General features: G+C 38.3%; 2 protein-coding genes across 7 annotated transcripts in view; one reads left to right on the top strand and one right to left on the bottom strand.

Moving 5' to 3' along the window:
* The first annotated feature begins 1,091 nt into the window (after positions 1–1,091).
* fhip1b (FHF complex subunit HOOK interacting protein 1B) lies at positions 1,092–29,895 on the top strand. The gene is made up of 13 exons (XM_052148770.1): positions 1,092–1,220; positions 17,403–17,845; positions 19,041–19,179; positions 19,292–19,554; positions 20,530–20,760; positions 22,040–22,285; positions 22,465–22,632; positions 24,013–24,092; positions 24,486–24,655; positions 24,798–26,111; positions 26,221–26,399; positions 26,997–27,159; positions 28,012–29,895. The coding sequence occupies exons 2-13, from the start codon at positions 17,717–17,719 to the stop codon at positions 28,320–28,322; spliced, it is 3,393 nt and encodes a 1,130-aa protein (XP_052004730.1). The 5' UTR covers positions 1,092–1,220; positions 17,403–17,716; the 3' UTR covers positions 28,323–29,895.
* An 18,817-nt stretch (positions 29,896–48,712) lies between these two features.
* The window catches only part of LOC127659203 (ankyrin repeat domain-containing protein 50-like), a 27,404-nt gene continuing 15,168 nt past the window's right edge, over positions 48,713–60,948 (bottom strand). For all 6 annotated transcript variants that reach the window (XM_052148910.1, XM_052148907.1, XM_052148912.1 and 3 more), the window contains 3 exons: positions 54,739–54,986; positions 50,386–54,012; positions 48,713–50,161 (listed from right to left, as the gene is read on the bottom strand). In XM_052148910.1, coding sequence (XP_052004870.1) covers positions 50,387–54,012; positions 54,739–54,986 — 3,874 coding nt within the window. In that variant the 3' untranslated portion in view covers positions 48,713–50,161; position 50,386. The remainder of the gene's footprint in view (positions 50,162–50,385; positions 54,013–54,738; positions 54,987–60,948) is intronic.

Raw genomic sequence — 60,948 nt, 5'->3', positions numbered from 1 at the left:
AAAAATAATAATAATGAAAGCCTATGCATTGATAGGGAAAGCGCAATGTCAAATAAACACCTGATGGCATTTATAGCTAATGCTAGAGCTTACCTAATTATATTTATTACATAATGTTACTAATGTGCCCAAGGAATGCATAGCAAATTCGGCATGATCAAATTAATTTTCATAAACAGAACAAGAGCGTTCTCTTTAATGGGTTAGTTTACACAGTTTAAATTCTCTCACCATCTATTCACCCTCATGCCATCCCTGGTGTAAACACATTTGAAGAACTATAGAAATATATCTTAGCTCAGTAGGTCCTTAAAATGCAAGTGGATGGTGATCAGGCTTTTGAAGCTCCAATTAATCACATACAGTCACCATAAACGTCACCAATACAACTCCAGCTGTTAAATTAATTTCTTTTACAGCGACACAATCGCTTTTGGTGTGAAAAAGATACATTTTGAAGTACTTTTTAACTATAAAACATTGCTTTGGTCAGCAGCAGTATGCATGTGTGACATAATCACTTTGGCATGTTCACACGAGAACTGACACACATGTGACACACCATGTGCCATTTATGCAGCACTGTATACAACTGAGGAGGAGGAACACTGTACAGAAGCTTCATTAGATCTGGTTTAGATCTGTATTGTATCTGTATGTTTTTCACAATGGTGCATTTGTGTGCTTTTCCTGGATGAAAAATATGAGATGAAAATGTGAGATTACGTCACACAAGAGATTGCGTGAACTCAGCGCTCTCGTGACTTTAATGCGCATTCTGCTGTTGACCTGAAGCAATGGTTTATAGTTAAAAGAGCACTTAAATAGTGATTGTGTGGTTTTTTGATGACGTTGATGCTGACTGTGAATTTTGGTGCTTCAAAAGTCTGATCACCATGCATTTGTATTTTAAGGACCTACTGAGCTGAGATAGATTTCTATTTTTCTTCAAATGTGTTCTGCTGAAGAAAGAATGTCATACTGAATGAGTCAATGATGAGAGAATTTATTTATTTATTTATTTTTGGTGAACTATCCCTTTAAAAGCAAAGGGTGCCACCCTCAAGTGTAACGTCACAACGTCCCGTTCGCGTGGGTGTGTCCCTTAAATCAGGAAAGATGGCTGCGGGACGAAATTAGAGGTTGAGAAATCTCAGATTCGCGTTTCGAGGATAGACAGGTTACGGCGGTGGACGAAGCGGAAAACTACACTCGCCTGTGTAAGTGTTTTTATGTGCTTTTTGAGGTCGAATGTCTCCGTTCGTTTCCCTTTCGCCTCGCGAGCTAAACGGACAGCATCAAATAAAATCTGACCCGAACGCGAGCTCACTGTTCAGCAACGGTTAAACTCCACATAGATGAGAGGAGGACTACTTGAAAATAATTACAAGCGAAAGGAAGTATGTGTTCCATATTAAAACAAAACGTTGTAAAAGGTCAGTAGGTGGATTTGTGTTATTCCACTTGACATAAGACATTAACGATACAGAATAACGGTTCTCTCTCGTGAGTTAACAGTTCAACGCCCGGTGTGTTTAAAACGACACATCACTATGTGGGAATGTGTGGCGTGACACACTCATATGGACGTGAATGAGCGAGTTGTGGGAGCTGCAGTAATATGTGAAAGTGGTTATGTTATTGACAGCTGGTTATGCGTTTGCAGTACGTAATCTTCATGGTAAGAAGCAGTAAAATTGTTGTATTATTTTTGTGCTGTGTTCTGTTGTTAATGTCGTCTGGCTTTGTACCAACAACACAGTGAACAGTATTTTGTCGATGCCAGGGTTAATCAATACTATGACTGTGTTATTGTGTTGTCAAAAGCAGTTATGTGACTCTAGAACCGTGTGTGGAGCCAGCGATTATCATTGTGCACCAACCTGTTCTTAAACAGGTCAACTCACGTGTGATTCGATGCCAGAACAGGTGCACATTTGTGATTGCTGAATGCAAACTCTCATGGATATGATGGTCAGCCATAAAACCCTTGAGCCATAAAAACCTCCCTGATCTGATGAGTATGCATGCATGTTATGTTGCTGTATTTATCAGCAAACTTAAGGATAGACAGAATTTAAGCCTCTGGCCTCTTGACCAGCCTTGTTTTTTTTTTTTTGGGATGGAATAATATTGGATCACGTTTGTGCCAATTGTTTTGAACGTAACTGTAAAGCAGTTCAATGGAAAAGAGGAGGCGAGAACCGGCCTGGCAATATAAACAATATTGTAATGATTAACTTAAACAAAAGACAAACACACACATGACAGACATGTCCGTAAACGATCTCTCTCTTTGTCGCACCACCGTCCGCAATCGACCTTTATCCCCATAGGCGGAAATATCTGAGGGTTGCCCCCCCCCCCCTAAAATGTCATAAAAATATGTGTATTGTAAATAATATAATGATATATTCTTAAAATAATTGTTTTAAGAAATAAAATGATACAAATGCAAACGGGGCAACAACAAAAAAAACCTTGGTGTCCCCTTCAAAAATGGCTCTTGAGAATTGTTATGTTTATTGTCCCCCCCCCAACATTTTGATGAAATTTTCACCCCTGTTTATCCCCCTCGGAGGCTTAATTGGCCTGATAAGGGACTGGATGTGTATAATCACGACCCGGCCCTGCCCTCCGCCCTGTCACATTCCTCCCTCGTTCTCTCAGGCAGGGAAGCCCCCGGCGTGATGTACACCCCCCCTCCCCCTCTCTTTACCTGGGGGAGGGCATGCCCTAAGCCCCGTCTTCCAGCAGGTCATCCCCATCTACCTGGATGAGGGAGGGGACAAGGGGAGGGAAACAGAAATATAAAAAATGGGGCGGTACTTCTTGTAACAGTGTAGTACCCCCCAAAAAAACTCTAAAATGTAAACGAGAGGGAAAAGGCCAACGCCGAGAGAGAGTGTGAGAGAGAGTGTGAGAGAGAGTGTGAGAGAGAGTGTGAGAGAGAGTGTGAGAGAGAGTGTGAGAGAGAGTGAGAGAGAGAGTGAGAGAGAGAGTGAGAGAGAGAGATGAAAAGAAAAAAAAACTTACTCACCAGTTCTCCGATATGCTGTAGCTTGTTCCTCGGCCACTCCTCCACACTCTAATGGAGGACAGCCGCGCCTCTCCGGGCGGATCGGAGGCAGTCCTCCAGCCCCTGGCGGACGGAACGCCCGGCCACATTCTGTGGGAACAGAAGGGGTCTCCCCCGCCCCTGGCAGCGGCCCTGACCACTCCAGGCAGTCTGTTAGGAGCCCCTTCTCCCCACGCGGCTGCTCTGTTGGTGCCTCCTAGTTCCTGGATTTCGGCACCAGTGTAGAGCAGTTCAATGGAAAAGAGGAGGCGAGAACCGGCCTGGTGATATAAACAATATTTTAATGATTAACTTAAACAAAAGACAAACACACACACATGACGGACATGTCCGTAAACGATCTCTCTCTCTCGCTCTCTCTCTCTCATCTCTCACCACCATCCGCAATCGGCCTTTATCCCTCTCGGAGGCTTAATTAGCCTGATAAGGGACCTGGTGTGTATAATCACAACCTGGCCCTGCCCTGTCACAGAAACTTTTCAACTGAGAATGAATAAAAGCAAACTGCATACTTTGTTAATGAAATTCTCTACTTGCGTTCGCTGATCAGGAATTATGAATGCGCTTCTCGAGTTTTCAGTCACATTCTGAAGTTTTCATTTATGCTTCCAGAGATCGCTTATGACTCGGTACACTTAACATTTTGTTTGCTAAAGCATATGGGAGTGTCCTTCCATATGACCATGTTGAAACATTTCTACAATAATATTTAATATTCTAATATTGGCTATGTGGTGTTTGAGCCCTGCCCTTTTAGGCACAACGCTGTTTGCTATTAAAGCAGGCTTGCAAACACCATTCCTCAGAATTTTCTTCCTTCAAGACAGCGATTCAGCTCTCATCAAGAAGCCCTCTACTGCGTCACATTTGACTACACTAGTCAGCGGACGGGATCTTCACGGCAATGAGAAGACACTCTGCTCTCCTGCAGGGTCCCGGCCAACATCACTAAGCATCACCGCTTGACAAAGCTGGTGAATGGGCCGTTTCAGCATCGTCAGTGCTTGGATTCGAATATTTGTCGAATTTAAGATAAAAATGCACATTCGAATGCTAAAACTGTGCATTCTAATTTTGGATGTGCACAAAGCACTGACGATGACTTCTGACTCATTGCGTTCTTGAGTTAAAAAAGGGTTAGACTTAGTGCTGCAAATACAGTTTAACAGAACTTGGGTGTCTCAATACGCATTTTTAAAGGTTGAAGTTTGACATGGCATCTAAAAACAGGGCTCCTGCATGAGATGTGCAATAAACTACGACACTCGGCACAATTGTCAAAGACGTCCGCCAAGCACAGGTTTTCATAGACAAGCAATAGACCATGCATCTGCAAACCATGCAGATGGAAGCAAACGGCCTTGGTGGAGGTGTTTGGTCCTTGTGGTATGCTCTCTTATCAGTGTTTCTCAGCGGAAACCATGCGGAAATCCACACGTTCTGTTTCATTCTGTTGCGTCTGATTGAACAGCCCCTGGTCTTAGAGTCTGAGCAGTTTCACCACTGAGTTCAGCCGAATATCACTACTATCTGGGGTTATTACTACTATACACCTTTAAAGGATGTGGTATCCTTGTAATTATGAAGCCTGAGTCTGGGGTATACTGTGGCTCTAGTGCAAAAAATCTATTTAATATAGAGCCGTGCGTTTTTTGTTTTTTTCCCCTCTTTTTAATTTTTACTTGACACTTGAGAATATGAAATGGTTAAAATCATGTTTAGATATTAGGCCTATTTTATGCACTTTAATTTAAAATGGTATGCACTTTGTTCTTTGTAATACTGTATAACCTGGTGCAGTTTAGTTTAGATGTACTTGTTGCACCCTTGTGTGAACTTAGGGAAACAATGTTCATTTAAAAATCTGATGACTTTAAAATTCAAATTTAATTCGAATTTTGGTAATATTTAAGTGACAAATTCAAATTTTGTGTGTCAGGCTTGTTTACAACCCTGCCATCATCATGACTGCCCCATTGTTAGCACATGCACTGCACTTTCTTGTAAAAACGAAACCAAAACATCCAGTGAGCGGGCCATTCTGTGGAAGGAACTGCCTTGTTGATGAGAGAGGTTAACAGAGGATGGCCAGACTGATTTGAACTGACTATGTTAACTCAGATTGCCACTCTGTAAAATTGTGGTGAGAAGAATAGCATCTCAGAAGTGTTGTTAGATACGGGTTGTTGCTGTTTTGGTGGCATGAGAGGGACCTACACTATATTAGGCTGGTGGTTTTAATGTTGTGGCTGATCGGTGTTTCCTGCACCGCTATGCAGCAACAGCACTCTGCTGCCGAATCTACAGCACCACAGCAAGAGAATGATATTCAAGATGTGAGCTCGCAGTCTGAATTCAGTGTGATGAGGTAAAAGAACTTTCAAAAATTTCACTGTAGAGCTGAATAATCCATTGAAATAAAATCAAAATCAAAAGATATGACCTTATGAATATTAAACTACAAAGGGCTGTGATCTATTTGAGCAAACAGTGCACGTGCCATGCGTGTCTGTCCGTCTTGATGAGGTATTCATGAAAACACAGAGAGTTATGTCTGAAGTGAACGTAAACAGTAGGGGAAAAGAGATTTGTAACAAACTGTTGGACTTATAAGTGTAAATGTAAGATAATAGACCTGCTGCTGTCTAGTGTATCATTATAATAATCAAACAACCATAACAAGAAAACAAGAACACCACTCAGTGCTCTTGACTGGATAACTTTTAGTAGCTTTAAAAAGTATTAGAATCATACAGTGAAGACCAGTAGTAATTTCTTATTGCATTTCTTTCTGAATATTTACTTGAAACTACTGTTAAAAACTTTAAAAGCTGTTAAAAAAGCTCAGTTTTCTTAATTTGTATTTTTTGTTCTATTATTTTTAATCTATTTCTATTCATAGCTGTTTATTTATTGCTGTTTTACGTTTTTCTGATGGTTCAATAGTCTTGCATAATTACTTGAAACAGTTCTTAAATAGTTAACAAATTAGTGTTATTATTTGCTGTGTATTGAAGCTGGTATCAAGAATCATCAAATGAAATAGCTGACTACAAAAATGTTGTGCATTTTGGCAATGTATCATAATATACCGGACAAGTAACCTTTTTTACTCGGACAAGTGAATAACCAACTTACTAGTCTGAAGGACAAGCACGTGACAGTGCTTACTGAACTCAGTGTTTTTCAATGTTCAGAATGACAGTGTAGCTAGCTACAGATACACTTTTGCAATACTTTTTTTAAATAAATGTAAAAATGTAAATGTTATTTATATATAATTCAAATATTATAAACCATGTAAGTAATATAGTATAACATAATATAATATGGGGTTTCCCCCCGCTGCAAGAGCTGAATTAGAAAATCACTAATTTAATAATACAGAATAGGCTTAAAAATAATGGGCTAAACCTATGTTTTGGCCAACATTTTATTCAAAGAAGTCTTTTGGAATTATCTTTCTAGTTCTACAGCATAATATTTGTATGCTATAAAGCCATGCAAACTTTTGTGCTCTGGTGAAAATAAACCCACGTTAAAGAATTGACTACAGGCAACTTCAGATTCCTCTGTTGTTAACCTTCAGACTCTCTTCCTCTGTCTTTCTGACCTGTTCTCCACTAACACACATACACAAACTTCATATTAAATAATATAGACCCATTATGTCGAGGTTTATATCCCTTCAGCAAATTCTTCAGCAGTCCTAAAATCATTTCAGTGTCAGAATGACTGAACTTTGAGCTCTTTATGATTAAAACACAAAGACTGAATGTGACTTGCTAACACACCCTCTCTCTTGCTCTCTCTCTAGCTCTCCTGTCCTAAGCTTCAGTGCAAAACACTCAAGAAGTTAGTCATTTAGCTTCCAATGATTCACTTGTTATTTTCATTCCTTTCTCCATTGTCATAATTATGACACATGACAACACTGATTTAATATGTATGGTTCCATTTTGCAGGGAAAAATTAACAATAAAATAAAGCTCTTAAAGAGGTTTTGTTTTGACCTCCTGATCTGTCACTCTACCATTAAGACTGTTCTGTGGTGCTGAGACAGACCCTTGACTAATGATTAATTCTTACCTCAAGGCAAGAGGGAGAGAGAGCCCTCTCAATTTTCTTGTCTATTTCTCTCTTTACTCCAACCCTTTTTGCCTGTTGTCACACTCACTCACTGTAATAAAGGTCAACATGCAGAGTCATAGTTATAACATTTTTGGTGAATTTGTCAAGGGAAGGGGGCCATTGTGATGCAATTGAAAAAAAAAAAGTCGAATTCAGTTGCTTTCTTCTACCAATGGTGTATCTTGTCATGTTTAGTTTACAGCATGCTCATATTTGCGAACTTTTTACAGCGATAAAGTTGAGATGGTCCAGCCAATGTTCTCTCAGCCTATGTATAAAGTACAAGGTTATTATTATGTGGAAATTTGTATTTATTTATATATTTATTTCATAAGCAAGGGATGTTCCTTAATGTGTGTGAGAGAAAAAGAGAGGTAGAGACCAGCTCAATGTAGAAGTATAAAACTGAAGGTGCATTATACAGAATGAAGTATATATATGTAAATATATTTATATGGCCGTTGACCATAACAGTGCAAGCGGCATCAGAAGGTAGAAGTTATGTGCAAAAATATTATAAAAAACATTGTACGAGTGGGATGTAGTGTTCAGCGCCTGAGTTTAGAGTTCAGAACTGAAAGAAACTGTTCCTGACAGTTCAAAACACTTTGCTATGATGGGAGTAAGAGCAATGTGGCGGAAGTCGTTGAGGTCCACTGCAGCAGCATGGTTTGGTACTGGTACAATGGTGGCTGTTTTGAAGCAGGTAGGGATTATGGCCTGGGACAAGGAGAGGTTGAAAATGTTGAAGACGTCAGCCAGCTGTTCTGCGCAGGCCCTGAGCACTTGGCACGGGATGCCATCAGGGCCAGCAGCTTTAGGTACATTCACTCTGCTCAGGGTGGAGCACACGTCACTGGAGGAAAATGTGAGCAGCAGATCATCAGGTGGGAGCTAGCTCAGCTTTTATGGGTGGTTCTGGTTCCCACTATAAAAGGTGTTCAGTTCATCTGGGAGGGTTGCATTACTGCAAATTACTGCTGTTCACTGGTTTGTAGTTTGTGAGGGCATGGATGCCTGTCCACATATGTCGGGGGTCGTTCGTAAAATTGTCCTCAATCCGCAGTTTGTAGTTGTTTGACTGCATTAATTCCCCTCATCAGATTGGCCCTGGATTGTGAAGTGTAGGCTTCCCGGTCGCCAGATCTGAGAGCAGCATCACATGCTTTCTGCAGGAGTCGGACATCCTTGTTCATCCAGGGTTTCTGATTAGGGTATGTTTTAATTGTTTTATGGGTGGTTACCTTGTCGACACACCTGTTGATGTGTTGCAGAACAGAATTTGTGTAGCTATTAATGTCAGTGTGGGAGTCCAGGGTGATTGAGAAGCAATCAGTTTCAATCTCTCCTCCTTAGTTCGGGACATTCGCGCAACTCATAGAAGAGGCGCTGACCGCACAGAGAAATGCCAGTTTCAGAGTTTGTAGTTAATTACTAGGGCTGTCAATCGATAAAAATGTTTTATCAAATTAATTACACGGTGTCCCAATTAATTAATCGCATATACAAATATATGAGAAAGCCCCTCATATCAAAATAATTCAATATATAATGATGAAATAATTATACATAGTTATCTTTAAATATTGAAAAATTATATATATATATATATATATATATATATATATATATATATATATATATTGTTTAATACCATATTATTGATCATAATCCAATCATTGGCACACAGTTCACAGCAATCCATTTCACAAGTGAATTTGTCAGTCAGTTCGAAATTTATTATGAGGGCTTGTTTAAGGACCCAGTCAATTTACACCTATGTCAGACATGCTTGTGTAGCGTCTTGGGTGCGTTGTGTCTTAAACTTAAAAGGTTTAGCTCACTGTGTCAAGTTAAATATAGTTTAATGCTCAATCTTTAAACACATCTTGAGATCCGGATCGGATTTGCGCTCCATTAAGTGTTTTGAATGCAAAAACGTAATGCATGTTTGTGGTGTTCTGCCTACTGAAGTGTTTTCTTCACTGTATAAACTGCATGTTGCTCATACATCTGAAATTTCACTTACTGCCCTCTGGAGTAAACAGGTGGTACTACAAGCTTGCATTTCTCAGGAATCTTCCTTATTATGGTCGGGGTTAATTGGGTTAATCCCCAAGATTAATTGGGTTAATTGTTTTAACGCATAATTTTTTGTTAAATTAATCGCACTGAATTAACGCATTAAATCAACCTAATATATATGTGTGTGTGTGTGTGTGTGTGTGTGTATATATATATACACATACCTGCATACATGCATACACATTTTATTGTTGTCATTTTAGTGTTATTTTTATCGCCAAGCTGTGATCTGTGTTTTTATCAGATACTCAAGCTGCAGCACTCCTCTCGTCTCGTCATTATAGTTTTATTTGATCTTAAGTTATGTTAAATGACATCAAGTGACTATTCGACCATGGAAATATTTTATTATTATTGCAGAGATTTATAGTTGCAAATGACAATCCACCGAGTGCAACGTTTGTTAGTGTTTTCCACGAAGACACCCACCAGAGTTTTGTAGCTGCCTAGTAATTCTCTGTGCAAGAATTATAGAATTGTTCTGTTATAGCTGCTGAGTGACAGTAAATTTGGCTTATAAATTTGGTCTTAATCCACTGCTTTTTTTTTTCTTCTTGAAAGTCATTCAAATGTAATAGTGATTTTTTTCTTTTGCTCTTGGAGCAAATTGGTAAGTTAAAAAATAAGATTTGCTGTAGTCTCCCATGCACTCCCATTCACCACTGTCAAATTTTACACTGCAATCTTTTATTTCTGTGTTCCAAAACCGGAGTGTGAAAAAGGTCTACTGAGGAACTTGTACACAACTGCTACACAAGGTGCAAACATTCATTGATGCTCAAGAAGACAACATACTACTATATGCATACTAATTTTCATGTAATTATCTGTAATGTAGATTCAGAAGAACTAAATTAAAAAAATATTTTATCTGTTATATTTGTATAAATTATGAAAGGCGTGTGAACATTTTTGAGACAAAAGGGAATGCAAACGTATCTTCTCAACTATATATACTGTTATATCTCTGATTAATGGGTTATCTGTTGACCTCCCTTTTCTTTGGCTTTCTATCTTTTTTCTGAACAGCAATGTAAATTGAGCAATTCTGTGATTTGGCAAATAAAAACAGTAATTTGGCTCCTAAATGTTTTAGTTTTGTTGCCAATGGCTCCATTTTTTTTTTTTTTTTTTTTTTTTGTCTGGGGTCCTGTATATACGTATGATTAATTATAAAATAACACAAAAACATGTTCACCTTGACCCCTTTAACATGCATTGTGAATGTAACTGCAGGTTCACTTTAGAAATAGCCTATACATGTGTGATTTAATTCTTATTATTAACTTTAATATTATTATGTTTACCTTTTTATAATTCTCTTTAGACCTTAATTTGTATTAGATATGTTCCACCTGTTGCCATAGATGGGTACTTGTGTGACGGCAAATGGAAGGGTGTTTATATTAGTTCTTTTGACCACTTTGCTTTTTTAATTTCATATAAAGTGGAATTTTTATTTAAAAATATCTTTTGGTTTAAGTTTGTGTTTCTACAAATTAATTTTTATAGCAAAATCAATAAAGGATTTGCACCAATCCCTCAGCCAGGGGGTTGATGATGTAATCTGTTACCCCAATATTTTTTTAAATAAAAAAAATTATATCTTTTATCTACTGCTTCATTTATACACACTCATAGCACAAGCTGGGCACGTGATGATGTGCTGCTATTTTCAACTCTCAGAGCGGTGCACAATATGTGAGCGCTACACACGAACAACATCTCATATGTAGATGCTCAATTTTATGGTTTGCTTTTAACATGCATCAAGAACATGGATTTTTAATAAGAAGCATATTAAACTGTGAAATTTGACACACACACACACACACACACACACACACACACACACACACACACACACACACAAAGGTCTTCCTGGGGGGTTTTAAAATTAAAAAGGCATGACTGAATGTATGTTACTATTGTATAATACATTTCTACAAGTTTCTTTTTTATTTTTTGCAAATTGCAATAATATTTAAGTTAACTAGGTTTCAAAAATAATAATAATATTGTGAATAAAAAGTAGACCTATTCCCTATTACAATTAAAATGATCAAACAAGAGATCTGAATCCTTTTAAGTCCAGATGGAATTTGAAAAAAAAAGTTAAAAGAGAACTGGCTTCTGTTTTACTGAAAACTTTCACTAGAATTTCTGTTTATTTTGCTGCAGCATTTTCAATGTGGCAAAAGTAGTTAAAGTTTACTAAAATGCTAAATATGTACTGAAATAGTGTGTAGTTATAGGTATGATTCTTTCTAGAAAAGAAGACCCCCATATTGTTCCACATAGTGAGGTATAGATATTCTATATAAACAACATTGGTTTCGAATCACTGCTACAAAGAGTTCAGGTATCAGATATGGATTGGCAGAGAAAAAGGGCTATAGTATTACACATGATGCAGGTGTCTCCTCTATCTTGCGTATCCTTACTGCTTGGGAGAATTTCCATTCACTTTAGCATGTACTGCAGTGTCTGCATGGAAACACTTTTACATGGGCCAATTGATGTTTGTGCAAATATTTAAAAATGACAGATCTGAATCTTGATACGGCAGTAGTGTGCATCTGTGGTGTTTGTGGTTGCATGGTCAATAAAAAGTCAGGTGTGTAACACAACAAGCTAACTGTGTTCCCTGGGGCATTACGCATGAGCAAGCAGGCAGAACTGACTGACTCCCGGGACTCTGCTTGGGTAATCTCTGCTGTTTACTCCCATTCCAGAATCTCACTATGGCTTGCATTATCCTGGAACTTTGTAACCAGCCAAGTATTTTCATTGATATTAGCCTGCAAGAATACTTATCTTGGAGTGCATGCTTGCAGGGGATCATGCTCTCTGGTAGCCGTCTTGTGCTAGAAAAAAACATTTAGGGTTTTGGACATTGAGTGACAATGTCGATGAACCAAGAATATGCACTCAAATGCTCTAACATTGCATTGCAGCGTATTTATTATAGGCATGATATATGAAGGAGACAGATGCTCTCACAGCTTTTGTTAGTTGGTTTGAAACTGCACTCGTGAGTACATACGGTTTGATTTGGTTAGGTACCTGCTGTTGTCAGTTATGTCTCTGACTTATTGTATCCAATCAACAGTACCAAGAACTATTTGAATACACTGAAAGTCCACATATTTAAGTGAGTTTGAGATGGTTTATCCTAGAGATGTGCACGAGTAATCGAGTAACAGAGCACTTGTTCTGCATAGCTACTCGAGTATTAAAAACACTACTCAAATATTTAAAATGAATTTCCCTGCCATGAGTATTGCTGAATTATACCATTTTCCCTCTGAATCCCCCACCAAATCTTGCAGTTAAAATGTAGTCCACTGGGTGTTGTGGATACGTGTTGGTGAGGTGTTGGATGAGAGAAGATATCTCATGCTGTCTGTGCTTCTAAACCAAAGTAGCCAAGTTAAAGTTGAAGTCAGAAGTTTACATACACCTTAGCCAAATACATTTAAACTCAGTTTTTCACAATTCCCGGAAACTTTCCCTGTCTTGGATCAGTTAGGATCACTATATTATTTTAATAATAATAGAAGAGAGAATTATTTATTTAAGCTATTTCTTTCTTTCATCACATTCCCAGTGGGTCAGAAGTTTATATACAATTAGTTTGTATTTGGTAGCATTGCCTTTTAAATTGTTTAACTTGGGTCAAATGTTTTTGGTAGTCTTCCACAAGCTTCTCACAATAAGTTGCTGGAATTTTGGCCCATTCCTCCAGACAGAACTGGTGTAAGTGAGTCAGGTTTGTAGGCCTCCTTGCTCGCACATGCTTTCAGTTCTGCCCACACATTTTCTATTAGATTAAGGTCAGAGCATTGTGATGGCCACTCCAATACCTTGACTTTGTCCTTAAGCCATTTGCCACAACATTGGAGGTTTGCTTGTGGTCATTGTCCATTTGAATGACCCATTTGCAACCAAGCTTTATATCCACATAATTTTCCTTTCTCATGATGCCATCTATTTTGTGAAGTGCATCAATCTCTCATGCAGCAAAGTAACATGATGCTGCCACCCAAATGCTTCACGGTTGGGATGGTGTTCTTTGGCTTGCAAGCCTCACCCTTTTCTCTACAAACATAATTATGGTCACTATTGCCAAAAAGTTACATTTTTGTTTCATAAGACCAAAGATGTGCAAACTGTAGTCTGGCTTTTTTTTATGGCGGTTTTGGAGCATTTTCTTTTCCTTGCTGAGCAGCCTTTCAGGTTATGTCAAAATAGGACTTGTTTTACTGTGGATATATATACTTGTCTACCTGTTTCCTCCAGCACCTTCACAAGGTCCTTTGCTGTTGTTCTGGGATTGATTTGCACTTTTCACACCAAACTACATTCATCTCTGGGAGACAGAATGCGTCTCCTTCCTGAGCAGTATGATGGCTGCATGGTCCCATGGTGTTTATAGTTGTGTACTGTTGTTTGTTCGGATGAATGTGGTACCTTCAGGCATTTGGAAATTGCTCCCAAGGATGAATCTGACTTGTGGAGGTCCACAATTTTTTGGGGTAATTTCTTTAGATTGATAATGTCAAGAAAAGAGGCACTGAGTTTTAAGTTAGGCCTTTAAATACATCCACAGGTACACCTCTAATTCAGTACACCTTCTCTCAGAAGCTATCTGATTTTCTAATTGTCTAAAGGATTTACATAATTTTCTGGAATTTTCCAAGCTGCTTAATGGCACTGTTAACTTGGTGTATGTAAACTTCTGACCCTCTGGAATTGTGATAGTCAATTTAAAGTGAAACAATCTGTTAACAATTGTTGGAAAATTACTTGTGTCATGCACAAATATATGTCCCAAACAACTTGCCAAAACTATAGTTTGCTAATATTAAGTCTGTGGAGTGGTTAAAAAATTAGTTTTAATAACTTTAAATGAACCTAAGTATATGTAAACTTATGAATTCAACTGTATATATATTTTTTTATCCTTATTTCATTTTACTCTATTTGTATTCGGTTGTTATTGGTGTCATGCAAACCAACAGTCTATGATCAGCTTTTATGCTGAAAAAGAAATGGTGGAAAACTGGTGGAAATACAAACTCGTAAGCTGATCAGACCAGTATGTGTGTATGGTTGTGTGAAATCTCTTAACGCAGGCAGAACGCATTTTATAAAAAGCAAATTAAGTTTTTATTGCTTTTTACACAAACAACAGTAAAAACAAACAAAAAAATGTGGGGAAGTTTGTAACAGAGACATCAGAGTAAATGTGAAATGTGATATTGAAATGAAGAGCAGAATACATAAATTATATACAGAACTTAATTCCAAGGCAAGGGGGATGCGTTCCTTGTTCACGATTGTGAATCCTTGTTTTTTTAGATTCAGTTCCTTTATAACATCCAGTATTTTGGAAGAGAGGGCACATGTTTTCTGAATAATAACATGTGAAATAAAAAAAAAGTGATGGCTTTTATGTAGCCTATGTGCATTAACCTCATGCCGTCAGTTTTGGTTTCTATGTAAGCTCCAGTAAAATGCAATTGTTTTTAATATAATTTTCTTGTTTGACATTTGTAACAATTTTTTCCCAAAAGAAAAGCATAGTTTTTTTGAATTTACGTTATTTTGAAATCTTTCTTTGTAACGTTTGTGAATAATACGAAATATACATTTCACATACGTGTTTTTTTTTAACATGCATTTTAGATTACAAGTAATCGGGTACTCGTTTTTTGTGGCTTAGAGTACTCTACTACAAAATTACTCGCAAATGCCCATCCCTAGTTCCTCCCTTGTAAATGCAGCCTTAGAGAGCTTCTAAAACATTATTTCATGGCAATTGTGTGCTGTCCTTAGGATGAGGGAGTTCTAGTAGGGAATGAAGCCTTCTATAATGTCATGGTCCAGGAAGTTTATTATGAATGGCAGGGTGGAGTGCTTGGGAATGTTGTGCATGATGAGAAATTCCTTTTTTATTTTTATTTACTGACCCATTTTTTTTTTTGTTTAAGCCTTGTACATTTTTATCTGCTTTTGTTTGGTCCTCCTTGTAATTTGACTTGTGAAGAAATTTATAATTGAAATTTAAAGGTGTTCTCAGTAATGTTTTTGTTTGTGTAAGCTTGGACTTGAAATGAGACAGGGGCGTGGATGCAGCACCATTTAAATGCAATAGTTTTCAGTTACAGATGCCATTGTAGTAACTTAATTATTTACAGTTAGCCTTAATTTAATCCATACTCATTAGTTTTCAGTTACCAATGTATACAAATGATATATCTTAAGATAGAACTTACTACTAACTTGTATTTCATTAGTAGTGCATTCAGACCAGAGGCACCGAGAGTGTCAAATCGGCCAGAAGTCATACATTTTCTATGGCAGCCAGCATCTCTCGGTGGCGAGAAGCGGCGCTTCCTTGGCCGGCACGTCTTGACTTTGTGGAAAGTTCAAGTGCGGGCAACATTATGGTAATGAGCTTTGACACGGTTTGGCGGCAACCTATTGGAATATAGAAGTGCTCCGCTCTAGCGAAGTCTACAGAACACAAAAGTTTAAACTTTGTTTTCCACCAAACAATAGTTCTGAAAACAATATGAGAAGAAACAAATAATTGCCGTGGCGGGTTTTCCCGTAATATACAATCTGTCCCTGTTTGCTTACAGGGATATAAATAAAAACCAGGACCACAGATATTATTACAATTGTATGTTGTTTATTTTGGTAACAAACAACCATCATTTTAATTACTTTACCATCATTTTAATTACTTTTACCATCGATCGATTTCTTTCACATTTAAAAGATTTCTTGAGGATGTACGCTACTTGTGATAGGTCGACAAAAAGATACCGGTCGACATGTCTGAATGTTTTGCGGCCCCTTTTAAATTTAGTTCACAAAACCAAGCATTCTGCACAAACGTTGCCACCTATTTCAACTACGTCAGAGTGTCCACGAATCTTCGATAGCGTTGTTGGCAAATTTTGAAGCTCTGGCCTTCTCTGGTCTGAACGCACGGTAACCGTAATTAAACCGTTCCCAAATTCAAACTAAACTTTTCCTTAATTTATTAAATTACACTGAACTAAGAATTTTTTAAGAGTAAAATGACTACTTACATTTCTTAAGTGTATTCATTGAAATTATATTTAAACAGTATGCTACATGCGCATATTATTTGGAGTATTCCTCATGTGTCTTGCGATATTAGCGATTTGAGTTAACAATTAATCGATTAATTGCTCGTTAATTTCAACAACGATCAATTTAAGAAAATGTCTGAAAGTTGACATCCCTACACTGGAGCAAATGTGAAAATGTCTGGTAGGAAGTGGCCCTTGTTGTTGAGTATGCGTAATATGGCAGACTTCCTGTGTGGTCATGTTGCTAAATCTTGCCATTACAACTCAATGCATCGATTGTCGTTGTGGATGCATGATATTGTTAAACAAATAGTTCACCCAAAAATACAATTCTGTCATTACTTGGTGATTTGTGTTGCTTCAGAACACTTGAAATGATTGTTTCTATGTGTGAGTACAACTGTTTAGTCATTTTTGAATCTAGATGTTGTTGTTTATGCATAGTGCTCATTGTTTCATAAGATGCATAATGTATGACATAAGCCTGTTTCACACATCCTGCGTCTGCAGTATGCAAGAGAAGCAGAAGATTGAGTGCAACAGTAGCAGACATGTTGATCTGGTGCCTTTAAACTGTTGTGAAACGTTTTTGTTTTTGTTTGATAGTGTGAAAAGCTATCTGCCCATATTAACATTTATCCTTTATTTATTTTTGCACACAATGTAGTAAGACTGTCAAATTAAGTTTTGAAATTGGAATATTTGTCGAATTTAACATAAAAATGCACATTCGATTTCTAAAATGAGCATTCAAATTTTGGATGTGTGCCAAGCAGAGATGATGAGTTTGTGGCCTGTTCAGACTGATTGCATTCTTGGGCTAAAACAGACTTGGTGCAACAAATAAAAAAACGAGTCTCAAGATGCGTTGTCTTAAAATGTCTTAAAAAAATACATTGCTTTTAACGAGATGCTGTGAATGTGTCATCAATGACCTCTCTCTCTCTCTCTCTCTCTCCCTCCCTCCCTCCCTGCAGGTGTGTGTGTGGAGGAGTCAATGCCTCGGTATGGAGTATAGTACCTATTGCAGACTGGATGACTGGGAGTGCCAACAAGCCTCACATGCTCACACATTGATCACTGGCGTACAGTGACTGTTGCTGGATTCCCTCCTTTCTATGTTCTTCCCTTATTAAATTATTTTGTCAGGACTCTTCATCTCTTGTTATTGGGTGTTTTTTGTGACTACCCCCACCCCCTTTTCCCTCTTTTCTCCTCCCTCTCTTCCCCCTTTATTCTTTCCCTCGTTCCTGTTGACCTCTTGATTGAACTGATCTGCCTGTGAGCTAAGATGAGTTGGCTTAGTCGTTTAAATCCAAGGGGTCAGGGCACTCGGACCAGTAGGCATGCAGCCCCGTCCAGCCCATGCACTGCCGACCCTGAGACTTGTCTTATGGTGTTTGAGAACCACTGGAGACAGGTGAGATACGTATTACTAAGCACAGGCTTATTTTCCCTCATACTGATTGTGCACATAAGCTCCTGTGAACAATTGCAATTTCATGCCATCGTATTGAGTAGGGATGTCCTGATACGATACTACGCTCATGTGCTTGTGCTTGTAAAAATGCTCAGATTCCCAAAACTGATACCATCTGATGTATGAATCTTATTCTGTAAACATTCAGCACACAAATTAAAATCATGTTAAGTCCTAGTGTGATTATTAAACTGCAAAGGCTGAGATTTAATGAGATAAATTTATAGTTTGCATGTGCGCAATCATTTAAAAAAAGCTCACTTGTGTGATGATATTAATTAACTGTTGTGATAATTGCAGTGGTTCTCTCACTGGCTTTAAATGTGCTGTGATGTTTAATTACTCAACAGGAAGATGGCAACACATCTCAATGCTCACAATAGATGCATTCTACATCTACTGTCCTTCCTTGTTCTCTCAAGGTAGAGAACATTGTAAGACATGTGTTCACAAGAATGCGAGTCCATTCTCTGGATTCGTTGCATTGAGTATATCACCCATTAGCAAACTATTATTTGTCGAAGTTTAGATTTTGTTTTTTAAGTGCCAGAAAGATACAGTTTTTACAGGGGTGTAAACGCTAATTGAGGTGTAAACGCTAATCCATCCTGAAAGCGTCCCAACAGGAGCGAAACGCCTCTCCTCACCTGTCAATCAACCGCTGCGCTAAAAAAAGACTTTAAACTTTGCCGGTTAAAAGCAGTTTAAAAGGAAATAACTGTCCAATTGTAAAATTTTAAAAGCAGATTTATACACAAGCATGAATAATGAACAATGCTGCTTGAAATGTTGCTTTTGTACTTGGATAAAATTTCAGCTGCATCTGGTAAAATCTTTTCTGACTTGATGCAGTTTATTATCATGCAGTAACACACTGACATAGTGATTTATGTATGTCATCATGAGTCCCTTCCCTCCAAATCTGATCACAAGTGGTCACCGGAGACGCATTCAAGTGAACAGGTTTAAACATGCGTCTCATCTGACCACCTGTGATCTGATCACCTGAGACGCATCTTAATACTAGGTGTAAACGGGGTCTTGGATATGTCAGTAACCTTTTATGCACTTATATTATATATATAATATAAATGTACACCAACACATCTACAGGTATTTTCTCTGTCCCTTTCAGGTGTCAGGGGTGTTGAAACAGAGGGAGACTTCAGTGGGTGGAAGTGCTGATGATCTCACAGCAGTTCGCAATCACACGGATCAAATGCTGTGCCTGCTAGCTGAAGAGAGATCTGCTGGGGGAGACTGTGAATCACCAGGTTAAAACACTCTCCTGTGAGCTCGGAGGAGCATACATTTGTTCTTTTTCAGAGTTTATGGCAATATAATAGACACTGTATTAAGTGACATTGGATTGTGAACTGTCTGTAGCAATAGGTCCCATTCTGGAGATGGTGGTGGCAGAAAACATATTGGAAGCTCTGGTGCAGTGGCATGTGTGCCGTGGCCTGGATCCAGACAGCCAGCTGGAGCTGTTGAAGCTGTTTGAGATGCTGATTGGACAGTCCCATCAGCCTCTGCTTCTGCACAGTGCAGTGTTACAACCACTGCTAAGCCTACTGGGAGCTTGTGTGGACCCCCAGCTGGGCTGCCCTCCTGCCCTGGAGTCCAGCCTCGTATTGCTGCTAAATCAGGTGTTTGGAAGATCGATGCTGATTACTGTTTAGACTATGAACAGGCCTGAACAATGCAAACGTAATCTGTGCCCATAGAATTTCGTAGTTTTTTGCATATTACCTTTTTTTTATATTTTTGCTAAATAGAACATGCTTTCTGCAACCATAAAGATTGTAGCTTTCTCTGCTCTGTTATTACATTTATACCATATTTACAAACTGCATGAAATCAATCCTGTATTAGGTAAAAGCCACATCTTTAATTTTAGTAATCTCTTAGCTCAGATCAATTACACCTGTTACCGAATAGGACATTCCAGACACACACATAATTAGGCTCCCCATACCAGAGTCCACTATCTTTGAAGCATATTATATTGGATTGTGCTGATTTATTTACAAACACATTTGAAGAGATTTGTAATGAAGTCAACCCTGAATCATTTTTAGAGTTTTTATTGAAAACAAAGTTTTAAAACCTTATATAGGAGTTTAATCACTCTTAATATACAGTTTTTTAACTTGTTTTTCGCCATGAAAGTAGCCATGGAAACTGGCATGGCATAAAATCACCAACTAGCTAACTGACTAACCTCAGAATTCTGCAGATTTTGTCCAACACCGCACAGAAGATGTGATGAAAACAATCTGCAGATTCTATTTGTGCTACTCACTGAATCAAAATATTTGACAAATCTAAATGAAGTAAAGCTAATTACAACTTGCGTGTGTGCCTTTTCAAATTCTCTTCTTATTGGTCATCCCAAACAGTAGACCAAAAATTTTTAAATGAGCACAAACTATACAGGCAGTGCAAATACATCTGTAATCTATTCATTTATGCATTTCTAGCTAATGCATGTTTACTGTCATAAATTAAAGTACTTTGATCTAGCCATAAAATAGCCATTGCTGATATGGCATTAAAAAATAAAGAATAAATACTGTAAATCCTGTCATAAATTATAACTGTAAATGTGTATTTTGAATCAGGTTTGTGTGTCCATGGCAAAGCAGACTGCAGTTTTGGAGTCGTTATTTAGGTGTGGGTCAGTACAGCAGGGTCCCACTAACCTACTGATCTTCTCCCTGTTGGTACCATTTATTCATCGAGATGGAGCTCTGGGGCAGCAGGCCCGTGACGCACTTCTCCTCGTCATGGCAACATCTGCCAACAACCACGCTGTCGCACGCCACATTGCAGAGAACTCCTACTTCTGCCCAGTAAGCGCGTGTGCATGTGCGTGCGTGCGTGTGTGTGTGTGTGTGTGTGCACGCACGCGCTTGTCTGTGTGCACCTGCCTTGTCATCAACTTCTGTTCTTAGTGTTTAAATTGTGCCTGTCTCTTGCATGGTGATGTAAGAGGTCCTCTGTGCAGGTCTTGTGTGAAGTGTTTTTTTCTAAGCAGAAGTCAGTGAACCAGTAATTAGTCTGTATATTCTTTCTGTTGTTCTCTCTTCCCTCACTGTCTATGTCTTTATGAATATCTCCATTCATGGCATTTTGTGCTCTTTAGAGTTTCTTTGTACCATGCAGTGTGAATGCCACTTGTTCATGTCAGAAGTGCCTCTCAGAGCTGTTTCAATAGAGATTTAAATTTCTATAGTCTTTCTCTGGTCAATATTCTGTTGACTAACTGTGGGTTCCTATGTTTGCCGTGGCATGAATAGGTAGTCATTTGTCATTTACAGTTGTTTTTGTCATTCAGTATTCTCTGACTTGTGCTAGACCATTGGTTCAGTGAATGCACTGTCCCCTCCTCTATCCTCCTCGAGAGTAATTTGAGGTTTCATCTGACCACTTACGACTGGAGGTCTCATCTAGGAATATGCAAGTGAAAATAACATTTTCCAAGCTCCACAGTACAAAGACAAAAATTAATTCAAATGTCTGGCAATCATTAATGATGCTTCAGAAGCTCAGTGGCAATGGGTACAATGTTGAAATTATGTTAAATTTGAGCGGATCGTCAACAGACCCTCCACGGGAGAACAAGCTGCGCAGCAATTTTTCCTCCCAAGTAATGTAGTAATCTGTTTGCCTTAAAGGTTGTTGCAACTTGCTAAACTAATATAGAATTGAATTGATGTAGTTACTGGTGATTATAGCACCTGTTTCAGAACTAGATGGAACTAGATAAATATATTGAATCTGCTTTTATATATATATATATATATATATACACATATATTAAATCCATATATATACATATATATATACACATATATTAAATCCATATATATAGATATATATATATATATATATATATATATATATATATATATATATATATATATATATATATATATATATATATATATATATATATATATATATATATATATATATATATTTTTTTTTTTTTTTTCTTCGTCCTAATAGCCCACAGTTGCTATTTTATGTCAGGGAATATTTGAAGATGTTCCACATTTATTTTCATGTTTAGGATGGCTTTCTTTTAGGTTAAAAAAAGAAATATATATATATATTTTTGTTTCCCAGGTGTTGGCGACAGGGCTGAGTGGGCTGTATTCATCCCTGCCAAGGAAGATTGAGGTACGGGGCGACGACTGGCATGCTCTGCGTAGGGAGGACTGGATTGGTGTGTTTTCACTAGTGGTGTTCATGAACAGTCTTGAATTTTGCAATGCTGTAGTACAGGTAGCACACCCTCTTGTGCGCTGCCAACTCCTTGACTACCTCCACAACGGCTTCCTGGTGCCAGTCATGGGCCCTGCTCTGCACAAGGTGAAGCACATTAAAATTGGGCACCACAGTAATTTTGACATTTATTCATGTAATATGCATTACACAACAGAGTTTTAAATGTTCGTTATGATCTTGTACATGTAGTTGCATTTTGTGGCTCCTCTATTTAACCCCCCCACCCTCCTGTCTTCAACTGTCTCTTGTGCCGCCTCTGTCAGTCGTCGGTGGATGAGATGATAGCAAGCACAGCATATCTGGACTTGTTTCTACGCTGTATCACAGAAACTTCCCTTCTGAAGACCTTCTTGCGCTTCATTCTGTTGCATCGCTATGACAACGACACAATCCTTGACACACTACTCACGCGCATCAGCAGCAATTCACGGGTCAGTTTGGCACACACAACGGATGGCATGCACCTGTAGATAGGACATTGGCTGTTCTCTCTTTTAGGGTTGCCCAGTGAAGTTTTTTTTTTTTTTCCCCAAAACATTTACTGCAGCACAACACCATTTTGTTATATTATTCAATGATTGCATATTTGCATTGAGTTTAATGTTTGCATTTTCTATGCATTTTGATGTCATTTTATTAATAGACATAGTATATAAATGTGAGCAATGTTGCAAAATTCTGCCCAGTGTACTGATAACATAGGCACAAATATTCCACTATATATTTCATCCAAATGAATAACTGAACAACAATTTTTCTTTCTTTAAAAAGTAACAATTTTGAAATTATTTACATTTATTTAATTTATTGACAGCCCTGTCTAGGGTATTGATTTAGATATTGACAACAAGGTACCAGAGGCTGGAATCGTATCATTGGCAAAAATTTGCGTAACCCTACTTTCTATTGTCTAGCTGCTGCTGGCTAAGTTTTGAAACTGCTACATGTTTCAGGGAATTTGGAGTTATGTGCAATGTTTGAATCGAGTCAGAGCTCGATATAATAATTAAACTTTTTATATTTTAATGTCTGATAAAGACAGGATTGAGATGTTAGGCTTAATAATAGATTATACTTTTTATAATTTAAATAGTGGTCACTGTGGCTGAGATGCAAATTGTATTGTAGAGTTATTAATAAGAAGTCGTTCATCTTCACAGAACAATATATACCATTTTAAATAGTTTTCTCTGTTGTTGCTTTCGTTATCAGCATGGCTTACGTATTTAGAGATATTGACGGTGGGTCGCTCTACAGGCACAGCATAATAAATAGACAACGATATTTCTCCACATAGCATCCATGTAATAACTTTACAACTGTTTGATCGTGAGCTAACATGTAGTATTAGAAAACCTGGCAAATCTACTTGCATATTTGCTGCGTGAATATTAATTAACCTCTAGTGATGGTTGAGCTCTAAGATAAAAGATGATTTAATGTTAGTAATTTAGGAGTACAAACAGTCATATATCAAAGAAGAATTATACAGTATCTTACCATTATTGTGAGATAAAAATGAGGATTAACTCACTCAGTCACTGTTCCTTCAGAAAACACCATGGTGCATTTGGGTGTTTTATAATTTTCAGACTTAAAAATCTGGTTTGCATTATTAATGAAAACTGGGACAGATACCGGACAATTTATGTTTCAAGTGTTATAGTTTTTGCCAGGAGACCCCCCAGGTTACATTTATATTGGTGTTATGGGGGTTCCCTTAACTCTTATGGTGGTCCGGTACCCCCCAAAGTTTGAACAGTGGCTGTGTGCTGTGTTTGAGTTGTATTATTTTTTTTCTCTCTTTGTAGCTATGCATGGTCTCACTCAGTCTGTTCAAAACATTGCTCAGCCTCAACTGTGAAGACCTCATGCTCCAGCTTGTACTCAGGTATTTTGTGTGCTTGCTTGGGTGTGTGACTCATTTTAAAAGAAAGTCTACAGATTTCTCCCTTGACACAATGCATACAACAAAATTAACTCTATAAGCTATATTTGGCTATTTAAACTGCTGTTACTGTGACAAGTTTTTTCTTAGAATGCATATTTCAGTTTAATTAATCAAGCAGTGGGGCTATATATAAGTCATCTTCCCCAAAAAAATTGTACGTAACAACATTACATTTTGCTTGTAGTTTTAAAGGCCCTGCACAGTCTACTTTTGTTCAATAGTCTTTTTTTTTATTCTGTATCTTTATCTGATTTTTACTCTTTGACCAACATAATCTATTATTTGTGTACCAAAGTTAAAACCACTATTATTAATCCATATGTGTGTCTTCAGGTATCTGTTGCCATGTACACATGTAATGCTGAGTCAGCGGAGAGCAGTTAGAGAAACGGACCTCTATGGCAAATCAGCTGACAAGTTCCTTTCCCTCATACCAGAATGCTGCCGAATCACTACAACGCCCTCTAGTGAGCGGGATGATGAATCTGCCTTTTGGGGCAAGGGTAAGAGTGAGCTTATGTCAGATGCAATAATGTACACAGTTGGTATGTTTTTATAATGACTGCTTGAAACTACTGTTTTTAAATTGCAGATGAGACATTCTTTTCAGAACTAAACCTATTTTCTGTCTTTTTTTGCATGTAGTGTTGGGTAGTCCCACTACAGAGTCACCAGTTCACTCCAGACCCAGCACTCCATCCCGCTTAGCTCTCTTTATTCGACAGCAAAGCTCAGGAGGCCCAGCCAACACCACCTCATCTTGCTCAGATAACACCCCATCTTCTCCACGCAGTAGTATTTCTTCCCCTATGTCTCCTGACAGTCCCATGCACCAATTTCCAGACATTTCAGAAGGGGAGACTGGCTACTTAGGATATCTGCATGATGCTCGGAGAGGCATTGAGCTCTGCTCCTGGGCCTGTCGAGACTGGTCAGCTCCTTATGATGGAGAAAATCCCTCGCCGAACTCTGCTCTGCCACCACCTCCCCCTCCTACATCCAACCCCACCCTCAATATGATACAAGAGCATTTTTCCCTAACAGATGCCACCCAGAAGAGGACAGCAGTGGTGGCTGCAGCACGTGCTGAATGGAGTAGCTCAGAACGAGATAGTGGCGAGTGGGATGTTACCATCAGTAAAAACTGCATCAGCCTCACACCTCGCAGCAAGAAACGCAGCCTTCTCCCCAGCACTATACCCCTACAGTCTTCAGCTTCTTTATCAGCCTCTACAGAGAAAACTGTGGAAACTGGATCCCAGCACTTTCTTTCTGCACCTCATCCAGCACTCTATAATGGGACAGGGCGGGTTGAGTTTGCTGACACTTTGGATGAGAGAATGGAGGTTAAGAAGGTGAAGAGAGACTCTGATGTAAATAGTGGAGTGGTAGAATCAGGGTTGAATAGATCGGTGGTTATGGGCCTGATTGACCCCAGTCTTCCATACAGTAATTTCCATGTAGGATCGGCACTGAAATCCTCTCAGGTGCAATTGAACCCAGACTTGCAATCGCAAAAAAACCTGCCTTTTTCTTCTCAAGAGTGTTTACAAATTGATGGCCAGAGATCATCTCCTGTTCCTGGCTTGACAGAGACCTCCTCAGTGGCCAGTGACAGCAGGGGCCAGGAGTCTGTTGAGAGTCTAATTGAGGAGTTGCTGGAGCGGGCACCTTCAGAGCCATTGTCTGGTGATTCAAAATGTCAGGGCATCAGCATTGAGGCTTTCCATCAGGAGCTGAGGGAGCTAGAGGAACACGTTAGAGAGAGAAGGGTTCTTTCACACAGCTCGGAAGAGTCCAGTCGGGACTTCCGCACTGCTGCTCCCAGCCTGACAGATGACAACTGTCTTCCAGTGGAGATCGAGCAGCAGTCCAGTGAGCCCAAGCCTGACAGATTTACCACTGGTGTATTTAGCCCCTGTCGACCACTTGGACAACCCCTTGCTCAACCGTACACAGGTTCTCATTTTAGAGATGACCAAATAAAGATTTGAGTGCTTAATGTTACATATGCAACTACAACGAGAGATGTCCTTTAGTCACTGGTTCCACTTCTCCTTTTGTGTAGGTCCATTTATAACTGTCCTGTTCAATAAACTGGAGAATATGATGCAGAACTCCCTGTATGTGAACATTTTACTGACGGGCGTTGTGTTCCAGCTGGCCTGTTACCCTCAGCCTCTCCTGCGGTCTTTCCTCCTAAACACCAACATGGTTTTTCAGCCCAGCATTAAGTCACTTATACAGGTAATACATTAAGAAGAACTATGAAAAATCAGCATGACAACCTTGATAAAAATATGAAAAGTCTTGTAAATACTAAAACCCCTCAGCATTAATGTAATGCAAAAGGTTATTGTAAATTTGAGTTTGAGTCATCTCTGTTGCACTCTTTATTGGTGTTTTATATTTTCTGATCAACATTAGAAAATATACACACCAAGTCCACATGAAATCAAATCTGACCAATTTCCAATCAATACACTGTCCTAGTCTTTATTGTGCTCAATTCATCAGTGCCTGTTTTCTTTTTTTTTTTGGTCTTGTTTACTTTAAACTCGTCATCTTCCATTTATTTTGATGACTCAAGAGATGCTTGTTTTATTTTGACAGTTATTTTTAATAAACAATTTTTTTATTCTGTTGAATGCCTTGGGGGGGTAATGTTTTATTTTGATGGGAGTATGCAGTTATTTTAATTTAGTTAATTTATTATCTAATATATATATACATGTATATGTTTTTTGTTTTATGTAAATTCATTGCACAGAAGGAAATTCAGAGATGTTGATTGTATTTTATTGTGACTGTCAATCCTGGTAACAATTTTCTCTTTCCACTCAGGTGCTGGGATCAGTAAAAAATCGCATTGAGGTGTTTGCAGCATCACATGAGGATTTCCCTTCCATGTTGAGAAAAGCTCGCCGCTTTCTGGTTGCAAGAGGAAAGATAGACTGGACAGACTCACCCATGGGAGTGCCCAACCTCCGTCGATCAGACTCATTAAGTAGGTGAATCAGAGGGAAACTCTCATAAAAAAAAAAAGAGAAATAGAATCAAGTTTACGCCTCAGTAATTGCATTTTTCATCTCATATTTTCTTCTTATGAAACTGTCTGTTAGGTTTAATGTTTAGGGTAGTGAGGTAAGTTTTGTTAATTTAAAAGTCGATTGAGCATTAAACTTTAAAAAAGTAATGTGTTTGGGAACATATATGTATTATTCCAGGTTCAATACAAGTTAAGCTTAATTGACAGCATTTGTGGCATAATGTTGATTACCACAAAAAATAATTTTGACTTACCCATCCTTTTCTTAAAAAAAAAAAAAAGCAAATATTTCCCACTTCCATTGTAAGTTCCTCACTTTAACCTCGATTTGTGCTTTTTTTGTTTTTTTAAGTAAAGGAGGGATGAGTGGAGATATTTTTTTTTTTGTAATCAACGTTATGCCACAAATGCTGTTGATTGAGCTTAACTTGGATTGAACCTGGAATGTTCCTTTATCTTTCTTTTAGCACCACATAGTGGACAAAACCTTGGAACATCGTATCATTTTGCAAATGCACATCATTTTCATGAGAATTTTTTGATTGTCATTTTTTTTTTCCTTTATACTTTCAAATTATTCACCCTGTTCCTGACCGGGGAGACACAGTTGCTTTAAGTTTTGTCATTACATTTGATTCGTTCAATATAGATGTTTTACTTGCCTTAACTTTTTTGTAAACTGCTCTGAGAAGGACTGACTTTGTAAACTGCTGAAGTTTACATGTTGTGTCTGAACAAATTCAGAGAGCAGGGCATCTTAACTTTCTCTCCATATTTCCTTTTTTAACACTCTCTGTCTCTCTTTCACAGTTAAAAGCCGTAAGACATCTCTGGGTGATCTTATCCTGAGGCACACCAACAGTCCTACAAGAGCTCGCCATGCAGCTCAGTTGGCCCTGGCCCATGTGAGGGATGGAGGGCAATCTCTGCACAGTGCTTTGTTCCGGGGTGGCGCGAGTGGTGGCACCTCTGGCCTAGAGAAGCAGGCAGAAGCACTAAGGGTGAAAAATGCAGTCTACTGTGCTGTCATTTTCTCTGAATTTCTCAAAGAGCTGGCAGCTCTTGCACAGGAGCATGCAGTAGCCCTGCCTTTCCCACCTAGTCAAGGCACTGAGGAATAACAAATACAAGACCAGATGTTTCCTCTATACCTGCCTTATCCACTGTTCCAGGCACTGAGCAGTAGACTAAATAACTGATCTTTAAATCATCTTTTTTTATTTTGTTTTTACTTCAAAGACATGTAGGCTTACAAGGGACATTCGTGCACTCAAAAGGGGAGAGAAGTCATCACTTGTTATTCTCATGTTCATAATGTAATTTTTTTTATTGTACAGGACCATTTATCCATTAACTTTAAGGAAATTGTGCATACAAATATTGTATATATTCTATATAAAATATCAGTGTATAATAATTTTGTACTCTCAGAGAGACTTGCATCGTTTAAGCTGGAGGAATGTGGCAGTTAGTTTGCACTCCCTACATTTCTATGTCATTTCAGAGACTAGCTTAAGTAGACTCACTACACAACAGTTCTTTTACATTTTATGGGTGGGGAAGTGCCATTTACCTTTTTAGCAATGTTTGAAAGTTATTTTGTCTTTTATAGAAAAATTGGTCTATTAGATCACAACATAATAGTTGGCAAATTGTCATTGTCAGACACCTACTGCTTTTAGTTTACTAATCACATGCAGGGCAACAAGTGATCAGCAGAATTTGCACCTTTATTGAAAAATCTATGAAGATCCAACAAGTGTACAGGTGAAAAACTGCAGATTTTACAATCTCTAGCACACATCCTTTTCTCCAGCTAGAGTAGTTGGTGTCATTAAAGGGGAGAATGTTCAAAAGGATTTCCCTTGCCTCCTCCCTAAGAAAAGCCAAAAACATTACCATTGATGGACAGTTTATGTTTAGTTGAATTTATTTGTTCTAGCTCATTACATATCATGTAAGTGTATTGTCCATGTTAGGACAAATTATAATAATGGTACGTTCAACCAGCATGGCATTAGAGATCCTCTTCAGTTTCAGGAAAGAGTTTTATTAGCCTGCCAACAAAGATCTCCTCCAATATTTGATGTTAGGGTTATAATCTGTTCACTCTTGGCTTCTGACTGGGTGCTAACATTTTAAATTTGTGACTGGTCTGCGTAAAGAAAAGTTCGGATAATAATTACCTGTCCCTTAAAGGAGTAAGCAAAGTTGTGTGAAGCCATTATATAAGCCATCTTAGTATTAGAACATAGTGGGTTTTTTTTTTTTTTTTTTTTTTTTTTTAATTTGCTTGTGGTATTGAGTGAGTGGGATTGGCCATTATTTGTGCATCGTGAACAACAGCCACAGTTTCACTTTTATGTTGATTTTAAGTTGTGTATTGCCATAAAACTCAACACTACGTTCAGAATGGAAGGACATGTTTTTTTGTTTTGTTTTTTTTGCTTTCATATTACAGAATTGTTTTCCCTGATTTTTGAAAGTGGAAACGTAAGAAATATTTGAAGAATATTGATTGGAATGCTATTGTGAAATCATCCATCCAGGATCTCTTATTACATGCAAGTCAAATGCTTATTACTTCACTAAATTTTTGTTAGTTTCAAGCAGTGTTTTTTGCTGCTTCAGTTGTTTTAAGTTCAATGATTCTGTTGAATTAAATATTTCAATGGGCAAAAAAAAAAAAAAAAATATATATATATATATATATAAAAGCAGATATTTCAAATGGAAGTCAAATAGTATTTTTTTCCCCTGTTTCCTCTAGCTGCTAATTCATCAATCCATCAAATTTTTTTTACACTTATCTACCCATCCATCCCTGTCCTTCATGGAAGGTATGTGCAGGAATGTAGTTTTGTGAGGATGAAAGTCACACTTAGATTTGGCTAACCTGAAACATGTCAAGGCTAATTTTATGTTTACTGGGTGAACGGACTTCACTTTATTCGCCTACAAATGATGACGAAATGCCGTGACGTTTTTGTTATGCCAAAGTGTTCGTTTCGTGAGATTTGTCCTGTTCGAGCGAGAACTCTGGCGTGACGCTTTTTGTTTACAATCGCGCTTGCCAGCTGAGTTGTTACCTAGGTTACTGTCCTTAAAATGGATAACTTTGAAGCCCGTCTCACAGAGATTTTGTGGAAAGATAATATTTTTAAATTATTTGCAACACAAACTCTACGAAGACTGCAAGGACACAAGAAGTGAGTGGAGAGAGATTTTAGTTTTTAAAAGTGAAATGGGGCGTGACCAGTTTAATAAAGCCGTGGCAGTCCACGAAGAGAAAAACCTGCATTATTGGCTTTAATTGTGGCTGGAACCAATAAACAAACTAAACATTTGTTTAGGGCCCCACCCACCACCCCATTTATTTTATTTTTTGCCCATAAACAAAACACACAACCGTATCAATGAAACGTAGTAAGTTTCATTTTGTATATTTTTTTCTAAATTAACTAGAATTTTCTAGAAACCTGTAGGGCCCCATACACTATTTTTGTTTGGGGCCCCCAAAACCCTAGGTCCGGCCCTGGCTGGAACAGTTCGTTAAACACAGTGACATCACCCTAAGCCTAAACGAACCCAATTTAAAACGACGTCGCACGTCGTATAAATGGCGTCTTAGTTCATCCAGGAGAAAATGAGTTTCCAAAGTATAAACCAGACTTTAGCGTTCAGTCATCTCGTGGAGACAGCGGGGATAACGTTGTTCTTTTTTTTATTTCTAAATTGGAAATCAAATATACACTTTGTTCTGAGTTTGTCATAAATACCAATGCACAAAACATATCCATTGTTTTGAGGAAAGTGATTGCTTGAAGCATCAATATGCACAAAAAAATACAGTTGATGATTTTCTGTGCTTTTCCCCGTTTGTTTGTTTGAATGGAATGTTAATGTTGAAAAGGACTTTTGTGGCTTTTTATCTATGCAAACTGGTTTCTGTTCTTGTGGAAAAGCAAAGATTGTTTCACTTTGGCAATATTCACATCTATATTGCAATCTGGAACAGCACTTCAACAGTCGTCTAATCCCTTCAATAATCTGCTGGACTGTATGGAAACTCATGCAAAATTATGAACGTAATCAAAAATATTTTCTATGTTTAAAATGGACAAGAAATGTGGAACTGAATGGGAAATAGAATCAACAGTTAAACTTTCAAAAAGAAACAAACGATAAGGGAATGTTTTTATTAATTTATAAATGTTTTACCTGGCTAAACCTTTGGCTTCATAGTCTTTATTTCAGAAGTGTTCATAAATGTTCGGTCCTCTGTTATTAATGTTCTGACAAGATGTGGTTTATTTCAATAGACTTTGGGCATAATGTATGTGGAATGTGAACAAAATGATCACTGAATGCACTTCAGCCGCTGGCTGATTTGTTGCTTGCACTTCAGAATTATCTGAATAATAATTTTCTTGGATGACACAAAATTCACTTTGGCTGTTGTTCGGACTGGGTTTAATTGGCAGATTAGATAACTTAAATGTTCCCTTGTTAGAAGAACAGTAAACCGATTTGTTGTGACTCCCTTTCTTATCCTCTGATTGCAGTGGAGGTTGTTCCAAAATGTGCAACTTAAATAATGATTGTTATGGGAGGATAAGGTGAACAGGGTTTACAGCTTTCAATTCCAAGTTGTACACAATGTCAAAAAGCAGTATGTTAAGTATAGTGTTAGGGGTATAACAGTTATGACCCGGATCAGATAAGGAGAAAGAAAAACCAGGAGTCAAGAAGTTCAATCAAAGAATCCAAAATTTACTGAAGAATAGTTGGCAGTGAAATTGGTACAGCCAGCGCCAAAGTCTCACGAGGAGATCGAAAGCTAACTCATACCTTACACAAAATTTTACATCAATTATACCATTTGCAAGGACGTATATTCTATTATTTAACTCCTGATTGGCTAACAGAGCATAAAGTCACAACATATAGATAGCTATAGCACATCAACATTAATCAGCGCAATTGTCATCCTGGCCCGAGATTTACATCTGAAGTGACCTCGCAGATGGTCTCGGGCGTCTTCGAGTCTGCCTGCTGTGTCTCCCTGGGTTCAAAACCTGGGTAGAAGGTCAATACGCACACACGAAACACTGACGAACGACAGTGTTTCTCTGCGCACAAGGGAACCAGAGCACACATTTATCAGGTCATTTTAACCAAAACAGTGAGATAAGAAATATTGACCCCTCAGGCAAGGGAGAGGAAAGAAATAATAAGAGAAAATTTACACTTCTACTTATTCAAGTGCTATTACATAGGATTTTAAATCATATAATTAGTCATGGACAGGTAAAAATCAACCACAGAATACATCTGGAACATATGTTTAACATTCCCCCTGGTGTCTCATCTCAAGCTTATTCCCAAGACGACCTTCAAGTCAGCCTCCGTGTAGAACAGAGAGAGAGACTTCAAGGAATGTGCATGAAATCAAAAATTAACTCTTAACACACATATGATTCGAAGTATATTTCAGTTATGCATAAGAAAAATTTAATTGATTATGTGCGAATGCATATAGTTAATTCATCACTTTATTAAAGAAGTTTAAGCAACAAAATATAGATACATAGTGATCAATACATCTTTATATATGCATCGATATAACTGAAGAGACAAGGGATTTCGACCCTCACCCTTCAATAGTGTATGTATTTAGTCAGGCTGTTAATTAGGTTTTGAAAGGCAAAAAAAATTTTGGAGCAATTTTTCAACCTTTAATCTTAAAATTCTTTAAAATCTTAGTTAATAGTGTTTACAGAAACCAAACATATTAGCAAACCCAAGAAATTATATAGAAAGTGTAAATTAATTCTGTAGAGCAACAGGAATTGATGAAAAATATAGAAAATCAAAAGGGAGGAATTTTTATTCAGTTCTTGTATTTGAATTCTGTGTAGATTCCATGAGGGGTTGGTTAAACTGTTACAGCTGCTTCATTGAGAAAAATGCCTTTGAATGTAAAACACAACATTTAAAATTGACATAAAAGTGTGGCTTTAATTTTCCTCTTAATTCTTTACAAAATAGGTGGCTCATGTTCTCAGACACCAGGGTTAGTTTACTGATACTGGACCGTTTCCTAGCAACAGTGGAGAAACTGGCAAGAGAAAAAAACTCTTGCTTGAGAGAGAGGAGAACAGATGCTAAAGGGAAGGTGACACAGGTAAGGCTTTTAATCCACTTAAATTCAGTGATAAACCATGTAATTTGTATATTCTGTGAGATATATATATTTGTTATTTATTTATTTATTTTTTTCTCTCTGAGCAATTAATTAGTTTTTCAAATTACAAACATATTAAAGAGTGGTTAGAGGGTATAATTGCTTATGTTAAATTTAAAGTATTTTGTTTTGGATAACAACTTGGAAAGTAATCTATTGTGTTATTATTGATGTCCTCTTATCTGGCACAGTTCAGAACAAAGAAAGATAACAACTAGTAAGCTGGTTAAAGATATTTGAATTTGTCACATGTTTTCATCTTAAACAGATTTGGTTTGGTAACAGTAAAAAAAAAAAAAAACAATTATCCACAGCTTTTTTTTACACCGTCCTTAACAGTGCAAAGCCAATATACAGAGTTCATCTGCTGCAACTCCTCATAGATAATGCAGGATGTAAGGTGAGAGGATACATACAGAACAGACAGGATAACTTGCACCATATCAAATGACACTGTATTATTGTAATTTAGTTACAATAATACAGTTATTTTTTTTATTTATTATTTCAATGGTACGGAAGCCCCGAACCGCAAGGAGGAAGAAAAAAAAATAACGGTGAAAAAAAAAATAGTCTCAGTCTTAATTTTTTTTTCTCTCTTTAATTTTTTTTTCTTTCTCTTAAAAACAATGCATGCGGTTCCAACCTTGGCCACCAGGTGCCACTATCAGTAAACATGTCATATTATGCTTTTAATGACTTCTCTGCTGCTATATATTTGAATAATACATTTATTTAGGGGTTTGCAAACCTTAATAAAGATAAATGAGGTTACATATGATTGATAAGGCTTTCGTTGTTGTGTTTCAACTGGAGCTAATTTTTGTTTGAAATTGTTGGTCTTTCAAAAACTTGTATGCTATTTGCTCAGTGTTACATGGTGGAAGCGAAGGACTGTATTGAGGGAAACATGGGGAAATTATTATTATGTCTGTCCTTTTGAACATCTGGTAATGTTAATATTGTTGTTAGTAATCCAATTTCTTAAGGAAAAGATCATTTATAAATTAAATACTCGCGACTGAACAGGGATGGCATGTGCAGACAATCATGGTGAAATTTAATTATAATAATATATTTTAATATAACAAGTTGTCTATGCTTTTGAAACACACTGTCTACTGCAGAAGTGTAGAGTTCTAGATGAACAATGTCAAATAAATATCAAAATATTAAAATAGCAATTAATTTATAAATACATTGTAGCCTAAATGCATCGTTGACGTATGTAACATCTGGAGTTATTTTTTAGTTTGAAATTGTTGGTCTGTCTAAACATGAGCTAGACAGTTATGCCGATGTAAAATGCTTATCCCAAACAAATTGGTGAGGGGTGAGGAATCACCTATAGTAGGCCTATTGCTCTCACTGGGTTCCGTCAGGGGAAGATTTTTATTAAAATATATATGATTAAATTATGGTCTAATTTTACGTTTTGTAGTTTGAATTATTAGTAGTTTAGCAACTTGATTCATTCACACAGGAAATGACCTCAATACAATATGTAAACATCTTAATTATTTCATCTTAAACATTTAATTTGATAAACTGGGCGGAAAGTGCATTAATGTGATACAATTATATTTAAAAGCATATTTTATTTTCTAAAGTCTTTTTCAATCCCTGAAAGTATCTCCCATTATAACTCCATTGCAGCAGTACCGCACCATCTTGAACTCTGAGTAGGGCATCAATTTGGCCAGCGGCGGCCCTGAATTGCAGTCATCCAGTTGAATGTGCATTTCTACTGACTCATACAATAACATTACCAGATGAACCCCTAACACCTCCGAATGAATCAAGTTGCTAAACTACTAAAAATTAAAACCATAAAATGTCAAATTAGACCATCATTTTTTGAAGGGAGAGAAAAAAAAACTTGCGGTTCAGGGCTTCCGTACAATGGTTTAATGCAATTGTTCACTTTTATTATTATTTATAATTATTCAATCATTACTGTACTATTGCACAAATGCTTTGTTTGAAAGGTACAGAGATAACTGCTGATTTGGCATATAAATAAAGTGACGGTAAATAATATAATATAATATTATCATATCCCCCATGTCATATTTTCAGACATTCTCCTGCTTGAAATTTCTGGCTGACATCTCTATCTACCCCTCTCTTCCTTTATACTGCTCTTTCTTGAACAGAACCTTTCAGGTAGTGTCATAAAATAGTGTTACACAATAGGTGATGTCTCAGATTGTGTGAATAGCTGAGCGAAAAGATACTAAAACGTTGACATACATTGCATGATGGGAAATTTAGCTATTCAATTATTCTTCATTTCAGTGCAGATTCCTATTTATTATTGTGTGTGTGTGTTAGGTGAAAGTTTCCTTTTCCAAATCAAACAACGGTGTTATTTTATCATGTGGCTCACACACACTGCTGTCAAACATTGTTCTCACAGCATGTCCTCTGATAATAGCCTCCATTTTATTTCAAACTCTCTGCCTCCTACACATGTATGCTTTGTACTCACTCAACTGCTTTATTTCCCATCATAAATTAAGTATTTAGAGTCTTGTGCAGATGTGTAATGTCATACTGGTCCTGAAGGGGCTTGAAGAGCAGAGAAAGAAGTCTGGAGAGTGAGAATATAAATGAGCATGGGAGAGCAAGTGTACTTCTCAGTTTTGTGATAACATTTTCTTTTTAGTCTGTCTTTTGCCTCCCACATATAGGCTGTCCAGTTTTTTTGTTCACTGCCTGCCTCACTGAATTTGAAATGCTAATAATCTCCTCAGTGGCAGAAATATTCTCTCTTCTCTTTTGCTCACATTTGCCTGTTTGCTACACTTTTCCTATTTATTTCCCCTTTTTTTTATCTAGCCCTTGGTCCCTTGATTTTTTTAGTTTTAGTTTAGTTTTAGCTTCTTCGTATTTCTCATCTCAGCATCTGTCAGCCAAGGTCAAAATTTTACATGCAAATCAGTAAAGTAGGAAAGACATGTTTTTGCAGCTCCTAAATTTTCTTAAATGGAATATTAATAAAAAATCTATAAAAAGGAAAGAAAATGAAACAGTTGTGATGATATAATAATAAATAAATAATATCGTAAAGGAAATAAATAAACCAAGTAAAATCTTAAAATTCATATGAAGCTATACATCAATTATTTAAAGTCAGTGAAACTATCCTTTTGTTCTCTTGTCTTGTTTCACTCTTTCTCACTACTGTTTGCCCTCTCAAATGTGCTCAGCCACTGTGTTCTGCAAGGCAGAAAACTGTATCAAATTCCAGAATTAAGCCGCTTAAGGTTTCCTACATTCAGTCAGTACGACCGCAAACAACAGTGGGCTGAGTGAGTGTGTTGTGGTGTTATCTCCAAGAATTAAAAACATTAAAAAACGTAAGATGAAACAACTTGTTTCACTTCTAAGGTCTTGTGCTTGTTTGCTTGTTTTAAATTAGTGCTGTCAGTTGTTTAAAATATTTAATCGCACTTAATCTTGATTTTAAAACTGATTTTAAAATTTGACTATATATAATTATTTTCCTGTGAAAATGCATTTAGCTTCTTCTTAGGAAAGAAAACAAGACAATATGTAACACAAATATATTATTAATGTTTTGCAAACAAAGCCTTCCACAGTATAAAGACAAAAATGCTCTAAAATACCACCACTTTAAATAACATTAAACATTTCCTTAAGTGGGATGTTGACTAATTGAAAGAACTAGTCCCCAACTTTGTGTGTGCATTGTAATGCACATTACATCTCTGTCCTCCACAATATTTATTGGCCTGCAGGCTGTGGCTATCCACTTTGCTACAGTAATTGTGAAGCTGCATTCACGTGATTTGCACCGCTTTGAACTCCTCGTGAAAAGTGCATCAAAAAAGAGCTTAGATCGCAATGCCATATCTATCTATGTTTTGATAAATAATACATCTTATTTTGCTTTTAGTGATAATGATAATTGATATGAATTGTACGGTAATCATAGTGCATAATAAGGCTTAATGAAAGTACAGTGCAGCACCGGGGAAACACTGATGCTTCACTCCAGTGAATCATGTGAATGCGGCTAGTTAAGACTTGGTGTAATTTTGTGTAGTACTTAATTTTTGTCACAAGTCACATCTGGGTTTGTTTTGTAAAATTATTATTATTTTTTTATTTTTTCAAATCTCTTTCATTGACACATAATTGCTGTTGTGTGTTTGCATCGCAAATGTTCTGCCCTATTTCAACCAGTGTTCAAACTGGCACTAATCTGAATAAAATGTCAGAATCTAATTTCAAGTTGGTAGGTGTGTTAATCCCATTAAAAAAGTAAACGATAAAGCATTAAACATTTTAATTTTATTGAATGCATTAATGTTTTACTATCGATGGTTCTATTTTGAATATTTCTGATAATTGTATCCAGAGCTTCAAAAATGTGATATTCTCAATTTTGCTTATTAACCATTTGCAGCAATCATGAGTTTAACTGAATCTTAAAAGAATTGTTCGCTTACAAATGAGAATTATAAAACGTATGTAATTTTGCTCTGTTTTTCTACAGAATACTTGGAATATTATGCATAAGTTGCATGGGCTACTTGACAGTGTTGGGTCCTTTTTTAAGCTTTAAAGCACTGTGACTTGTAAGTGTCACCTGATTTTAAAATTTTGAGTTCCCCTGAAGATAGAAAGTTATAAAGGGTTTGAATAACATTGATGTGAGTAAATTATAACACATTTTTATGTTATATTAACATAACTATTTATTTGCAATAATTTATAATAATATAATAATATATTGTGAAATATTATCATAGTATATACTGTAATGATGCATTGTGCAAATTATAAGTAATGCAATCAAATATGTTGTCATGGCTGTAATGCAATAAAATATGTTGTCATGGCACTTGATGTATGTTGCACCAGATCAACTATATCTCCTTGTTTTACTTATACAATCTGTAATGAGAGGGATAAATAATGATAACCTGAAAAGTGCACTGATATTAAGTTGTCTTGTTATGAAATAGAAGTATAACATGAGCTCATTCACCTGCATTGTGAATGCAGTGCATAAGAGATATGCAATGAGGCATATGCAGAATTCTGAGATGGGTTCTGGTGGGCAGAGGCCTTCTCAGCACGGCACTAAATGAGTATCCAACAGTAGGAAACATCCAAAAGCTGTTTACCTCCCACTCAAACTACAAAAATTCTATCTTGTCCTTCAGGCCAGAGAGTTTTAATAGCTCATCAAATTTATGTTGATCCTTATATTTATCTTTTTATCTCAAGTTTCCTGGGGCCTGATGAACTTGTCAGTTTACTTGCAGCTTGAGCTAAGTAAAATGCTCCAGAGTATGTCCAAAATATGCCTATGCAATTTATTTTTCTCTTTGAGAAGCAAAAATGACAAGAGGGCTTATATTTTTGCATAAACAGCAAGTGGAAGTGCCATGTGTCTGCTGTTAAACCAAATTTCACAAGCCATAAACATGCTTTATGAAATGTTAATTATGTGTCTCAGTATCAATGATGCTTTCCAGCTGTTTTGTATTTGAACGTATGTGTAATTTGATATAACCGTAACACACACACACACACACACACACACACACACACACACACACACACACACACACACACACAATTAAGCAGCGAGACAGGTTATATTTTTCACCCGACAATGGAACTTTTGGTGAGCTTTCACAATCTCTGTCAAAAAATTGTTTTATGCTTACTTTTTATATTATTGTGGTTTTAGACATATTTATAAAAAATAATAATTCTAAGCTGAATACCTGATTTTTAAAAACATATTAAATAATTTAGAAGCTAATTGTTTCTAATAACACAAGTAATTTCTCTCTTTCTGAACCTTTCCTGACAGGTCCAAAATAGGCATTGATGAAAAGTCGTTTTATTTCATTCCAGTCTCAAAGCCTCCGCAAACCCTTCTCATCCTATGCAATGTTTGCTGTGTCTCCAATGAACAGCAAAACCTCCCCAATGAGCAGCAAAACCTCCCCTAGTACCTCTCCACAGCCCCCACTTAGCCCATCAGCACAGTCAGATTTAGAAGGCCATGAGGACCCAAAGTCTAGTACTGTAGCCTCTTCCTTTTCCTTACCATGCTGGGCTACACAGACACTATGTGACTTAGCTAGATGTGAGACAGACCTCAGACGGCTGCAAGAGCAACAAATAGCTGAAGCACAGACAGTAAGTCTTTGCGTGGATCGTGCTCTACGTGGAGCCCAAAGGGAGGAGCGCCGTCTGCTGGAGAGGGTAGAACAAGATCATCGGGATCTACAGCGCAGACTGGAACAGGTGCAGAGAGAGAATGCAGCAGCCTTAATGGTTGGAAAAACATTGGTGGACCAGAGATTGTACAAAGTCATCAAACTCAGAGAAATAATAAAGAAAACGGGGGGTGATTGTAATAAGGATCAAGAGGGCAATCAGAGGCGGGATCAGCTTCTTCAAAGTGTGTCAGAACTGGTCCAGTCTTGGGAAATCTCACTTGCACTCAAACGTGTATCTTTTAAACCCAGTGCTCAACCAAATACTGTAACATTTGGTGAGATCAAGGTGCAAGACCACAATGTTCATCTTCCTGTTGGTGGCTGTGGGCAGCAGGGACAAATGTGTTCCCTCCATACCACTGAAGCACACAGTGAGGGTCATGTTGGTGGAAAAGGACTTAGCACAACTGATGGAACCAGTTCTGGGCAGAGCCAAGTCCTGTATTCTGGGCCAAGGACAAGGGACTCATCAACAAGTAGTGGTAACCAGAGAGTTGTCCGGAAACTCCGTTTGTCCGAACGAAATGATGAAGAATCGGGGGAGGTAAAGCTTCAATCCACACAGTTACATCATAGGTCCCCAATACAAGTCCCATGTGAACGTGATTCATCACAGGAGGATGAGTGTGAATCGCCTTCATCTGAGTGCAAAGGAGATGAGCTCTTTTGGGCTGTACCTTCACTTAGTCAAGGAGAGACAGAGGGAGAGTATGTTGGGCATATACAAAATGGGCCAATCACACAGTTTGCTTTACAGAGAGTAAGAAGTCAAAGAGAACTCTCTACATCTCCAGAGCAATTTCACCAAGAACAATGGACTTCTAATGTCCGAAAGACCAGGTCTTCCAGAGAAACATCACAGTTTGAACCAAACTTATCTCCAGAGAGCCCCAGAGATCTCCTCTCTGTTCAAGGCAGCAACAATCATTTCTTACGTGCCAGGTCTTATTCTCAGTTGCGTGCATCCTCAGATGACCATGCCCACAATCGACCCCCATCCCCTGCAGACAGTGTAGATTCTGGGTACACTTTCATTGTCAGCTCCCCTAAAGATTACACAAACTTACTATGTCCCACTGCCCGTATGTCCAGATCAACTGCCGACCTCTCCCACTGCAGCCGATCTTTCAGTGGAACAAGAGCAGAGCAGACTAAGAGTCATCTGTCCTCCCTTTCAAGCTCCAGCTTCCAAAGAAAAAGTGAGATGTCACAGATTAAATCCTGTCCCAGCCATGGTAACTTTGGTAACTCTCAAAAAAACACCCAACATCATAGTACTCATTCCTGTAGTGTGTCTCGTTCACTCTCTATGTCTGTTATTGATAGCTCATCTCAGAATAGGCTGAACCACCTTACAGGAGGGTGGCAGAATTCTGTAAATTATGACAGGCTCCGGCGAGAGAGAATTAAGCCAGCCCTCCTAGAACTGGAGGAGGATGCAGAATCATTGGCACCTGAAGAAGTTCGTCTTGTTCGGCAGTTTGGTAAACAGGGCTCAGGACGTGCTGATCTCATGCTGCCCAGTGGTGTTCATGCAACTCCACAAGGCCAACTTTTCCTTGTCGATTGTGGAAATGCTCGCGTCCAGGTTACTGATGCTCATGGCAATGTCCTACAACAAGTGATTTCTCCAAGGAACGACTCAGGAGGCACCTCACGACGCTGCCGCAATTACTTTGATGTGGCTGTTAATGCCAAAGGTCTAATTGCCTTGAGCTGTGCAGCTGAGAGAGCTCTCCTTATCTTCAGTCGGCATGGGCGGCTCCTCCAAACATTTGGAGGGGGACATTACATTGCAGGAGTGCCTCAAGATGAGCTGGAAGCACCAAGAGGAGTGACAGTTTCCCAGAGAGATGAATTCCTTGTTGCAGACATAAGAAAGGGTACACTTACTGCACTGAAACTTGAACCTAAAACTGGCTCCAGATTGGAACGCACAGTGGTGACTGGTTTCCACAGGCCTTATTTAGTGGCAGCATGCTTGCACTCTGGCTTGATCGCAGTTTCTGAGCGAGGCAATGAGACGGGGCAGGAGACTTGTGTGAAGATTCTAGGACCAGGATGGGACACTCTACGGATTCTGGGTGTGTGCTCCAGCATAGGACCAGTACTCTCCTGTCCCTGGGGCCTCTGCATTGATAAGGATGGGGCGGTGTTGGTGGCAGACTGGGGAGAACGGCATCGAGTGCTTCTTTATCCAGCAGAAGGGAAAGGACGAGTGATGGTGTCTGATGGATTGAGCTGCCCTCGTGGACTGGCACTATTACCGAATGATCTCCTAGTTGTCTCCGACAGCATGCATCACTGCATTAAGATTTATCATTACAAATGAATAGTAACCAAAAAGCTCTCCATTTAGCAAAACAAAAATTGTGTGTCTTAGTGTGTCAGGCTTAGATGAGTATTTGGCAACATGTATCAAATTTACTTGCCAGTGTAATATCAAATCACAAGGTACTGTATATAGTCGCAACTTTATCCACGCGCAGAAGTTTCCTATGCAATAAGAATGGGATCAATGACAATTCTATTTATTAATTTTGTTTTTTTTTGTTTATTTTAGGTATGGTAATCCTTCCTAACTGTAGTCACAAAAAAATTATCTTAAATAATTTACTCACCTTCATGCCATCCCAGATGTGTATGATTTTTTTCTTCTGTAGAACAAAGAATTTTAGAAGAATATCTCAGCTCATAAACAACTGGGATGTCATAAGGTGAGTAAATGAACTCTGACGTTCAGAGAATTTACATTTTTGGGTGAACTATCTATCCCTTTAAAGTGAAATGAAGCAGTGCTACCTGAATGAACTACACCGTATGCACCATTGGATAGTGCAGAATGCATCCTTTTACATGCGCAACACACTTATATTGAGTTGCAGTTACGACCACGCAGATTAGATTACTTAAAGACACAGGGATTAACCAAAAAATTGTATGGGGCATTTCATATAACAAAGGTTGCCGAACCCTGTTATATAGCCACAAATACCACAATGACATGGAGATTATTATTGTTATTTTTTTTTTTTTTTAGACAAGTCAGATTAGTTTAAATGTAGATTGTAATAGTTGTGTTTGCTTAGACATTTGTTTGATTCTCTGGTTGCTTCAAATGCTTACATTGTGATTTCCACTGCACTGTTTGCACTATTATTGATACTAAGGAATCGTTTGGCTTCTAGAGGCAGTAACAAAGCATACACTTTTTCTTTTATCATTTTCTAATTTTTTTGTCGTTTTATAAAATTAGTAAAATAAAAAAAAGTCTTTAAAACAAGACACATTTACTTGAGAGGCAAAATTACATAAAATACCAAGTCTTTCAGGGAAATCTATACTAAGAAATGTATATATATATATATATATATCAGTGGCCCCAAAAAGTATTTGGATACTTAAGATCAATTTACAAATGCATGAATTCCTTTGCATTTGAGAACAAAACATCAAACCAATTAGCATTTATTGTAAAGAAAAAAAACATATGCACACTTTTAAAGCAGAACATTTAAAAAAAATAACCTTTTTACATTTTAAATTATAAAACAACAGATATATGGTTTAAAATTAAGAAAAATATTTATTTGGACACTTGATAATGGCTTCTTTAAAGATGACAATTTCAAGTATTTCGTTTTAGTTTGCAATCCTTTCATTTGCAGAAATACTAGACAACATCAAGGCATAGATTCAACAAGTTTCTGTAAAAGCTGTAGTGAAAGTTTCCTCCAGGTTTCAACCAGCAAATCTTTTAGTTCACCCAAACTAGATCGACTCTAACGTTTTCTTCATAGATGCTCTTGCCAGATAAGCAAAAATGAAATCTTCCATCCACACAATTGGGTATATTGCAAAAAAAGTTAAAAGATGAAGGACATGTGAATGTGAGCAAATCGCACAGGCAGACCCAGAAAGACATCCAGCAGATTGGACAGGATAGTTTTTAGTAAATTCAAGAGAAACAGGCAAGGATTGCCTCACAAATCAGTGAGAATTACCATACAATTTAGTTATAAGACCATTCGAAACAGGATCAATATGGGTACATAGGGAGAGTAATCCAGCGGAAACATATCATTAGCTTGAAGAATAAGAAAGCCAGGATAAAATTGCAAAGAACATGCAAATAAAGACAACAGCTTTTGGAGAACTGTCTTATCAGATGAGTCCAAATTGACCCTGTATGGATCTGTTGGCAGAGTATTTGTGTGGAGAAAGGCAGGGGAAGAATTCCAGCCACATTGCACTAAGTGTTGTCAGTGAGATTGTGTTCATTGATTGAATCATGAACTCTGAAATGTACAGAGAAATTCTTGCTGCAAACTTGCAGAAATCAGTAAAGAAATTATTTAAGCCACAGAAGTGGCTCTTTCAACAGGATAACAATTCAATGCATACCAGCCGCCTTTTGAAAGAATACTTTGCAAAAAAGAAAATGAAGGTCCTAGAATAGCCCTCCCAGTGCCCTGACCTGAACCCTATAGAGCACCTATGGGATGCAATGGAATAGAAAATGTCAGATCGTCAATGTTCTAGTGTGGATGAACATAAAGTTTTGGTGGCTGAAACCTGGAGGAAACTTTCACTTGCTGATTATATGCCCAGTTACTGTCAAGAAGTTCTGTGAATGAATGGATTGCAAAATAAAAACTAAAATACTTGAACTTGTAATCTTTAATAAAGCTACTATGAAGAGTCCAAATTATTTTTTGTCTTAATTTTAAACTATATATTTGTTGTTTTATCATTTAAAACACAAGCTTTTTTGATTTTTTTTGTTAAATGTTCTGCTTAAAAAGTGTCTTAAATTTTCCTTTACTATAAAAGTAAATTGGTTTGATAGAACAAAGCATTTCCCCCACCCCCCCATCTCTCTCTCCCTCTCCCCATCTTAAGCGTCATATATATATATATATATATGTATGTGTATGTATGTATGTATGTATGTATGTGTGTATGTATGTATGTATGTATGTATGTGTATATATATATATATATATATATATATATATATATATATATATGCATGTATATGTGGGTGTATATATGTATGTATATATATATATATATATATATGACAGACCCCATTTCCAGCAGCCATCACTCCAAGACCTTATCCTTTAGTAATCATGCTAAATTGCTAATTTGGTACTAGAAAATCACTTGCCATTGTATCAAACACTGCTGAAAGCTATTTGGTTCATTAAATGAAGATTAACATTGTCTTTGTGTTTGTTTTTGAGTTCCCACAGACTGGCATGTCTTAAAGTCAATATTAGGTAAAACAGTGGCAAAAAAAGAAACCGCTTTCTCTAGAAACTCATCAGTAAATCATTGTTTTGAGGAATGAATGCTATAAAATGCTTGAAATTGCCAAAAAACTGAAGATTTCATACAAAGGTGTACATTGCAGTCTTCAAAGACATAGGGCAAAAAGAGATGTGGAAGACCAGATGTACAACTAAACAAGAGGATAAGTACATCAGAGTCTCTTGTATGAGAAATAGACACCTCACATGTCCTCAGCTGACAGCTTCATTGAATTCTACCCACTCAACACCAGTTTCATATACAACAGAAAAGAGAAGACACAGGGATGCAGGCCTTAAGGGAAGAATTGCAAAGAAAAAGCCACTTTTGCAACAGAAAAACAAAAAGAAAAGGCTAGAGTGGGGAAAGAAACACAGACACTGGACAAATAACTGGAAAAGAGTTTCATGGATCTTAACCCCATTGAGCTTTTGTGGGATCAGCTAGACTGTAAGGTGCTTGAGAAGTGCACTCGGATGCTTCACTGTGTTTATCACTCCACTTGTGTTCGTGCTGTTCTAAACTTAAGTGTAAGAGCAGTGCAGATCTGTCGCTTTACTTCTAATAATGTGACATTACAAATTTTAACCAGCAAGTAGAAGCAAAAGACCATTTTTGTGTGTAATATGAGCCAGTTGGTGACATGAAATGAGTCAGCGTCACTCAGTGTTTAAATTCAATAGCACTCCATGATTTCGCTCGTATCGTAGACTGTAAGGTGCGTGACAAGTGCCCGACAGCCACATCTATGGCAAGTGCTACAGGAAGTGTGGGGTGAAATGTCACCTGAGTATCTGGACAAACTGACAGCTAGAATGTCAAGGATCTGCAAAGCTGTCATTGCTGCATGTGGAGGAGTTTTTGTTGAGAACTCAAATAGTTTAAGAAGTTTTTACATTCAACAGCACTCCATGATCGCTTGTATTACTACTACACTACTAAAGCTAGGAAATAACTTCAAACGTTACAGACAGATTAATTAAACAAACTCGAGGCACTCAGCTCTTACTGGAGTTTCCACATTGGCTACATACTCTTCAAAATGTCAGATTGCGGTTTCTATAGTGAATGGCTCTTCCGCACCATCAATCGTGAAATAGGGAGGAATACCTTGGATGGCTATTTTTCCACTGAGAAAATAGGATAATTTCATTTCACGAAAATGACATTATCTTCAGAAGGTAGAGTAACAGACTATAGCATCATCAACAGGTGATCGCACATGCTCCATCTGTCTCTCTCACAAAAGCAATATCACATTCGTAATCATGCTATATGGCCCTAAATCAGCACTGCTGTGATTGCCTATGATATTGCTTATATATATTCCCCACTGTGCATTTTTCTGTAATAATTTGTTAAGGGAAGTTCAGTAGTAAACTTGAAAATGAAATAAGAAATAAAACTGCTGAAGAGCCTGTAATGGACAAGGTTTCTATTCTTTGAAAAATAAAATAAGGATCCATATACTCTTTCTAACAATCTAGAAAATAAAAATTCATTAACATCTTTATGACTGCTTCTTAATCTTTAGAATAACTTCATAACAATGTTTTGGCACTGCCATTCCCCAATAATCAGACTGGCCCTGAAACAGTTCAGGAAGTTAACAAGTCCATGTGACATTTTCTTGGTATGACTAAAATCTAAAAGTGAACTAGGAATACCTAGTTCTCACGCTAGTTCTAGAATCCTCAGATTTCTATAATGACTTTCTGCGTGAATGTGAGCTTGTCAAAATCAGCAGGGCATGTTGACTAAACAAACATGACCATTCAAAAGTTTGAATTAAAGTTAAACAGTTTCTTAACTAGTTCACAAAAGCAGAATAGATATGCTCTAATCAAAATGACATCTGCTTGCTTCTTAAAGGGTCTACAAACATGCAGACAGTTAAATATTCAATCTTTAGTTCTATATTGTAGGAAAATACCACTTTGATATTCTTCATTTACTGCCATAAAATACTTTTTATTCCATAGTGAGGTTTTCACACTGTCAGAGGATTTGGTGTCTCCTTATCAGGAAACGGAGTCTCCTGTGTGTGCCTGAAGCCGTAGTGAATTCAACCAAGGTTTCCATCACAAGTCCACACATCTCTTTATCCCTTTTGTGCACTGAATTACCTTTAAAGACACACTCCCTCACCTTTCATAGCAGATAATGGGATTATTTTTATTATTGTGAGATGCAAAATCGTGACAAAATATGGGCAGATGAACTTCCCAGGGGGAACCTGTTCCACAAGTTTCATTCTGGAGTTGTTTTCGGAAGTTAAACATACTGTTAAGTATTGTCCTTTTATATTAGATAGATTTTACAAAGTGCTACTCTAACCAATACATTTAAAAAGCATTAAATAACCCAGTTTGCATTAATATAGTTTTCATTTTATAGAGATATGATTAATGTTTTCTAAATTATTATTTTTTTTTCATTAATATGAAACGTTGATTTTATTGTACCAGGAGTAATACATTTTTTTTTACACCATCTTGTCTGAGAGGTTCTATTACCAGTGGTTGTAATAAATAAGGCATCTTGTTATTTAGTAAGGAATGTTGGATGGCCCCTAAAACGTTACAAAATTTAAATGTTTCCTGCAGTGTCCAGAGCTGAAAAAACACCACCTATAAAAAATGAGTGCAAGTTGTTCTTCATTATAGAGGAATTCCTGAGTTTGCAGTTTGTATAACCCCAAACCACATTAGCCCAAATAGGGTAAAGACTAGTTATGCCTTGGAATTAAATAGATAAATAAATAAAAGAAAGAACCAAGATAACAAACTTCCAAAGTGGAAATAACATGCTGAAAAATGTCTTGGCAGTTTGAGAAATTAACATGTCTCAGAAAGGAATGTAAAATTGATCATAATGACATGGTGAAATTCTTGATTTTAGAATTTAAGAGGCCTAGCCTTTTGTAACAGTTTTGCCACAATTCCAAGTTTCTGTATGTAGCTGCATATTTGGGTTCACTCCTTGTTCAAACTATGATAATTTGGTTATGAATAAGTAAGTATTAATGTGGAGTTGAATGTCTGATGAAATGTAACAATGTTTTGAGTATGTCAGTATAAATATTGTTTGTATCTGTGGCTTTTGTGTGCAACAATGGTGGCATTTTACCTATTTGTTTTAGGAGGATTTATGGAAGTAGCAAGTACAATTTAGAGGGGTGTGACATTTGTTCAAATGGGCAAGGAGGAGGCGGGAACCAGCTGATTAACACGATTGGGGCCGGCCATGCGCACTCACGAGCTGGCCCCACCCTCCTCATTGTCACAATAATAAAAAATAATAAAACCCTCACAGGAAGTGATGAGTGTGTAAGTTTTAGAGAGATGAAAGAAACAAGTCTTTACACTGCAGATGATGTACAAATAAGGAAAAAGCTCATTAAATAATGTGAGACATCTTAAAACTTAGACCTTAAAAGAAATACACATCCCAACAGATGGTAACAGGGACAGAAAACATCTGAACTCTTTTAAGCCCCAAGACCTACTTAAAGGTATAGTTCAGCCCCAAAATATCTTTCATTTACTCACATTCATGAAAGCTAAATTATTTTTTTCTTCTTTGAAGCATGAGATATTTTGCTGAATGTTCCAGCCGCTCTTTTGCTTTCAATGAAAAGTAGTTAAACATTCAATGACGACAGTCTTTTTAATAATATGATAGCATAGCAAATACTTTAAATGTTTATTATGAACAAATGTGAGTCAAGTAAACTTATGTGTCTTACATGTGTGAGTGATGCTATATAATCTGATGCACACAAACTTAGTACATAGTCATCATCAACCAGAAAAGTGTAATCATAAACGTTGTTTTAATTAGTGCATCTTAATAAAATGTTACATACAAAATAGTACAAACATATAAATTACTTATGGCTGTGTTAAATTCACATCACATCTTGCTTCCTCAAAGGTTTTTGTGACCCTTATTTTTATCCTACGACTCAAATCTATTTGTCCTTTAAAGAGCATTCATGAGATCACCCAAACCTTCCTTCCTCAATAATATATATATATATATATATATATATATATATATATATATATATATATATATATATATATGATTGAGCATGGTAACAGTACCAATAGCATTTCTATTTCAACCTGGTTTGGTACAGTATAATCCGTTTCCTGCACAGATTCATCAGTACGGCTAGCTAATGAATTCAAGAGAGAGGAACCCTGCTGTCCAAACAGCTTTAGTGACATGGCAACTCATGATTGGTCACTTGTCAGTTATTTTCATTCTAATCCTAATTTCTAAGGATCATAATGAAAAAAGAAAGCATTACATTATGTCAAAGTACAGAACACCACGATTCATCAACAGTGAGCTTTCAGCCCAACGATGGAAACACTCCCAAAGAGTTGTAACATATATGCAGACACATAAGCATAAAGTCTTAAAAGTCATCCAAAAACATCTGGCATACAAAGTAACTGTGGCAGTTAGACTTGGTGGCAGTCTCCAAATGCTTTTAAAGAAGACCTTTTGACCCTGTAAGTCCATTCCTGGGACCAAGTTGTGAGTCTACATTTCATCACCCAAAAGGCATATTTTTTAAATAATTTTGAACCATATAGGTATTTAAATGTTCTCATTCTCATTAGCTCTCATTTTTCGTCAATATAAAATTAAGGTGCAATTGCTTTCCATTACCTGGCACTATTGAACCACAATGAAAAAGTGAATAGCTGTGCTGTCTATGATGGTTTAGTAATGTCTTTAATTGAAAATCCCTGGGGTACAACAATGGCGACTTTTAAAAATGCACAGGAAATATGCATAAGTGTTCCTCTGAATGTAAATATATTTTCCTGTGATTGTATGTGTGAGTATGAGAGAGTGCCAGCTGCTCTCCATTGTGATGGGATGAAGAGGAAAAGCTTTGGAATGTACACAGCTTGATCCTTTGAACTGCAGGCTACCTCTGTCTCTCCTCTCCTTTTTGTGCTTTGGGCTCAATGGGTTAGAGAGAGGTGGAGGTCAGTGTGACTCTCATTTGCCATCAAACTCCATTCTCAACATTTCCCACACACAGTGCAGTGATTGCCCACACAACCCTCAACTCGTTGAAGTCCTAAATTCTCAGGTTTTCCTACAAAAAAGCGAGACTGTCATTAGCATTCCTGACATTCCAAGTGCAGATTATAAAGATAGCAGCTCAAAGCGCAATGTGCTTCCATCTAGCATACATGACAACTCCTGACAGGCAACAAATGGGCATATTACACATCCAAATATGTAAATTATTAACTAATTAAAATACTTAAATTGACATGAAAATGAACAAATTGAATGTCAAAATGTTTTATGTCTCACCTCAGAGAGGGGTTTCCCGCTTGTGGAGCGCTGCACTGGTTGGCCCTTCGAACTGCAGCTTAATTGCCTGTTTGAGATTCAGCTGGGGGTCAGTAGTTGTCATGTTAATCACAGACATATCAGGTAAGGCGCTAGGTGAGGAAATAGCTAAAAAGTCAATGGTTGGAGACGTGGATGTCTTTTGAATGCCCCCCCAATCATCTCTTTGTGCATGGGATTGGAGTTGAAGAGGTGGATACCCCAAAAGGGGGCTTTCCCTAATTTTTGTCTGTCTAATTGGGCCATCTTGGTTCAGCATTACTCCCAAGGAAGCCATTACCGAGTTCCATTTTAGGTCTACTCCTCCAGCCTGTTTAAGGCTCTTTTCCATCACATTATCTATGATGTAAGGAGTTTTATGTTTTAAGAGGTAGTCACCATCCCCTGATGATCCAAGTTCTTTTAAGGGTTTGTCTGCATCCAGCAGTTCATTTAAGATGCACTGTTTGTATGTGGGACTGCTCTTGGGTTCAGCCTTTTGCTTGTGCCTTGAAGCTCTGCCCTGAAAACTGGCAGGATTGGAGCCAGTATGAAGCAAGGTGGAAGGCCGACTACGGGAACGAGGAAGTGAATGTTGCTGTATTTGTTGGATGAAATTTAGACTGTCGGCAGGTACGGTCTGTACTGTGGAATGAGAGTAGCAGGTGGAGGAGGAGGTCTGTGAGGCAGGCATGGAGTGGAAACGCTCTGCTGTGGAAGCTGGAGAACAGGAGGCAGAAACTGAGGTCGAGGATGAAGAAGAAGTGGCTGGAACTCCATCTATACCCACCTCTTCTGAGCTCAGGGACACCTGGGTTTTTACTGTGGATGAATGATAAAAAGTGTTGGGAGCACCACTGGGAGAGAATGGAATGAGGCCGGTAAAGGGCTTTGCTCCATAGCTCTCCAGAATTTGCACAATAGTAAAATGACTTTGCTTTCCTGCTACCTTCACTGGACTGCGGCCATAACAGTCCACATGGTCTGGTTCTGCACCTCTCTCTAAAAGCATGGCTACAATTTCAGCATGCCCCTCCTGAGCAGCGATGCTAAGTGCTGTGGCACCCTGTTGTTTGCAAGCCAGGTCAACATTGAGACCCTTTGCCCTAAGGAGCAACCTGCAAGCAGCTGCATGACCCCTCCATGCCACAGAGTGCAAAGGTGGCCGACCATCGAGGTCTTGTGCATTTGTGTCAGCTCCATATTTCAGCAACAACTCAATACTCTCCAGGTCTCCTTGCCAAGCTGCTACATGGAGTGCAGTTCGTCCTTCTACATCTCTTGACTCCAGAGGGACACCACCTTTTTCTATGAGCAGTGTTGCCATATCTAAATGGCCCTCCAGAACTAGCAAATAAAGAAGAGGTCTTCCTTCAACATCTCGAACATCAGTGTCAGCCCCTCTATGCATCAGTAGCTCTACAATCTCCCTATGCCCCTGCAAAGCAGCTGCACTGATTGCAGAGTGTCCATCATATGCACGATGATTGATGGGTGACTTTTGGTCCAGTAGGAGGCTGACTGTGCTGCAGTGCCCTTCTTGTGCTGCCAGAATTAGAGGGCTACGACCCTCCACATCAAGCTCACCTACACGTACCATGCTACCTCGCTCTGTCAAAACTGCACACACACTTTTGTGGCCCTCACAAGCTGCAGCATGCAATGGTGTCCAGCCCAGATCATCTTTGTGATTCTCATCCAATCCTCGGTCCAGCAGTGCTCTTACAACTTCAACACTACCCTTTGCGGCAGCCAAGCAGAGAGCAGTGCGGCCCTCTCCATCAATGCCATCCACTGCTGCCCCCCAAAACAGCATAAGGTTTACTGTGCCAGCATGCCCCATAGCTGCAGCTGCAAGAAGAGGAGTAACAGCAGAGGGATGAACTCCAGAGCTTTCATCCACATCAGCACCAGCTTCCAAGAGAAGTTCCACCACTTCCTCATGCCCTTTGTATGAGGCCAGTAGTAAAGGGGTCATTCCATCTCTGTCCTGATGTTCTGGATTAGCGCCTCTCTCCAGCAGAATGCTTACAACCTCTCCATGCCCCTGTCCTCCAGTTGTTGATGGCACACATAATGCAGCAACAGAGAGTGCAGTCCGTCCATCCCCATCTGCAAGATTGACATCAGCACCTGCATCCAGCAGGATCTGCACTGCCTCTTTGTGACCCATGTAAGCTGCAGCTATTAGTGGAGTACGGCCTTCACGGTCTGAATGGTCTACCTCAGCACCATGATCAAGAAGAGTTAGTAGTATTTCTTTGTGTCCTCCCCAAGCCGCTGCACGCAAGGCTGTCCGGCCATCTGAATCACAGCCATCAATCTCTGCCCCTGCTTCCAGAAGCAGACTCACAGCTTCCTTGTGGCCACCCCATGAAGCAGAGCGCAACGCAGTCCATCCTTCATTGTCTGCATGCTCCAGCAAGGCTTGTGCAACAGGACTTTTGATCCCTAGCTCCTGGACCCATTCCAGCAACACCTGCAGTACACCCACATGGCCTTGTCTGGAGGCAAGTGTTAGGGCTGTCTGCCCTTGACTGTCATTCAATGAAGGGTCTGCCCCACGGCATAACAGCAATCTAACTACTTCTGCAAGTCCAGCATGAGCTGCAGCTGCTAATAAAGTGCGGCCATCTAATGGGTCTGTACAGTTCACACTAACACCACTGTCAAGAAGTGCTCTCACAGAGTCCTCCCTCTGCAATGCCTGCCGTACAATCCTGCCTTTTCCCCCAACACAGTGAACCCTCACACTAGAGTTATTGTTTTGAGAACAGGTTTCAGAGTAAATTCCACTTTTCATCAAGAGCTGTAGTACATCTTGCTGAACCAAAACAGGTGTTTGAGATGTATTAGGTGGTGGTGGCACATTAGCAGTATTGTAATTTCTGCCACTACTTAGATCTGGAACCCCAGTCCATAGCAACCACAATTCCAGAAGGACTGGTTTCCCTGTATGAACTCCACTATTAAGGAGGTGGTGGGCCAGGTGGCAAGTCTCTTCTGTATCCAAACTACTGGCTCGAAAAGAGAGGGACATGGCCAAAGAAAGGTGACCATCCTTAAGACAACACAGAAACTTCTGTGTACAGTATTTAACATCAGTTAACCATTCTGCAAAGCTATTGTGAAAGAGGAGTTTACTGCCCTCAGGACCATCTACAAACAAAGATGCCAGAGATGCCATCTGTGACTGAAAGTCTCTGAGCCCAAGGTAGGAGTTACGGCTTCTGGCAATAGTGTAGAGCTGCTCAGCTGTTAGAGGTTGTGGAGATGCCAAAAGGATATTCAGCAAAGGCCTGATATGGACAAACAGACTTCGAGGAAAGAGTCTTTGACAGAGCCAAAGGTAAAGGCCATTCAGAGTGCCTGGAATGTCCCGAATTTCTCTTAGTCCAACTAGACCTTGAGCAACACCATCTAGTACCCGTTCAAGAAACAAGAAGCAGCCACCACTCTTGATGTGCAAAAGATTAAGCATTTCAGCAGTCTCTGGTGTAAGCTGTCTTCTTAGAGCCCCATCCCGATCAAGTCTCCGCAGGATATATTGCTGTACATCTCGTACAGTTGCAGGTTTTCTTAAGTCATCCAGACACAACCTCCGAAAACCTGTAGGGTAAAGAGGAAATAGATGAGATGTGGCAGCAGTGTAATGACAAAAATTAAACAGAAAGACAGAATAAAAGACAATCAATGATTAAAGCATCATCTAAATCCAGTCTTTTCATCTTGTGAGCACAGGTAAAATAGTCTTTAAGGCTTTTCATGTCAATATTTTAGAACCTTGCATGCATATTTGTTTACAAAGGCAGAAATATACACACAACTTGTGTGCAATTCTTGTGAATCACATAACTCGTTACTTAAGATGTAATACACTAAGAGCTAATGGGTGCGTGGGACCAAGTCATTGCATCTAGTGAAAAACAAAACAATACATATACAAAGCCAAGTAATAAACAAAAACAAATTACTCAAGAAATCTGGGAGGACATATTAATAAAAGGACAGAAATCAAGCAATAAAAAAAAAATCATAAGTGTATACCAAATGTTTGGGTGGTTGTACTAGGTATGAGGAACATTCAGTCATTACTACATGGGTTGTCAACACAAAACAAAGAACCTGAATACAATCTTAACTAAATAAGCAAAAAACAAAAAAAAGATAAGCAATGCACAACACTCAAAAGACATGAGCAATAAATATAGTCATCTCACAAAAGAGGCTAAATTATGATGATAATTATGCTAAATAAATGGATAATATTAATGAGTGCCTAGTTCTAAGATTATGCCATGTGGTTTGTTAATCAAGCAGTCCCAATGTTTTTACCTGAGAAACTTTTGCAAATAGCTTTGTTCTGACGTCGTGCAGAGCAGATTAGCAAGATCCAAGGGGGCAGGAGCTGTATGTATTTGAGCAGAAGCTCTACAATAGAGAAACTCTGAGTGGCCCCATCTCCTGATGTCAACCCCTCTCCAACACCATCACCTCCACAACACCCTGAGTCCAGTGAATCCACCACTATAAAAACACTGTATGGCGGTGGTGTCAAGGACAAGAGGGGTTCTAATATTGCACTTAAATAGAAAAGAGAAAGAGAATGAGGTCAAATGTATTATACAAACATATAATGCATAACTGAAAGCCAGTCTAAAAATCATTTCATACTCTGTAGCCAGTGCTTTGATAGCAAGTGACTGCTGCCAGTAACATTGTAAACCTCAGACACCTGACTTTTACAGTATATATTGAGTTAGGCTCCCTGACCATATCGGAACCGTGGCTTCGACTGAAATACCTTTTTTTAAATCAGAGGGAGGGTGACAACAAAGAATGAAGAGAACAAGAATTTGGAAGAAGAAACAGAAGGAAACGTAAGAGCCAGAGGAAGGAGAAGGAAGAGGGGGGGTGGGGGGGCATATTCTTCTCAACATAAGCGAGGAAATGAGGAGTTTAACAATATTCAGAACTGGAAATAGGAATGATATGTCATCACACATTAATGAAAGTAAATTCAGAACTGAAGCAGGCTTTATCTGGGAAGGAAACAGGAGTGCAGAAAGTGTGCATTCTTTTTGTAAAGAATATACACAAGTGTCATACTTATAGGAATAGTTCACCCAAAAATGTAAATTCTGTCATCATTTACTCACTCGCATTTTCCAAACCTTTGACTTTTTTCTCCTGTGAAACACAAAAGGCAGAAAGTTTGGGAATGACACCTCAATCACCATTCACTTTCATTGTATGGAAAGCAGATGCAAAGAAAGCAAAAGGTGACTGAGGCTTCCTAACATTCTGTGTAACATCTTCTGTGTTTCAACCTAGAAATCATGCAGGTTTGGAACAACGATGAGGGTCAGTAAATAATGACAGAATTTACATCTAAATTCAGAAGTACCGTAATTTCCGGACTATTGAGCGCATCTGAATATAAGCCGCACCCGCTGATTTTTAAATAAAATATTATTTTGAACATAAATAAGCCGCACCTGTCTATAAGCCGCAGGTGCCTACCGGTACATTGAAACAAATGAACTTTACTCAGGCTTGTAACAAAAATAAATAGGCTTTAACGAAACACGGTGTGGCAGCGGGGGCGTGGTCAAGCGCCCGTCCGGGAGAGAAAAGCGGTAAGGGCGCTTACACCTGAGCTAAATTATGTCTAACACCGGTGTCTTTCAGCTTTTCTCTCCCGGATGGGCGCTTGACCACGCCCCCGCTGCCACACACGGCTTGTAATAAAACATTTGCAGTAAACAGTAGCCTACCAAGAAAGTCATTGGTCACTATCTTCCTCGTCCTGTGCACTGAAACCACTGAAGTCATCTCCTTCGGTGTCGGAGTTGAATAACCTCAGATTTAGTTGTCTTTTTGTCAATTCCTCACGCTGCTGTTTCCAGCGTCTTATCATCGACTCATTAAGACCAAGCTCCCGTGCAGCAGCTCTATTTCCTTTTCCAACAGCCAGATCAATCGCCTTCAACTTGAAAGCAGCATCATATGCGTTTCTCCATGTCTTTGCCATGGTGAGGGTGACAAAATTACTACCGTAATCAGAATGATGGGAAGTTTGAGGGCTTCGATTTAATCTAAACAGTAAACAAAAAAGTTGTTTTGACCTTAACCCGTTCGGCAATTTCATTGGTCTAATGAAAGCTTCACGCCAAAAAACTGAGCACGTCACAGAATGTTTTTTTTTTTTATAAAATTTGAAAGCGGGAAAAATCCATATATTAGCCGCGTCATTGTATACGCCGCGAGGTTCAAAGCGTGGGAAAAAAGTTGCGGCTTATAGTCCGGAAATTACGGTAGGTGGAGAATTTATTAAAAAATTATAATAATAATAGTCCTTTCACATCCATCCAATATACTCCCATTAAGTTCTGTTATTCTCAATCAGACATTTTCTTTGTTTCATTAAACATTTTCTGACTTGAGGTGTGGTGGCAGACATTGTGACTCAGTGCTATGGAAGCTCAGTGATTTCCTGTTGCTTCCAGGGCATACCTGCAGAGAGCGAGAAGGTGCTGCTTCATTAGACTCTTATTCATTTGTGTATGCTACTATGAGTACTCATCACTGACCTGCAGCCCTCATTGTTTGATTGCAGGACCATACATACAGATATGAGTGCTTGCCACTAAACCATTTAAGACCTTTTGATCATGCTTTCAGTTTCGTACGGGTAAACTATTAACACATTCATTACATGCCATCCTGTTGATAAAGATTATTTAATTCTGTAAATTAAAACTTCTCGCCAGTTTTTCCTCTCAATTACAATTTAGAATAATCATATTACAATAATAATGAACATACACACTTGATTTCTTTAATAGTAAAATGTTAACAAAACATCTTTCATTGTCTATTTTGGTTAAACGATTCAAATTGTTCCTCTTGCCATAAAATGTAAAATCATAAATGTGCTGTTCATCAAACAGCATGCCATAACCTTATCTCCACCACGTGGACTCTCATAATTCAATAAGGTAATGCCCTTTTAACATGCTAAGATCACAACTTTCGGCAAACAAACCAATTAATGTACTTCCTGTCTCATTATTTCCAAAAAGACAGGCTATGAGTAAACTCTGACCCCAGAACTGGTCACGCTAGTTAAAGAGGTCAAACTTTTGGGTTACTGTTCAACAGTGAAGGGTTCAGTTAGATCAGGCAGGAGCCTAAGGGAATGTTTGGAGTGACTTTGTTATACTTTAGTTGTGAACAGAAAGGGAAGTTTAAAAATTTGGTCATGGTCAGGCAGCTGAAGAGTACAGGATTTGCAGTCCAGCACTGGTTTAGCTGGAATCATTTGCAAGTCCTCACTGCCAAAACACGTAACAAGTAGTGGTCGACCAATGTATTGCAGAGGCCTATAAATCGGCCGATATTTATAATTTTTTATCAGATTTTATCGTATTGGACGTTAAATTTTCCTGCTTTGCCGATTCGTTTGTCAAGCCGCGAGGGCACAATCATCTGCTTGCACGTTCAGGAGCCGTCCGAGACAGTAAATGATCAATCACAGTTCAATTCGCTGTTATGAGCCAATATGTTACCACAATAATTCAGGTGACCAGACGTTCCGGGACAGTCCCTTATTCAAGCACTTTTTCAAGTGTCCTGATTTATTCTGAAAAAATTGTGTTTTGTCCTGTAATTCCCCTCTCCTAATCAGGGCTAGATTAGTAATCTGGCATACCGGGCATTTTCCCGGTGGGCCGACGCACTTTGGGGCCAATCATGGGCGGACTGGCCATTAGGAGAACCGGGCGGGCCGGTGGGCCAAGAAATTAGCCGAGATAAGCTAAAATGAGTCGCCGCATTATGCAGAACGGACCACAAAACGGTGCCTCGATATGGCAAAGGGGGCAGCAATATGCACAAAAGGACAGCGAACCCCCCCCCAAATTTTGTCCAGCTGGACTATCAGAAATTACTGCAGCATGGCAACACATGTGTAACAGTTTGGTAAAGGAGGATGCAGGAACCAGAGTAACAAACAACAAATCTTTAGTCAAACAGAATATCAAACCAAAATCACAGCAACATAAACACACACACAGAGCGGCCACACGTGTGTCTCTCTCTCTCACTCATCCCCGGCTCTTCCCTTATCTCCCTCCTGCTGATTAGGCAACTCATCACTGGGCTTGTATCCTCACGGCCCGGCCACACAGTCCTCTTCGTCACAACAGGTTTCCTCTCTCTTGGTCCAGCTCTTGAAAGATTACTACACATTTTCAATGGTCTGCGTGCATACTTTCTTTCTCAAGAAAAATGCCCAAAGTTTCTAAGGAGACATTTTCAGCAATCCTTGCCCTAAACTTTGGATTGGCTTCGAACTCAAGCAAAAAGTCACATTTAACCGTGCACTGGAGATAGTAGAGCAAGACCACATATCAGACTCAGAAGTGGCTTTGCACATTCATGACCTGAGAAAAGTCTTGCAGGTCAGGCTGGAGGAATCATTCATACCTCCTGACATTAAAAAGCAGTTGGTTGCCCTGGTTTAAGCTGGTGACATGCGATTGGAAATTGTATTTTGTGCAGTGAGAAACTTTTATTCAGCATAGGTGAATTACCTCCGAAATTGGAGCTCATTGGAGAACACAGAAAAACTTGAGTGGGCCCAACTGAGAGACATCCCAGACTGGAAAGACATTCAGAGCAGCCTCGAACTGTTCTACTCCAGTATCCCAGCTCTCAATTTGATTGACGGAACCATTCTCTTTGATTAGTGGGCTTGCGCAAAAATCATTGTCACTCATCGCATCACTGAGTGGAACATGAACAAGACGGCCGTCTCTGAGAGATGGACAGACATTTTTCGTGAGCTGGAGAGCAAGACCATTAATTTCGGAGACTTAGCCAAGGTTGTGGAGTTTGTTTTATGCCTGCCTGGGACATCTACATCTTTGGAGCTTGTGTTCTCATTAATGAACGCAGCATGGACACTGGATAAATCTTGACTCAACAGTCATGAAGGCAATGCTTTTTGTACATCTTAATTTTGGACCGAACTGCTCTGCATTTTATGATAAAATCTTGAAAGACAAATGCACACTGAGAAAAATTGCTGCCAGCAAAATGTACAAGGTGACAACAGTTACAGATGCAGATGCACCCTCTACTTCACATTTACCTTTGCCTAGGTAAGAATACGTACATTTCATTTTAGCTGGGAGGGGCTGTCCCATTTTCCAAAAGCAGGAATCTGGCACCCTAAAGCTGCATTCACACCTGCTTTTTGTCACTGCATGTCACCAGTGGCTGGCGGTTAGGTCGCTAGTGGTGTGTATGGAGAGTCTAAACAGCACTGTATCTTTACAATTAATATTATTATTAAATATTAGGATCACGTAAGATCTACCATCTTCTCTCATATTGGCTGTCGCTCCTGAAAGTTGCTCTTCATTTTGCATAAAGTTAAATATTTCTCAACTTTGTTGCGTTGCTGGACATGCCCACATCCCATCGCCGTCGTTTGTGTTGCCGGAAGTCATCAGCTCTCATTGAAAATGTATGAGATGAGCTAATTTTGTTGCTGCGTGTCACTGGCAGTGAACACAGTTTAACAATAATTTAAACCTCCCTGCGTATCAGAGCTGCGACAGACGCGTATGAGCTCATTATGTTAAAAAGCTTGCAGGTTTAATTCTCTCTCTCTCTCCTCAACCCTTCCATTCCTTTTAACTGTCTTGTCTAATGATATAAGGGTAAATATCAATAAAACTTATCATATACTGTCTGCACATATGCAGATATCTCTTTTAAACACATGTAATTCAGATGTTTCATAACGGTCAGTTCACGACACTACAAGCAGGCGATCTGGGCCACGTAAACTGTCAGGAGATTGCTGCTCGCTGGATCTGCACTAGCACATGAGAGCAACTTCAAAGTAAAAGCACTCCATTGCATATGTGTACAATTAGTTTGATTCAGTCTTTTGTGACAAAATGCAAATTAGCACATGCCATCTGTGGTTGCTAGATGACTGTGTGCACCATTGATATTTAAATAAATAAATTTATCAATTGTCACACATTATACATACATTTCTGCATATACATGGTGAAATTATTTATTTTTCACAGAGTGCAGGGTCAGATACAGCATGATACAGCACCCCTGGAGCAGATAGGTTCAAGGGCCCAACAGTGGTGTCTCGGTGGTGTTGGGGCTTGAACCCCCTGACCTTCTGATCAGTAACTCAGAGCCTTAACCGCTGAGCCACCACTGCCCTTGTTTATATATTTCCAAATATATAAACAATTTCTTTATGTGCAAATAAATAAAATAAACTGGATGACTAAACAGTAACAAGAAGAAACTGTTATATACCACTTAAAACACATCTTTATCTTAATTTCTTATTAAGATAAAATTTTTTGCAAAGTCAAAATTTTGTGTGAAATTTTATTTACTATTTTACATTTTTTGATATATTGGCATTATATCGGCCACCCTGTTCTCTACATTTAGGCATCAGCCATTAAAAAAATTATATTGGTCAACCCCTAATGACAA

This window comes from Xyrauchen texanus, chromosome 18, assembly GCF_025860055.1.
Source record: "Xyrauchen texanus isolate HMW12.3.18 chromosome 18, RBS_HiC_50CHRs, whole genome shotgun sequence".
NCBI classification, from domain to species: domain Eukaryota; kingdom Metazoa; phylum Chordata; class Actinopteri; order Cypriniformes; family Catostomidae; genus Xyrauchen; species Xyrauchen texanus.
This window is presented reverse-complemented; position numbering and strand designations above follow the sequence as displayed.

Excerpts from the sequence above, each read along its gene's own strand:
- fhip1b (XM_052148770.1), top strand. The coding sequence starts at position 17,717 with ATGAGTTGGCTTAGTCGTTTAAATCCAAGGGGTCAGGGCACTCGGACC. Across the intron at positions 20,761-22,039 it reads AGAACTCCTACTTCTGCCCA|GTGTTGGCGACAGGGCTGAG; the intron begins GTAAGCGCGTGT and ends TTTGTTTCCCAG. Across the intron at positions 26,400-26,996 it reads GCATTAAGTCACTTATACAG|GTGCTGGGATCAGTAAAAAA; the intron begins GTAATACATTAA and ends CTTTCCACTCAG.